The sequence below is a fragment of the Camellia sinensis genome, chromosome 11, assembly GCF_055761805.1.
Source record: "Camellia sinensis isolate YWXY chromosome 11, ASM5576180v1, whole genome shotgun sequence".
Lineage (NCBI taxonomy): Eukaryota > Viridiplantae > Streptophyta > Magnoliopsida > Ericales > Theaceae > Camellia > Camellia sinensis.
Window position 1 is genome coordinate 122,605,001 of NC_138971.1, and position 72,089 is coordinate 122,677,089.

A 72,089-nucleotide genomic window follows, 5' to 3' on the forward strand; every position below is an offset into this window, starting at 1 on the left:
ACCTCAAGAGGAAACAACAGAATGCCTACGCCGAGGTAACCTTCCCAGATAAGCCGAGGACACCATTCTCGGTGAAATTGGACAGGTTTGAGGCGCCAAAGAGATTCAGTATGTCGAGGTTTCAAATATACGATGGTAAGTCAGACCCCAACTTCCACGTTGGATTATATTTGAACTCAATGGCATTGTATAGTGGGAATGAGCCGTTGCTTTGCAAAGTGTTCCCCTCATCCTTCGGGGAGATTGCATCAGATTGGTTCCACAAACTACCTAATGGAAGCGTGAAGACTTGGGAAGGCCTGGCCGAGATGTTTGTGGCCAGGTTCGTGACAAACAAGCTGCAGCCATTAAGGGTGGACGCATTGATGGCTCTGAAAATCAGCAAGGATGAAGGCCTTAGGGCCTATGCAAAAAGATACTATGAGGTGTTCAACCGAATATCCGAATGCAATCAAGAGGTGGCGGTCGTATCTTTCAAGAACCGCCTGAAAGACAACTGTCCACTACAAAAGTCTTTGGCAAAGACATTGCCAAAAAGTATGGAAGAGCTCATGGCGAGAATCGAGAAGTATGCCAGAACCGAAGAAGACACGTCGGGGACTAAGGAGATAAAGCAAGAGAAAAGAAACGGCTCACCGAAGCGAGGCCAAGGTAACAATGGATCAAGCAAACAAGAAACAGAACTGAGGGCCACACAGGCAGTAACAACTGTGTTTTGAATCCCGATTCCAAAGTCCTGGACCGGATTCGGAACCAACCCTATTTCAGAACACCAGCGAAGGCACCAGGAGAGTTTATAGGAAGGAACATTGGCAGACATTGTGCTTACTACAATGAAGATGGGCACATGACTCAGGGTTGTAGAGCCTTGAAAACACACTTGGAAGAACTGGTGAGGCAAGGCCATCTGAGAGACCTCGTCGATGAGGCCAGAACAAGGGAAGAACAGGCAAGATTGCCTTAGGCGCCAGCAGCCCTGCCTCCCCCAGCACCACAACCTCAGGCAGGAGGACCTCGGGTAGTCAATACGATTCACTCGAAGGTCAACGAGAATGAAATTAGGGGGGAGACCTAGAAGGTGAAGCACCTGCAACATGTCTACCAAGTCGGGGAGAAAAGACATCGGGCAGAGGAGCGCCAAGGACCAATAGTGTCCTTTTCAGAAGCTGACCTTGAGATGGTACAGCGTCCGCATAATGATGCCTTGGTAGTATCCCTCCAGGTTGGGAAGTGCCAAGTAAAACGCATCCTGATTGACCAAGGCAGCTCTTGCGACATCATGTACGTTCGATGTTACAAGGAGCTTGGCCTTCACCCAGACGATATGGAGCAATCCAATAGCCCAATGGTCGGGTTCAATGGAACGCCGACATGGCCACTGGGAACAACCAGCTTGGAGGTGCAGGCAGGCACCAGGAAGGTAACAACAGAGTTCACCGTAATCGACACACCCTCCCCTTACAACATTATCTTGGGAAGGCCATGGTTGCATGCAATGGGGGCTGTTCCCTCAACACTACATCAACTATTGCGGTTCCTAACAGAGCATGGGATTAAAGAGGTCAGAGGAGATCAGTTGCAGGCAAAAAATTGCTCCATGGCAGCAATAAAATCCACCTGCAGCATTCGAGAACCAAAAAAGACAGAGATCGAAGACGAGGACGTGGAGGTCCTAGAAGATGTCGGCAAGGAGCCAGCCGAGAAGAATGAAGAAACACTAAAGAAAATCCTCATCCAGGAAGGGGATGAAGAACGCTTCTTTCTTCTCGGCTCGGGCTTAGCCGAAGAAGAGGAAAAAGAATTGGAAGCTTTTTTGAGAGAAAACATTGAGGTGTTCGCATGGACGCCTTACGAAATGCCAGGTATTGACCCCGAGGTCACTTGCCATAAGCTGAATGTTGACAGGTCGGTCTTCAACGAGCAAGAAGACCGATGTTGGTACACGTCGAAGCAGTGGAAGAAGAAATAGATAGACTTCTCGAGGTCAGGGCCATTCGAGAGGTAAATTACCCGACATGGCTATCAAACACAGTAGTGGTGAAGAAGAAGAACGGTAAATGGAGGGTCGATGTAGACTTTACCAGTTTAAACAAAGCCTATCCCAAAGATAGCTTTCCTCTACCCAAAATTGACCAGCTGGTTGACGCCACTTCACGGCATGGAAGGATGAGCTTCCTGGATGCCTACAGGGGGTACCATCAGATAGCCATGTACCTCCCAGATGAAGAGAAGACTGCGTTTATCACCCCAAAAGGACTGTACTGCTACAGAGTGATGCATTTTGGGTTAAAAAATGCAAGAGCGACTTACCAAAGGTTGGTAACCAAGATGTTCAAACATCTAATTGGCAGAACGGTGGAAGTCTACATCGACGACATGGTCGTGAAGACCAAGGAACCCGAAGGACATCTGGCCGACCTCAAAGAAGTATTTGAAATCCTTAAGACATATCGGCTCCGACTCAATGCCTCAAAGTATGCATTTAGAGTTGGATCTGGTAAGTTTTTAGGATACCTGGTGACCAGAAGGGGCATTGAGGCCAGCCCAAATCAGATCAAGGCCATCCTAGAACTGAAGAGCCCGGCATCGGCAAAACAGGTGCAGATGCTAACTGAAAGGGCCGCAACCCTAAATAGATTCATCAGCAGAAGCTTAGACAAATGCAGACCTTTCTTCAACTTAGTGAAGAAAGCCACAGACTTCCTGTGGACCGAAGAATGCGAGGCCGCCTTGGCCGACCTAAAGAAGTATCTAACCACAGCTCCAGTCCTTTCAAATCCAGAACCTGGAGAGGAGCTGTTTTTATACTTAGCCGTTTCAGAGCATGCGATAAGCGCAGTAGTAGTCCGAGAAGACAAAGGGAAACAAAGGGCTGTTTACTATATAAGCAAAACCCTGGCCAATGTAGAAACGAGGTATTTACCCTTAGAAAAATTGGCACTGGCTTTGGTAATGGCTTCAAAGAAGTTGAACCATTACTTCCAGACCCATAAAATTGTGGTGCTAACAGAACACCCCTTGAAGTCCTTACTACAACAAGGAGACCTGACAGGAAGAATAGCCAGGTGGGCAGTCACCTTAGGCCAGTATGACCTGGAGTACAAGCCAAGGACAATAATCAAAGGCCAGGTTCTAGCCGACTTTATGGCCGAGTTCACGCCAGAATCCATCAAACATCGGGCTTCGTTGAGGCAAGGTGAACGATGTCCAAACAAGCATAGAGAAGCTCAGCCAAAGGCGAAAGAACAAAGAAAAGAGAAAAAACTCAGACCCTGCAGCATTTACATCAGCGACTCCTTTCGACTGTTCGTTGATGGGAGTTCAAACCGACAGGGAGCGGGGGTAAGAATAGTACTAATATCTCCAGATGGACAGATAGTGGAACAGTCCATTCGTTTGGGTTTCAAAGCCTCAAACAGCGAAGCAGAGTATGAAGCATTGATTGCAAGACTGAAGCTGGCAGTAGCAGTAGAGGTAGACGAGGTAATAGTCTTCTGCGACTCCCAGCTCATTGTCAACCAGACAACGGGCGAGTTTGCTGCCCGAGATGAACGGATATCGGCCTACGCAAAAAAGGTCATTAGGCTGGCAGCCTTGTTTCAGAACTGCCGACTACTTCAGGTTAGCCGAGATGATAACAGCCACGCCGATGCGTTGGCCTACCTAGCTAGTGCAGTACAACTTGGAAAAGCAAGGACAATAATGATCGACTATTTGTCGGGCCCGAGCGTTGAGCCACCGTCCACAGAGCATGAAGCAATGTGCGTGGACATGAGACCAAGCTGGATGGACGCAATTGTTTCATTCCTGAAAGAAGGGAAGCTGCCAGACGATCACAAAGAGGCACATAAGATCAGATTGAAGTCGGCAAGATTCAGTCTGATAGCAGAGGGGCATCTCTACAGAAGGTCCTTCACTGGACCCCTTTTAAGGTGCATACATCTTTTACAAGTTGAAGATTTTTTATATGAAATTCATGAAGGAATTTGTGAAAGCCACGCTGGGGGCAGATCACTCGCCCATAGGGCCATTACCCAGGGGTATTGGTGGCCTTACATGCAGAAGGACGCAGAAGCATATGTGAAGAAATGTGAAAAGTACCAGAGATTCGCACCACTGATACACCAACCAGCAGCAGACCTGAACCCTGTATCCAGTCCTTGGCCATTTACCCAATGGGGCATGGATCTCGTTGGGCAACGACCCCAAGTAACTGGGCAAATAAAGTACTTGTTGGTGGCAACTGATTACTTCACTAAGTGGATAGAAGCTGAACCCTTTGCCAAAATTCGAGATGTGGATGTAAAGAAATTCATTAGGAAAAATATCATCACCAGATTTGGGATTCCAAGAGCAATAGTTGCAAACAATGGAACACAATTTGACAGTAAGCTAATTAAGAGCTCCTGTGCAAAATTCAAGATCAAGAACTACTTTTCAACACCAAGCTTTCCCCAAAGCAATGGACAAGCAGAAACACCCAACAAAGTAATTCTGGACGGGATAAAAAAGAGGCTGCAGGCAGCAAAAGGAAAGTGGGTGGACGAGCTGCCCAATGTGCTCTGGGCATATCGGACTACGCCGAGAAGATCAACAGGGGAATCCCCCTTTGCCATGGCTTATGGCACAGAAGCAATTATTCCGCTGGAGGTCGGCATTCCAGGAATCAGAACCGAAGGAGTAGAGAACGGAACTAATGATGTACTCTTAGCCCGAGATCTGGATCTTCTAGAAGAACGAAGGGAGAAAGCTGCGATTCAGCTCGCAGCGTACCAGCAGCAACTTGCCAGAGCTTATAACAAGAGGGTTAACCCAAGGGAATTCCAAGTCTGCGACCTGGTCTTGAGAAAAGTTGTCGGCAACAAAAAGGATCTCAGAGAGGGGAAGCTTGGCCCAAATTAGGAAGGACCCTACAGAATAATCTCGGTACTGGGTAATGGGGCTTATCGGCTTGAAAATAATGAGGGCAAAGAGTTGCCAAGGCCTTGGAACACTTGTAATTTGAAATTTTTCTATCATTAGAATTCCTTTATTTTTTTGTCATTTGCCGAAGTAAATAAATAAAGATACAGCTTGGTTTTCGTTTCAAGATACTTGACATTGTCTCTAGAATACATATATAATGAGAACCCAAGTAGAACTTAGGTTCACATGAGGGGGCAGAGAGAGGCAAAATCATTGTTTAACACTTGTTGAAATTTGTGGACGATTTACAAGTTAAAGTTAAACCGAAATCATTGTTTAACACTTGTTGAAATTTGTGGACAATTTATAAGTTGAAGTTAAACCGAAATTATTGTTTAAACACTTATTGAAATTTGTGGACAATTTACAAGATGAAGTTAAACCGAAATCATTTTTTAACACTTGTTGAAATTTGTGGACAATTTACAAGTTGAAGTTAAACCGAAATCATTGTTTAACACTTGTTGAAATTTGTGGACAATTTACAAGTTGAAGTTAAACCGAAATCATTGTTAAACACTTGTTGAAAATTTGTGGACAATTTACAAGTTAAAGTTAAGCCAAGGTTAAACACTTGTTGAAATTTTATGAAAAAATTTACAAGGTGAAACCAAGGTTATGCCAAGAAAAGTACTTGGGTACTTGCCGAGGTAAAACATCAGTTTGTATAACCGGGGTGTGTCACCCCGAGAAGATTGCACGAGGATTGAAGTATATATTAAAGATATGCAAAAATATTCCAAGTACGGAGGCATACAAAGCAAGCATGCAAGCATTCAAAAGAAAAAGAGTTATTGTATTAAAAACACATCGGCAATGTGAAGAAGTTTACAGTACTTCAAAAAAAAAAAAAACAAAGTACAGGAAAAGAAGGGAAAAACATAAGGCTAAGACTCCTCAGCAGTAGCAGTTGGTTGAGTTTGAAGTTCAGACGATTGTTGGGAAGACATCTCAGCAGCCTTATCCGCCGCGAGCTCGGCGTCAATTTCTGTAAGAGTTTCATCTAGGCTCTTGTCGGCAAGGGGAACGACGACCGATGTCTTCTCAGCTGCAGCATCTTTTGAGACCTCTTCACCTTCCTCATCTTGAGTCAAGTCCAGGACTTGCTCATTCAGAGAAGGGGACTTGGTCCCAGTAGTCTCCTTTGATTTCCTCACCAAAATTTCCTCCTCGGCCTCATCCTCAGAATCAAATTCGTTGTCAGATTGACTGGGAGGTGAAGTTGGAGGGAATGGCAGGGGAATGGTATCGGCATTCCTCAAGGAGGAGTCCTCAAGGACATCAAGTTTCTTCAGCAAAGTCATCCAACCAAGGAAAAAACCCTTGTTGCATGCTTGCTTGACTTGCTTTTCATAGGCCTCCGTGACATCGGCCATGCCCTGGGCATACGTCTTCTCGTCGGCGTCCTTGATCTCAGCCTCTTTAGTGGCCAAGGCGTCTTGAAGCTCTTTTTGGGCCTGGGCCGCTTTATCCTCGACCTCCTTCAGCTGGGCTTGAAGGACTTTGTTTATCACCTCAGCAGCACCAACCTTCTCCTCAGCTTCGTCTTTTGCTTTAATAGCGACTTCGGCCTGATCCTCCAGGGTCTTCATCTTGGATTGCAAGTTTTTATTGGTTTTTTGAAGGCTGGAGACCTCTCTCTTCTTTTCGGCTAGCTTCTCACGGTTCTCAAAAGATTGCATTGAGAAAGAGTGAGCATGCTGGATGGCCTAAAAGAAAATAGAAGTAATAGAAAATATTCTAAGTATGAAATGAAGAGAAAGAAAGAAAAAGTACCAAGAAAAAACACTTACCTAAACAGAGCGCTGAAGCATCAGAGCATAGTTCTCGTACTCGCTGAACTTGGCATTTCGCTCTAGATCACCTGGAAGAAGCAGAGTAGTACTAAGGGCAACGCCGACATTGATGTCATCGGCGCTATCACTAGCCATAACAGGCTCATCTTCCAGAGTGATTTCGGGGCCTAGGGGGCATTAGGATTTTTAGACCCTGAGGTCGTTGCAGAAGATGACCTCGGCCTTTTAGATTTGGTAGATTCAGATGGAAGTGTTTCAGCGGACCTCTTCGTGGGGACAGAGGCAGTTTTCTCACTCGGAGCCAGTTTGGAAATTGACAAGGTATCCTCAGAATCGATTTGAGGCACCTTTGCCTTTGGCTGAGCCTTTTTGATTCATTTTGGCTTTGGAGGAGGTTGGGTTTGTGTTGGCTGAGCGTCAACGTCAGAGGGAATACTGGCAAAGAGATCTTTAGCAACCGGTTTTGGGCGGCCCATCTCAGCAGCAAGAACAAGTCGTCGACGACGTTTTCGTTGAGATGGTGGGATCAGGTATGGAGCCGAAGTAGACGGCTGTTCTGCTGGATCAGAAGTTGATCCTTGATCTGGCCGAGACGAGGTAGCAACTGAAGGAGTTGTGGCAGAGGGAGGAGATAGGCTCTTCTTTTTTTTCCTCTTAGGAACGTCGGGAAGAGCTGATTTGTACGTCGGGATGAAATTTAGTACCAGTGGGGCCCTTCGCTTATGAACGGGAAGGTCCAGTAGTTTCTTTAAACCCGGACTTGGGTAAAAAGACTTGCAGAAGTCTTTTCCTGGTTTTGGAAGAGCTGCAAGGAAAAACAAACATCAGCATATTTGAAGTATTAAAGATTTTGAAAGCAAGTAAATGTGAAATACAGGGCTCTTACCATTGCCCTCTACGAAAACTGTCCGAGAAAGAGAGTAGAGGTGGAGGTCCTCATCTGGAGCAAATTCCCAGTTCCCCGAAGTAATAAAGTAATCATCTCCAGCTCCCTTGTTGGAGTCTGGGAGGTCGGAAATGATTTTGTACTCCGTTGACCTCGGTTTGAGGTAGTAAACATAGCCTGTGTCCTTTTTTAGGCCACACATGGTATAACAATACTGGATATCGGCTAAAGTGACCCTAACGTTCTCTTGTTTTGCTAAGGCTATGATGCCATTAATAACTCGGTAGGAGTTGATGGCGAGCTGCATTGGGTTTAACTTGTAATAATGGATAATCTCGCGAAAAAGAATGTTGAGTGGGAGTCGAAGTCCACACTCGATGAAAGCTACGACAGGAAGGGGCATGGAATCAGCTGTGGGCATAATAGAATCGTCCTCCTCAGCCAGCCTTAGATAGACATCGGCAGGGATTTCAAACTCTGTCCTAAAGTGATCTAATTTGGTTGGGGTATCTACCCTATGCTTCCACATAGCCATAATGTCGGCCTGAATTAGAAGAGTTGGATTTCAGAAAGAAAGGGGTTTTGAAGGGTTTTAGGGACCTCGGCTGAAGCTTAAAATCTATGGGGAATCGTTTCAATTTTTCCTAAGAAGACTGTCTTGAGTTCTACAAACAAGTCCCAAACCTAGATCTATGGAAGCAAAGATCAAAGGCACGAATCTGGAAAAGACATAGAAAAACAGAAAACAAAAGCGCGTTTCAGAATCAAGAACAAGGGGGAACTACCAAGAACACTGTGACAAAGTGTGTGAAAGGGCATAAAGGCAAGAACAGTGGCCAAAGTGCAAACAATATTGTGAACAGTGCGTGTATTTAGGACATGGGCAAAGGGCAAGCTCGTGAAATAGAAGCACACTCAGTTATATGATTCACAGATCGAATGTTTAAGCAAAACAGTAATAGCGACAAGTTCAAGAAGAAATCAAGAAACTGAAATAAGAAGGAATAGTGGCTTACCAGAAAAAAAAATGAAGCCGGTTTGAGGATCGCCGAAACAGTGAAAAACCCGCCAAAATGGATGAACGGAACGAGTTGTAAAGCAAGGAGAGCTTGAACAATGGAGGATTTGGAGAGAGAAGCTAGAGAGAGAGAGCAACAGAGACAATGAAAAGTAAAAGGGCAAAAAACAGAAACAAATTTTGTTAAAAATTGGAAACGGCGTCAAAAAGGCCATCAATGCGCCTAGGAGGACGGTTTTGTCAGACGACGCACGCAGGTGCGAGACGATTTTCAGGCGCGTCGCAGGTACGATCCAATATAGGAAAGACGCGTGTCGTAAACAGTTGAATTATTGTGTATGACAGCTCATACGCGTGAAAGGGTTCTTGAAACTTTGTTCTTTAACGAAGACATGTCGGCCAACATAATGATCTTGGCTGAGATACTGTAAACCGACGTACTGGAAGGAAGTACCTATATATAGGTTCCATCACCTCAAAATGCCGAGGTAATAGAACGTAGGAGGCAGTTGTGGGGATATATTTTATGAGTATTAACACGTGGCTAAGGTGACGCCGACGTGTCAGCCGAGGTGCCACGTGTCCTGGTCATGACGCCGAGGTTATCTCGGCGAGGCCGAGGTTATCTCCGAAGATATCGAAATCCGAGATAAGCAGATAAGGCACAAGAGTCCTAGCACAAAAGAAGACTTCAGTTAGGAAATGATAAGACTCTTAGAGAGTTTATCCCAATCCTACTGGGAGTCCAAGATTAGCAATAATCCTAAGTCCATTAGAGCTAGGCTCCTGTTGGGACTAGGATTGTGTTGGCTATAAAAGAAAGGCACCCCCACGGGTCTAAGGTACGAATTTATATTTTGAATAGTGAGTTTAGCATTATTGATTATCTTTGAGAGATATACTGACTTGATCGTCGGAGTGCCCCCGGGTGGTGGACGAACCACCACCGGAATATTCTCTTTCTGTTGCAGGTTAGCCAAGTGTCATCTATTCTGCCAGTGTTCTCTAGCTGAATACTGAGTTGGGCAGTGTGATCGGAAAATCACTCACACAGTCTATATTTGTATTGGATGAATTGCATGCAATTTTGTATCTAATATAATTTTTTTCTATGTCGATTAAAAAAATAAATTGTCATTTAAAGGAGAAAAAAAACTAAAGAAAGACCAGTTATTTCCATTCCACATTGTGGATCAAACACTACATTACTTAAGAACTTAAATGTTGTAGAAGGAATAAATTTGCATAGTTAACAAACAAGGTGACACCATTGTTACTTGCTAAAGAAGTTGAATACTCAAGTAGTAGAGACCACAAATTGAAACATATCAATAGAAAAATTAGCTACACTTGGCTTTTATGATTGATTTATCCATTTGGTTGTTTTGGGTTTTCTAGTAAATGAAATCTCAGTCCCTAAATTTGTAGAAATTGGAGAATAAGCACATGTTGGGCAGAAAGAGATTAAAGCAAGCTTTGTTTTTGTGTAATATAATAGTGTAGAGCAATGCCTAAAAGGCCATAACTAGTCAAGTCTGGGGAGGTTGGAGAGGAGGAGTGAAGAGAGAATGGGAAGAGAGAATGAGAAGAGAGGAAGAAGATAAAATTGACAAATTTTTGCAAATTTGAAAATTTTATTGAGGTATTTTTGTCTTAAGAAAATAATTTACTATCAAGCATGCACGTATAATAAATATATATATTTTTTGTTACCATCATACCACACCATCGCATACTATCACCATTGTCCTTTGCTAGCCACTGCCATCACACAAAGGTTTCATCATGATAGTAGCCTCTACCACTCATCATCATTGCCATTTCTATCTCTTATACTCTCTGGTCAATTCCCTAACTATCTAATCTTCCCTATCTTCTCCACTCATCGTTTGATCTCTCTAATCTCCCTTCTTTGTCCCTCCAATACATTGACATTGTTTGGTTTGCATATTGTTTCTATATGATTATGGAGTAGATTTTATGGTCTGCCAATTGGATGATTGATTGAGTAAGGTGGGTCGATCGGGTAGAGGAATGAGAAACCTAATGTCGTGATCATTGGCTTGGTCATGATGATTTCTGATAGAATTGGTAGTTGGTGAAGAGTAGCGGGAGTGAAGGTGAGTAGAAGGTAATTATGGTGAGAGGAAGGAAGAGGAAGCAATGATAGATGATGAATAACAGAGGAGAGAATTGCAATGGGTTAAGGGAAAGATGTTAAAAAAGGTGAGCTAAGGGTAATGAGGTTGTTTTATTTAGTAGGGAAGGGTCCATAATATACAAATTTTATGCTTTATGTTAACATTGTTAAAGAACAAACTCTAATAGGAAATGTCAGCATGATTTTTGAAATGTAAGGGAAGAATCTATATTAAACCTAAACCTCAGGGTTGGTGAGTAGTTTACCCTTTAGGTTAAGTCATACTTAATTTGATTAAAGGTAACTACATAGAAACTACTTATATGGTTTACCCTTAGTTTACCCTTTAGGTTAAGTTATACCCATATGGTTCATTATATATACATACATAGAAACTGTGCAAACAAATTTCACATGATGATGAAATAAAATGCATATTATCATTTATCATATAATTTTGTGTTCGGAATTAGAAATAAAAATGTGTTCCAATGATGAGATTTTCTTATCCACTATAAAGCATTAACAAGAAAATTTTTGTTGATATAGATGTTATGTCCTCCCTAATTGTGTTGTTAACGAGTTGTAGTAATGGAACTATTGCACATATCATTTCAAATCGATCTTTCTAAAATGTGTATACCACATAAACACAAATAGTAAATACATACAGATATTATTTATAGACTATATACTAAGAGACATACCTTGTCAAATAAATTAAACCCCCATCTAGATTTAGTATGCAGCTTATTGATCTCAAAGATGGTGACCCAAAGCATCCCATGGAGCAAATTCGAATCCAGAACCATGGCGTACCAAAACTACTAGCAAATTGGTTGAAACAAAAACAATAATATTTCGAAAGCATCTAGACTCAAAAATAAAATAAAATTATAAAAAGAGTTTAGCATGCATGATTCAAACAAGTATGCATATGTATTAATTACATCTATTAATGTAAATATATTAGTTAGAGCATGAATGGAACCTTAAATATGTGTGTTGTCCTTGAGATGACTTGCAATATGTAGAGAAAAATGTGCTAATTTGCAAAGGTATTTGCACTTTCTTTTGTAGGAGATAGTCATATATGGTACTTTCCTTGTATTCATATGAAGAGGAAAGAGAATCAAAAGTACATATCTTTACTTTCAAGAAACAAATATCTCTTGTTTGGGGATATATTTTCATGAGATTCTTTATAGCAATTTGTATGTATATGCATATATATATATATATATATAAATATACAAGACCCCTTAGAAGAGGGCAAGCAGGGGCGGAGCCATGCTGGGCTCAGGGGGGTCATCACGTGCCCCCTTGAGTTTTGGGAAATTTTTTTTTTAACATAAAGAAAATATATTAAATAAAAAAATTATAAAAATATTATTTAAAGTAAAATGTCAATGACATTTTTAAACTTATGAGAACAATAATTGTTATTTTGGTTGAAAATAAAGAGGCTATATTATTATCTATAAAAATTTCAATATAATGGTGATGTCTATTATTATTGACATGCAAACATAATAAATTTCATTGAAGATATAGAATTTATTGGATTGTTAGTTACATTTGACATGTACAATTTATCTTTCATATGTTTCTTTCCATTTATAACTAAAATGACCACTATATAAATTATAATCAAGCAACACATTTTCAATTATAAAAACAAAAAAATAAAAAAAATTACAATAGGTCATAACTAATATCAGAATGAGTTAACTAACTATTACTTGATATATAGTCATAACTAAAATAACAACCATAAGAAGTTATAACTAAATTATATCAAATACTATAATGTGTTACAACTAAAGATCACGAAGATCATAATTGCGATATATGATAGACATTTTTTTTGCAGTATGTTTTATAGAATTTCTCTACTAAAATATATCATTTCTGTCTCAACATATCTGCTTTTTTAATTTTCTAATCCACCTATAAAATAGTTACTCCCCAAAATTTGTATAAAATTTAATCTCAAATCCTTTAATTTAAAATTCACATTTATCCAAATGAACTCTTAACAGTTAAGTTTAGTAATATCTCATTGTTGTTTATTATGAAAAAAAAAATTAATCAGTGTGTTTGGTTTGAATTTTTTGGATTAAGTTTTTTAAAAATTGAGTTTTTTGATTTTCGTGTTTTTTTGTTTTTAGTGAATATTTTTAAAATTTTAAACATTTTTTAAACTTTTTTAGATGCATCTTACTTAGATGTATCTAAAAAGTAAAAAAATTGTGAAAAAATATTTTAAAAAATTAATAAGTACATAAAAATACAAAAAATGTACTGAATTCTCATATATATATTTTTTATATTTTTGGTGTTTAGTGAATTTTTAAAAGATTTTTTTCACAATTTTTTTACTTTTTAGGTATATTTATATAGGTATGTCTAAAAATTGCAAAAATAATTACTTAAAATATTAAAAAAAATCAGTAAAAACAAAAAAAAAATAGAAAACAAGAAAGTAGAATTTTCTGAAAAGTGTTTTTAGAAAAATGGAACCAAATTATCATTAATTTGTGCCCCCTCTGTACTGAATTCCTAACTACGCCACTGAGGGCAATTGTAAACAATTTGAGAAATATATATTCCCAAATTAGGATTTTAATTTGAGAAATATATTAAGATGGTATTGCTATACAAATAAAATTTTATGTATAGAAATTTCATACATAATGATATGGCCTTTAATGCGTTTTCATTGCAAACTAAAATACCCATTATTGTAACTTGCCATATTATTCTAATTGTGTTTTGTGTATAAGAATTCTATTTGTAAATCATTTTCTTATTAAGATTATAGACTAATAGGTTTTTTTAGTAGCTTTTTGATTTTTTGACTAAAATATGATGTAAAAAAAACTGCTATGGTTGGGATATTTTTTAAATTTTTACGAAAAGATGTGCAAAAAATAAAGATAAAAGGGAATATTTGACGTTTTGGTATAGGTTGTTGAATTTTTGAATTTTTTAGTGACTTTTTGGCTTTTAGATTAAAAAGTGATGTTGCCAAACAAGGTCTAATTTTCTTCATGAAAAATAAAAAATATTCAACCTAAACAAAATGTGAAAAAAGAAATTTAATTTCACTTTCCAATTAGATCATATATGAAAATGAAACTCGATGCTCTTTCAAATTTTGAAAATCATTTAAGATTGATTCAATTAAATTTCATTGTAATTTTCCTTTCGAAGTACAAAATCGACTAAGAGTCGAAATTAATGATTTTAGTATACAAAACTGCAAAGTCAAGACCACTAAATTTTGTTGCAACTGTCATCTCCGGGCCACACAAAATAATATTACCGTGGTAAGTAAAATATTTCATCCGTCTTCTCTTAATTTTTAAAGATAATCTTAGTTGATAAAACAAAATGGATGATATTTAAACCGTCTTGGTTTTTATGGTGAGAGAAAGATGAGATATTTGTTATGATTTCTTTGTATGACTATATCGGTCAAATAATAATGTTATGATAACCATATTATTATATATATTATGTCATGCATCACTATTACATTAATAACACATATCAGTGGTGGGACTTAATAAATTAATAAAATAATGGCATATGAGTTGTTGGTATGCAAAATATAATAAAATGATATAGTCATCGTAACATTACTAATTATTAAAGATGAGATCAAAAGCTATTTGAATCTTTGCATCTTTAGTAAATTAGAATCTCTCTATTTTTTTAATTATAAAATATACATATATAATTTATTTATTTATTTTAGTGTAAGTTTAGTCTCTCCAAAATATTGATATTTATTACATTTCTTATTAATTTATGTACATTATCATTCAACTTATTATATATTAATATTATTTTTTTAGGAGGATTGGACCGTTCATAATTAAACAATTCAAGGTGCCAGGTAACAATAAGAGATTATTTAAGGATTATAAATTCAAATGTTATTAGTTAAAACAGTTATATTCACCCTTCAAGTTAAATCTAACATATTAACTGCTATCTCTCATACTTAAATCTCGTAATTAAAGTAAAATTGTTACATAGGTTAGGAAAATCATGTATGTCCATCTAATAGAATATTGTCATTTCTCCACTAGATTTTTTTTTTTTTTTTTAAGGTTTATGCAATTATTAGACCCTGGTTATCGGTTGGGCACACTATCAACGTGAAATTCTTAAAAGAGAAGATAATTACTTAATATAAAGGGATTCTTTTACTTTGTTGCTTTTGAAACCATATTTTCTTTGGTTTTTACATGATTATTAAAAATAAAAGGGAAAATTACAATTTACGTCTCCACCGTATCACTTTGTCTTCTCGAACTAATAATAGCAACACTTAATCCCGCTCATCTATTAATTTCTTTTAATCTGAGCCTCTATGACAAAAATAATCTTTCTGCTAATTAATACAATTATATTTCACCTCCTTAAACTATCACTTAATATCACTTCTTAATTAAAAATTGTTGAAAAATAATGGTTTTGCAATAATTTTAATTCGAAATTATAGTAGGATCCAACCATCAGTTAAAGTGGGTCCGAGTGTGGTTGTATTCTCTTAAGTGAGAAGATTACAATATAAAAATAATTAGCTGAAATCATTGAATTGTGAATGAGAATTGTCTTATAAAGTAAGCATCAATAAAAGTTAAGGTTAGATTTGGACTGGGCCTAGACTTATGCTTGTACATCCATTGAGTTTGGTCTTCGATTTGGACTTAATCTTTTGAGCTGGGATAAATAATGCTAGTATGATTTAGATTCTGCAATCAACTGATCGATCAAAGAAAAGAGGTGGTTCTATTGTAGGACATAAGTACATACGTCGAGATAGATGAAAGGGTCATGAGCAATTGTTCGCCGATTATTTTGCCGCAAATCCAGTTTATTCACCTGCAACATTTCGGAGACGTCTGTGAATGCATCATCCTCTGTATCTGTAAATTTTGAATGCTATTGAAGCACACGATCCATATTTTGTTCAAAAACAAGATGCAGCTCATATTCTTGGATTGTCTCCCCTACAAAAGATGACTTCAGCAATGAGAATATTATCATATGAAGTGGTAGCAGATGCAGTTGATGATTATATACGTATTGGGGAAAGCACTGCAATTCAAAGTGTGCAACACTTTTGTAATTCAGTAATCGAAATCTTTGGACCAGAATGCGTGAGATCTCCAAATCAACTAATATTGCTAGATTACTTGCTATTGGGGAGGTTCGTGGATTTCCAAGTATGTTGAGAAGTTTAGATTGCAAGCATTGGGAGTGAAAAAATTGTCCAAAGGCATGGCAAGGTATAAACGTCCCCGAACGTCCCGGGAGGAATGAATCCCCGCCGTTCTGTTCGTTTGTGGGTTTACTACAGTTCGGACTCAAATTGTCACAGTTCTTAATCTGATCTCACGATGTGCAATGTGAGATTGATAAATCACCAAAGAGTCTAAATCCGACAAATCGTTTTGAAAAACAGATTTTTAGAAAGAAGTGTCAAACATGGACTGCTTTGCCAGATACAGAGTCGCCACCTAAATATTTTTTATGTGGGAATTTAGGAAACCCTGACTCGTTTTCCTAAGGCCACATGTCCGTCATCACCAAAGTTGCCTCGGCTCGGGAACTTGGGTACGATTAGGGAAGATCAGCTATGAGCACCCCCGCTCGCCCGATCAAAGATCGGCCACTACTAAACATGATATCTTGTTTTTGAAAACACATGCGTTCTTATTCCGGTTAATTAGCTAATTTTTACTACGTGATGCGCACAGCAAAACAAGTATAGACTAGATTGCCTAATTTGGAACAAAGCATCGCATATCCATTTGTTTGGAAATGGTTTGAAGTTTGCTACTCGCAAGTAGGCTTAAAACACAGATTTCAATGAATTATCCCAATTCAAGCAATCCAACCTTCACCCACAAGCATTCAAGCAGTTATAACACATAAGCACATAACCTCATGGTAAGCATGTTGTCATGGCAGTCACGCACACACATGCAAGGATGCTAAAGCATAAACACTCACCGAGTACTCCAAGCCAAAACAGAAACTAGTTAATAATCATATACATGAGCCTAGTTCACGTTAAGATGGCTAATGCAACACATGCAAAATGCAACTACAATAGGCTCGACTATTCTAAGATGGTATATGATGATGCCATAACTAACACGTATTCAACTTGGAATTAAAATACAATGCAGTTAGTATGATGCGCCGAGCCCGGTACATGCAAGACAAATGTATGGATGCACGCATGCATAGCATAAGGTATGCTAATTTAAATATTCCCTAATACTAACCATTGAAAGCAGGTAAGTAAAAGGGAGAAAGAAGTGGGGGTTGGAAGACATACACACACTCACACACACTTATTACACAATTGCCCTCGCTTGGAGGGTCCGAAAGAATAATACAAATTAATTAACTTACAAGCTAATTAATTATTACAGACCATTTAACTAGTTAAGCAAATTAACTAAGCTAAGAAAGCAATAAAACAGCCTCGGGAAGAGGGTCCAATGCATGCATGCTCGGGTTTGCTCGGAAATCCGTCACCATGCACAAGCTGCCTCTGTTTACACTACTTTATGCCTCTGAAAATTGCGCAAGTCCCAAGGTACACTCTCTGAACACTGTGGGATGCCACCGGCCAAGGGGAAGCACCACCGGCCATGGAATTATGGTCATCGACCATTTATTGAGCTCTCAGCCATCCATTATTGGTCGATCGGCACTTGATTCAGTCAACCGACCATCTTTGTCTGCAGAATCCTGTTTTGACAGCAGCAGAGGGCAAACATGGCATGGCAATGCATTTTCAAGCAAATGTCTGCACCACCACACTCCTTATCATGTTTATGACTCAAGGGAGTTTGGGACTCGACCCTTGGGCCACCAGTTGCGCATTTCAATGCCCGATGGCCAAAGAGGCCAAGGTGTACATTTTAATGTCAAATGTAATGCACACAAAACAAACAAGGGACCCAGCCTCTATCATGGTGATTCAAGAGGCAAGGCATGCATGCAAAATGTAACCTAGGCATATGACCTAAGTATGCAACATGAACATGTGGACAAACATGCAATAGGCACACAACCTAAGCAAACAAACATGCAAGGCATGGAACAACTATGCTAATGACAAGCATACAAGATGCAATGTGGACATGTAAGTATGCAAGACATGTGACAACATGTTAAGCAACTTAACCAAGAGAATGCATGCCAAATGCAAAGTGTTTCAAGCATGCAACAACATGCGATAGGCCAAGCATGCAACAACACACAAGGCGAGCATGCAACAACATGCAAAGGATGGTCTTAAACTAGTTTGGGCAGCTCTCAAATAAGCCCAAAACAGTGGCCAAATGCCAAGGAAATAAAGGGGAAATGCACATACCAACATGCATGCAAACATGGTCCAACACTTAGGCACGAGAGGGGACTTTTAAGCACACTTAACATGGACAAATAGCATACATGATAAGCATTGAAAACATGTAGGAGGTGATGCCAAACCAACCTACTAATGCAAGCAAGGCATGCAACCAAGCCCAAGGACTTAAACTATGGTCATGTGACACATGAAGCAAATGACTAAAGTGAATCAAAACAGTCCTAAATCATGCCAAAGTAAGCCCCTAAAACCACTTAGATGGCATCTAAATGATCTAATCCTAGAAGCATACACAATGGCATAAACATGGAGCATGAAACACCAATCTTTTAAAGCATTAAAAGAGCATCAAATGCAAGCATACAAGCATGCTATAAGGACTGAAATGACATGATAAGCGGTTCCAAACCACTGAAACAAAGCAAGTAAAGCATGCTAGAGGGGTCAACACTCAAGGCCTACAAGGGAGATTGCATGGTAGCTATACAAAGCAAGCCATGGATGGCCCAAATAACCAAAAACAGACCTCAAACACGTCAAAACATGCATAAAAGCTTCACAAAACTAAGCCAAAATAAGTAAGCATAGTGGTCTAGATGCTAGGTGCATGTTAAGGCAATTTCATGGCATTACAAGACAAGTGTGCAAAGCATGCATGGTGTGTCTAAACCAACTTAAAACAGTGCTACATCATGGCAAAATAAGCACAAATAACACTTCAGACATGGCCAACATGAACTCAAGAAAGGTGCTCACACATGAGACTAAAATGACAAGTTTTGAAGACAACAAGGAGAGGGGATGGCCCTCTCCTTCTTGGGACCTCAAAGCACCTTCCCCACCACTAAAATCCCTCTGGATTTCAGTGGTGAGGAGGCCCAAACAAGGTGGTCCCGGAGCTCACCAAAATGCACAAGAACGAGGCCAAACAAGGCCTAAGAGGGGTCAAACAACCCCAAACACCAAAGCAACCTTAAACAACTATTTTAAGCAGGTAAAAAAAAACTTTTGTATGTTATACACTAAGCTTAAAAACAGATGCAAGGATGGCAAAAAACCTATGCAAAAAGGAGGTATAAAGGGGCAAAGTTCTTACCCTTGAAGACATTCTTCAAGAACAATGCTCCAGCAGCCTCTCCAAGCTTAGATCATCTCAAAAACTCTGAAAATTACTCCTTAGTACCTCAGTAGCTAAAGCAAAGTGTAACACTAGGTGTTTGTGCACAAAAGTAAGGACAAAAACACACAAATACACAAAGAGAGGAAGATATAGAGATAGAATAGATACACAACCCTAACCCTAATCTCAGACCCTCCCTTGAACTTCTGGAACCCTTGGGGAGGGAGGAGAAGGCCTCCTCTTATAGAGATTCACTCTTGCAAAGCTTACAAAACAAGCTAAGCAAGAGTGAAATCCCTCCATACACGTGTATGGAGGGGGTGCAAAGTGGGTGCCAGCTATCACAGCTGGCACAAAATATCTGCCAAAAGCAGATGCACAGTGGTCGGCCAGCCAAAAATGCCAAATTGACCAAATAAATGGTCGACCGACCAAACAGAGTGCCGACCGACCAAACATTTGGCCGATGGCAACAAAACAATGGCCGGTGGCCTCAAGCTATGGCCGGTGAGATGTGGGGATGGCCAACAAGCCATTTCCTGCTCCTCAAAAGCAAAACACAAGTGTTTGGTGCAAAACCAAACACAAAACAGGCAAGTCGAGAGGTCTTGAGGCAAGGCGCGTAGCCGAGACCTCCGAGAACTCAAGACGAACACGAACACGAACATGGATGATCACCGAGTGTTCAAACGATGACGTCCAAGTCTTGAGGACGGTCAAAAATGGGGTGTCTATACAAGGTCAATACGTAGGCCATCGGGAAAAAACCAACCATCATTCTTGAAGCAGTAGCTTCTCATGACTTGTGGATTTGACATGCATTTTTTGGAATGCTTGGATCACACAATGACTTGAATGTGTTGGATCGATTGCCCTTGTTTTCTAATCTTGCCCAAGGTAAAGCTCCCTCTATCCATTACACTATTAATGGGCACAATTATAATATGGGTTATTATCTTGCTGATGGTATATATCCTCAATAGGCAACACTGGTTCAAACAATCTCTTCTCCTCAAGGAGCAAAGAAGCAACATTTTGCAATGATGCAAGAGTCAGCAAAGAAGGATGTAGAGCGGGCATTCGGAGTGCTCCAATATTGATTTGCAATTATAGGTGGTGCTGTATGTTTTTGGGATCCGAAATGCTTAGGAACATAATGAAGAGTTACGTTATGAGAGAAATGAGCATCTTGATTTCGATTATGATACTTCATCAACCAACTCACCAGTAGAATTTTTTTGTAGTACTAACAATGACTTCTAATCATTTCTTTCTCATCATTTAGGTATTAGAGATAAAAATGCATATCATGCCCTTCGTAATGATTTAATAGAGCATATGTGGCATCTTCATGGTGAAAACTAAATTCGCCACGTGGACAGGAACATATACTTTTGGTTATTTTTTTGGAATGAGAGGTCATTACGCAAGGAAAGTTGACAATGTTTGTTTGTTGTTAGTGCTCTTCATAATTTTGCCAATTCTTAAAGCTGATTATCCAAGTACTTGACAAGTTCTATTATGATGTTGTGTTTTGATAATCCAATCCATAAATTTGACAATTCATAAATGTTGTGTGCTGATTATCCAATTCATAATTTACTGATGTTGTGTTCTTATATATATCTACATATATTAAATTATAAAAGAATTTCAGTTTTGATTACCATGTCTTAATCAGTTGGTGGATTCGAACATGGATATGTATGTTGCGTGGTTTTTTTTGGTTGTGTTCTAAATTCATCCCACTTAAAACTTCGGCGCAAAATATCCCAACTTGTATTAAATGTGAAGTGTTTTTTTTGTATTACATGACACATCTACTTCGCTTCAGCGATCTAAAAAATAAAAATTAAAAACATATCGATAACAAGTATACATTACAAAAGAAAATTGATATTTAATAACAAAAATAAAAATTACCATGTCTGCCTCAGTTGTTCTACTTTGTTGCCTCAATTGAATTTGCTTAAGAAAATCATAGAATTTATTAATTGCCTTTTGCATGACAGACCAACGGTAAGATAAAGAAATACGGTTTTGATTTGATTCGCCGCTCACTTGTGAATTAAAATAAACGAGTATTCGTTCCCAAAATATTGCCATGGTCTGACTATTACCAGTAGTGAGATCTTGAGAGACTGCCAACCAAGATCTACATAAAGTTTCATCTTTTATAATTGTGAACACTTTACTATGAGAAACACGAGAAGTTTCCGAAATAAAATTAATATCGGTGTTGTGCTCTGAAGTTTGTAATTCCTAAAACATTTCAAAATCTTCCAAGAAAATTCAGTAGGATACAACATCCAACTTAGACAGTGAAATATATTGTAATAATATACACTGACGCTGAGAAACAGATAATATACACTAAAGCTCACAAAAAAAATAGAAGTTGTAATGATATTGTCAAACTGAAAACTCACAAAGAAAATATAAATTCTAATGATATAGTGAAGTTAAAAGATTGGTAAATTTTATAAATCACAGCAATGGTAAGTTTGTCAGATACTTTGTAACACCAACAGTAACTTATTAGAGTTACAGGTGTAGAAAGGCTATATTTGATACAAATTTAAATCTATATACCATGCAACTTTTCCATGTTGCATTTTGATAGAAATTTAAATCTATATCAACCTTGAATTTATTATTAGTGCCACAAAAACAACGTAATTGTGAAGCAGTTCGCAGGCCAACCAACTGTTGAAGCACTGCACAGCAGCTTTGCATTTTTTGTATGCAACGGACGACTGGTGGGACAACTGGCCGGTTGTTCAGTGGGACCCACCTCTAATGTAACACACAGTATTTTGATAAAATCTGATCCAGCTCCTCATTTTGGTGAAAGTTTTGGCTCGTTCTCAATTTTATATCATTTTGGTGAAACCATTAGAGAGATAAAAGTGGTCATTTTTCGTCAAATTTAAATCTGGTGATCAATCTGATTCACCGTTGGAGATGGTATTAGGTAAAGTAATTTGATGGTAAATTATATACACTGATGTCATGAGATGAACAAACGTCTTCAATATAAATTTATTTCAAATTTGTGTTTTCAAAACTTGTTTTTAAGTTAAAATCATGTTTTGAAAATATAATCTCTAAAACAACTTAGATTTGAGAATTTTGTTTTTATACAACATGAGATTGGTAATAAAAAAATTTTTTTAAAAAAATGATTCATCATCTTAATTTTGCTCCTCTAATTCTATTCCCAGTGATATAGAATTAGAGGAGGCTAAAAATAAAAGAGAAAATAGTGTGTGACCGTTTTATATAAGTCTTAATCACATCATTATGATGGAATTGAGGGGGGAAATTAGGGGATCTAGTGGCACTGTAAAAAAAAAAAAAATTACTCATTGAATAAGTCTACAAACAAATAATTCGATTTTAAAACCAACTCTAAACGTATGTAGATGGATAAATTTTTTCCAAAAGTGGACATTGGTAACCAATTTTGTAAATTTATGTATTTGAAATCAATTTCTATGTTTAAAGCAAAATTATAGAGTATTTTATCAACTATCTAGTTTTTGTATCTCTTGGACAGATCCTTCATGAATTTTAGATGGAATCCACTTTACCTATTGTGATTTTGTCTCAGGTCATTTCGCCCTTCTTCTCATAATTTTAACACTAGAACAATGAAATTTCTCGGTTTTGTGAAAACAGAGAAAAATTTCCATGTTTCAATTGAAAGTATACTTAGTTTGAAAAATTTTAACCTTTAGTTTGAAATTGGGGAATTGAAATTTAAAAGTAACCCTCAATTTAAAGATATTTGTGTTTTATCCTTGTGTAAAAAATTTGGAAATTCACACGAATTACGAGCATATGAGCAATTGCATAATGTGTAAAATTTTGCAGGGTTTCCCTTACTTCTTGGTTGTATGCTAGCCTAACTCTTACTTCTATGATTGTATGTTATCTTAAAATTGTATTTAGATTTTGAATTTATTAAAGAAAAAGAAAAATGAGAATTTTTTTTTTCTTTATTCGCATCTTAGTCATTCCTATTATTTTAGCAGTTCTCTTCTACAATAAGCACGCATTTTAATTAATTTTATTTATATTCATGTCTTAATTTACATAGATGCTTATGATTTAAGTAAGCAAAGTTCTTCAACATAATAATTTACACAAACTTAGGACAACATTGGTATTAGGTAGTGAGAAATGGAGAAAGGTATTTAGATTTGTTGCCGAGGATACGAGCCTTGGTGTCTGGGAAGAACTCAAATCCTGGCAATGTAGTTATGTTTCCATTGTCGGAGATCGCAACAGGGTACTTGAGGAGGTGACAAGGAAGGTCATCATGGAAATCATCGCTCACGTAGTTTTTCCAATTTCGATCAGCCAATGAATTTATGGCCGTGACACAATCCAAAATTTCTGGGTGATGAAAGGCCTCGTCTACCACTCCAAGGTGTTCGTACCACAACGCAATTCTAAAACCATATATTTGTCCCATGGCAGGCTTGTTTGTTGATAAATGATGTGGTTGATAGCCTCCCATTGCAATCTCGGTATCCCTTGCACCATCCATTGATCTCTGGTTGATGTTTGCAGATCCAATTATTATATATTCATCATCAACTACAAGAAAATTGTAGGATTTCATGTCAGCAATCTTCATGTCATTTGCTAGTAAATGCAAAACAATTTGGTTTGAATTTCATAAAAAAAATATCTCTAATAATAATATCATTCAAGAATATTAAAATTCATGACTTTATTTGTTCTATAAAGCAATGACTGAAATCTAGAAATAGTAATGATGAAAAAGAAAGAAGCTAAGTCAAAAGATATGAAAAAATATTTTATGGTATGAAAATTGTTTTCTATCGCTGGATCCCATTATATCCAGACAATAATGAGCGAGTGCTAAATGTACACGACGTTTGTTATGTGAAACCACATAGAAGATGAAAAAAAGTGACAACCTTCTAGTGACAACTATCATTTTCCTTCTAGGCTCTATTTGTTTTGTTTGAACGTAAAAAATAAATTTCAACAAAAGTAGAAGGATTATTTGTAAGTCAACTAAGGGTTGATGCTCTCACCCTAAAACAAAACATGTGTTTATGCTCAGCCTAAGTACAAAAAACTTCTATAAGGTCCAAGTCGAGTTGTCGAGCTTGAATTGAAGGGCCTCATTTGGTCTGGGCTTTGCAATATATATATATATATATATTTTGCTTTCACCTTGACTGGAATTTTGTAAGGTTTTCTTTCAAACAATAGAAAATAAGATCAATGAAATTATTTTACAAGTAAATGGTTTTACATAGAAAATATTTTTCACATGTAAAATATTTTAAATCGAAATGAACAAAGCTGTAGTATACTTCAGGAAAGGAAAGGGAGAAATGAATCCTAGGGGGATGAGGAGCTATGCAAGATGAAGAAATAAGCATAATTAGCATAGTGAAAGTATTGATTGCAATTCAAGATATATTCATGGTATTTGTAATATTCTTGAACAACTTCAAGCAATGTATCTTCAGCAGAAAATTTGTTTTATGCATGGATTTCGTTGTAAATATTTTTCAAATAGCTTAGACACATAGAAAAGAACCACAAAAATAGTCATAGAAGACACACAAACTAGACATTCTCCTTTTAGAGTGCCTGAATGAGGATTCAATTAAGTTTTGAATTTGGAATAAAATTTGAAGTTTCAATTAGAAGTAAACTTGTTTGTGCACATGAATAGCCAATATTGCTTACCAATCATCATGTTTGCATGGACATAGATCATGAAGCGCCGAGCAAGCTGAGCTCTATGATAATTAGTGTCGGGATCTGGTTTCTCTATAGGCACATATTTGCCATCTTTTTTAGCCTCTCGCTTGCCAAGGCAGAAAAATGTCAAATAATCTCTAAGGTTTTCATTCATTCCCTTAGCACGAAGGGCATCATAAATGTCAGTATATATCATCTCCATCGTCCTCCTTTGCCAATCTAATATTGCTTGAACAGAAGAAGTCTCAGGTATGCCTTCTGGCCACATTGGAATTACCACATAGACAGTAAACCTCTCTCCTGCTTCAATCTTGCTAACAATCTTAAGTGAGAGCTCCTTTGGTATAAGATGCAATGCACCAATGACTGCATCCTTCATATCCTTGGAATTCCAGCCATATGAGCTTCCTATGAAGTACTGACTTTCAATGTAAATAAAATTCTTTGCTCGTCGAATAGCATTGATATAGGCATCTTGAATGCTTCGGTCAATGGTGTTACCCATTTCAGTAACCAGGCCTATTTTTGTTGCTTCCTTATGTATTGCAGATGCTTCCTCATGATCTTTGGCTGTTTTTTTGTGGTTTTCATGAGGAAAACCCTCAACAGCAGCACTGTCGATTGATCTAAATATTTGAACATTCCATGTTTCAGGATCATGTGTTGATGTAATTGGAGTCGGTGGCCGGGTAATGATTCTATCAAGCTCATTGAATGTGAGAAGGAATTTATTCCCAACTTGTTTATTCCATCTCTGCTCAAAGTTGTATAGGACATCCAAAGCAACAGGCCCTTCAAGCTTGCAATGAATGTCATGCCAGGGCTCTCTTGGACCGCCTTTTCTGATTGACGAGCCTCTAAAGTTAGGCTGATGGAAATCATGGTTATGGATATTGTCCAGAGTCTTAAATAAGGAATGATCTAGAGTATCATACCGCCCATAACAAAGATCAATGCCACCAACAAAACTGACAATCCTCCTCTTTTGTGAATCGTCCTCGGGCATTTCGCTGTCTACCACTATTGTCTTCTGATGGTGAGTTAACATGCTTTTAATTTGAAACCCTTGGACAATACTTGCATCATCAGAATCACGTGGGCATAAAAAACATTGTACCCTTGAGTTTCGAAATTCATATACTATTTCTTGATTGTTGGTTGCCATCAAACCATCTGCCCTCAATGCCTTAACTGAAGTTCTGTCGTCCCAAACAAGCATAAGAACTCTCACACCTTCATCTGCCTTTTTCTTAAGCAGATCACCTAGAGTAATGTTTCCATGTGGTCTTGGCCTCTTTGGGTCTCTTATCAAAGTGATCTTAGTATATACAGACCAGCCTGTAATGTAAATCAAGTGTCTTGCATTAGTGACCGCATCAAAGATATCCTCCCAGCATCTGTGAGGCTCATAAATTTTGCCTTTGGAAAGATTGAATTGAGGGGTAATCAAATCTGGGACATGGGCATCTTGATATAGTGTAACTTTGCAACCCTCCCTCTGCATGAAGAATGTATGAGGGACTCCCCCAAATGAAGGAGTTTTGATTCCCTGAGACCAATTACTGTCTTTAGTGACATCAAAAAATTTCAAATTGACACGGATTTTAGGACTTCTATATATTGGGTAATTTTCTTCGTCCACTATGTCAAGAAATCTATCCACCTCATGCCCAAACATAATGTCCTTGATAGGCAAATAAGCTCTTCCAATTAATGTTTCCCCAATTGCATTACCATCTTTGATTGTGAATACAACATTAGAAATCTTATGAGCACAGTAGATGCGAAATGACTCATTCCAACAAGGATGGGAGTGTTCATTTGTTATCATTCTGGTCCTTGCAACCCTAGCCTTGTCTAAATCAACAGTTGCATAGAGTCTGGAACCAACATTCTGTTCAACATGTTTGATATTCATCAAAAGAATATTATTTCCCAAATCAAAATTTAATACTGAATTTAACAGAAGGCATACCTCAGGCTGATGAAGCACTAATCTCTTGACTTGTGATAAAAATTTCTTCTCTTTCTTTTCTGGAGCAACAGCCTCCAGATTTCCAGAGAGTGATTGGAGACAAAAATAAAAAGTGCATGAAAAAATTTAGAAATCGAAAAGCAAGAACAATTAAAAGACTAAATGCATGATTAATTAGGATGACAAAATACATGAAACAACAAGTGTTTTATAGAAGATAAGAGTCATGGCAATAGAAAATGAGAACTGATAAAAAAGCTATCTATCCAATATGACTTCTTGTCCAAATGATATGTATTGCCTGCTGTTATTGCTTAAAGAAGTGGCAGAGAATTAATAAAAGAGTCAGAGGGTTTTCTTTCATAGACAAAATGGAAAAGTTAAGTGCATTATACAGTAAGCAAAGATTTGGATTGAGACCATTGTCCTAGAATAAAATAACAAAACATGCTAATAAAAATGCCTATTTTGTAGAGAAATGCACGATAAATGCAAAGAGGACGTCACCTCTTTTTCTTTACGCTTTTATATCACGGGTATATGACACTATATTATTTGTTTTCATTATTTCGTTAATGATTCTTTCCAAACAAAGAATCGGTCATGAGTATCCACATAAGTAATGATACAAAAGTGTGACAACAAACAAGTGATACATAACATTTCTCTAACAAAAACTAGCATATATGTATGTTGTTCACATTGAAATTAATTTTAGGTTTATGCTTCATGTACTTGATTAGCAAACAAAAATAAAACCATAATTATTTATTTGGTTCACTAGAATAAAATGAAATGCAATAATCATTCTATCCATTCTCACATTTGATTTAATAAAAAGTTGTAAGAAAATGTATTGCAAACAGAATCATCATCCATATCATCTTTTCTTGTTTTTGTTTGTATTTGTATTGCATGAATTGCACGCAATTTTGTATCAAATATAATTTTTTTTTATGTCGATCAAAAAAATAAATTATCATTTAAAGGGGGAAAAAAAAACTAAAGAATGACCAGTTATTTCCATTCCACATCATGGATCAAACACTACATGACCTAAGAAGTTGAATGTTGTAGAAGGAATAAATTTGCATAGTTAACAAACAAGGTGACACCATTGTTACATGCTAAAGAGGTTGAATACTCAAGTAGTAAAGACCACAAATTGAAACATATCAATAGAACAATTAGCTACACTTGGCTTTTATGATTGATTTATCCATTTGGTTGTTTTGGGTTTTCTAATCAATGAAATCTCAGTCCCTAAATTTGTAGAAATTGGAACATAAACACATGTTGGGCAAAAGAGATTAAAGCAAGCTTTGTTTTTGTGTAATATAATAGTGTAGAGCAAGGTCTAAAAGGGCATAACTAGTCAAGTCTGGGGAAGTTGGAGAGGAGGAGTGAAGAGAGAATGGGAAGAGAGGAAGAAGATAAAAATGACAAATTTTTGTAAATTTGAAAATTTTATGTAGGTATTTTTGTCTTGAGAAAATAATTTACTATCAAGTATACACGTATAATAATATTTTTTTTTTTTTTTTTTTTGGTTACCATCATACCACACCATCGCATACTATCGCCATTGCCCTTTGCTAGCCACTGTCATTACACAAAGGTTTCATCATGATAGTAGCCTCTACCACTCATCATCATCGCCATTTCTATCTCCTATACTCTCTGGTCAATTCCCTAACTATCTAATCTTCCCTATCTTCTCCACTCATTGTTTGATCTCTCTAATCTCCCTTATTTGTCCCTCTAATACATTGGCATTGTTTGGTTTGCATATTGTTTCTATATGATTATGGAGTAGATTTTATGGTCTGCCAATTGGATGATTGATTAAGTAAGGTGGGTCGATTGGGTAGAGGAATGAGAAAACTAGTGTCATGATCATTGGCTTGGTCATGATGATTTCTGATAGATTTGATAGTTGGTGACGAGACAATTAGGCCAAGTGAAGAGTAGCAGGAGTGAAGGTGAGTAGAAGGTAATTATGGTGAAAGGAAGGAGGAGGAAGCAATCATAGATGATGAATAATAGAGGAGAGAATTGCAATGGGTTGAGGGAAAGATGTTAAAGAAGGTGAGCTAAGGGTAATGAGGTTGTTTCATAGGGAAGGGTCCATAATATACAAATTTTATGCTTTCTGTTAACATTGTTAAAAGACAAACTCTAATAGGAAATGTCAGCATGATTTTTGAAATGTTAGGCAAGAATCTACATTAAACCTAAACCTTAGGGGTGGTTGGTGAGTAGTTTACCCTTTAGGTTAATCATACATAATTTGATTAAAGGTAACTATCCATATGGTTCATTATATATGCATATATAGAAACTGTGCAAACAAATTTCACATGATGATGAAATAAAATGCATATTCTCATTTATCATATAATTTTGTGTTCAGAATTAGAAATAAAAATGTGTTCCAATGATGAGATTTTCTTATCCACTATAGAGCATTAACAAGAAAATTTTTGTTGATATAGATGTTATGTCCTCCCTAATTGCATTGTTAACGAGTTGTAGTAATGGTACTATTGCACACATCATTTCAAATCGATCTTTTTAAAATGTGTATACCACATAAACACAAATAGTAAACACATACAGATATTATTTATAGACTATATACTAAGAGACGTACCTTGTCAAATAAATTAAACCCGCATCCAGATTTAGTATGCAGCTTATTGATCTCAAAGATAGTGACCCAAAGCATCCCATGAAGCAAATTCGGATCCCGAACCATGGCGTACCAAAACTACTAGCAAAATGGTTGAAACAAAAACAATAATATTTCGAAAGCACCTAGACTCAAAAATAAATAAAATTATAAAAAGAGTTTAGCATGCATGATTCAAAGAAGTATGCATATGTATTAATTGCATCTATATATGTAAATATATTAGTTAGAGCATGAATGGAATCTTAAATATGTGTGGTGTCCTTGAGATGACTTGCAATATGTAGAGAAAAATGTGCTAATTTGCGAAGGTATGTGCACTTTCTTTTGTAGGAGATGGTCATATATGGTACTTTCCTTGTATTCATGTGAAGAGGAAAGAGAATCTAAAGTACATGTCTTTACTTTCAAGAAACAAATATCTCTTGTTTGGGGATATATTTTCATGAGATTCTTTATAGCAATTTGTATGTATATGCATATATATATATATATATATATATGTGTGAATATACAAGACCCCTTAGGAGAGGGCAACTGTAAACAATTGCGGAATTAGGATTTTAATTTGAGTATTAAGATGGTAATCCCATACAAACAAAATTTTATGTACAAAAATTTCACACATAATGATATGGCCTTTAATGCATTTTCATTTCAAACTAAAACACCCATTATTGTAACTTGTAATTGTAGAAATGGTATTGCCATATCATTCTAATTGTGTTTTACGTATAAGAATTCTATTTGTAAATCATTTTCTTATTAAGATTATAGACTAAGTTTCTTCATGAAAAATGAAAAATATACAACCTAAACAAAATGTGAAAAAAGAAATTTAATTTCACTTTTCAATTGGATCATATATGAAAATGGAACTCGATGCTCTTTCAAATTTTGAAAATCATTTAAGATTGATTCAGTTGAATTTCATTGTAATTTTCCTTTCAAAGTACAAAATCGGCTAAGGGTCAAAATTAATGATTTTAGTATACAAAACCACAAAGTCAAGACCACGAAATTTTGTTGCAACCGTCATTTCCGTGCCACAAAAAATGATATTGCCGTGGCAAGTAAAATATTTCATCCATCATCTCTTAATTTTTCTAAGATAATCTTAGTTGATAAAACAAAATGGATGATATTTAACTGTCTTGGTTTTTATGGTGAGAGAAAGATGAGATATTTGTTATGATTTCTTTGTATGACTATATTGGTCAAATAACAATGTTATGATAACCATATTATTGTATATATTATGTCATGTATCACTATTACATTCAGGGGTGGAGGCAGCATGTGACCAGGGGGTCACGTGCCCCCCCTGGATTTTGGAATTTTTTTTTTTTTTTTTGTAAACATAAAAAAAAATTAAATAAAAAATTATAAAAATATTATTAGAGTGAAATGTCAATGACATTTTAAAAATTATGAAAACAATAATGGTTATTTTGATTGAAAATGAAGAGACTATTATAAATAAACTATATTAGTTATGAAATTTTTTGAATGTAACGACGATATCATTATTAGTGATATGCAAGTATAAGTAATATCACTATAAAGATATGAAATTTATTAGATTGTTAGTTACATTTGACATGTAAGGTTTACTTTTTATGCATTTATTTACCATTAGTGGGTGATATTACATACCAATAATGACATGGTATTACCATTATATTGAATTTTTAATCAAATTTTGTATCAAAAAATAATTTATCATTATATAATTTATTTTAAGGCTTACATCCATATTTTTTTTTTTGGTATTGTCCATGATACACTAGTTATAAATAATATTTTTTTTTTGATGCTTCCTGAAATCAATCGTAAAAAATTTACGTGAAATATTTTTTGTAAAAATTATTATAATTAGTAAGTGCCCCCTCTAAATTAAATTTCTAACTCCGCCAGTGATTACATTAATAACACATACCAGTGGTGGGACTTAATAAATTAATAAAATAATGACATATGAGTTGTTGGTATGCAAAATATAATAAAATGATACTGCCATCAATTATTAAAGATGAGATCAAAAGCTATTTGTATCTTTGCATCTTTAGTAAATTAGAATCTCTCTAATTTTTTTAATATAAAATAGACATATATAATTTATTTTTTTATTTTAGTGTAAGTTTAGTCTCTCCAAAATATTGATATTTATTACATTTCTTATTAATTTGTGTACATTATCATTCAAATTATTATATATTAATATTATTTTTTTAGGAGGATTGGACTGCTCATAATTAAACAATTCAAGGTGCCAAGTAACAATAATTGATTATTTAAGGATTATAAATTCAAATGTTATTAGTTAAAACAGTTATATTCACCCTTCAAGTTAAATCTAGCATGTTAACTGTTATATCTCATGCTTAAATCTCGTAATTAAAGTAAAATTGTTACATAGGTTAGGAAAATCATGTATGTCCATCTAATAGAATATTGTCATTTCTCCACTAGATTTTTTTTTTTTTTTGATATTTATGTTTATGCAATTATTAGACTCTGGTTATTGGTTGGGCATATTGTCAACGTGAAATTCTTGAAAGACAAGATAATTACTTAATATAAAGGGATTCTTTTACTTCGTTTGCTTTTGAAACCATATTTTCTTTGTTTTTTACATGATTATTAAAAATAAAAGGGAAAATTACAATTTACATCTCCACCGTATCAATTTGTCTTCTTGAACTAATAATAGCAACACTTAATCCCACTCATCTATTAATTTCATTTAATCTGAACCTTTATGACAAAAATAATCTTTCTGGTAATTAATACAATTATATTTCACCTCCTTAAACTATCACTTAATATCACTTCTTAATTAAAAATTGTTGAAAAATAATGATTTTTCAATAATTTTAATTCGAAATTATAGTAGGATCCAACCATCAGTTAAGGTGGGTCCGAGTGGGGTTGTATTCTCTTAAGTGAGAAGATTACAATATAAAAATAATTAGTCAAAACCATTAAACTGTGAATGAGAATTGTCTTATAAAGTGAACATCAATAAAAGTTGAGCTTAGATTTGAACTTAGTCTTAGTTTGGACTGGGCCTAGACTTGTGCTTATGCATGCGTTGAGTTTGGTGTTCGACTTGGACTTAATCTTGAGCTTGGGTTGAGTTGTACTGTGCTGTGTTGGGTTTAGCTTGTGCATGTGTTCGAGATTGGGCTTGGATTGGTTATGACCCAACACTCGTATCTGTTTTGCGACCCATCGGGTTTGAATAGCATTAAATACATAATTGATTTTATATATATTATGTACACGGGAGTTTTGCAACTTTGTACTCTAACCCTAATGGCTAGAGTTGATAGCCATTGATGCTAAGTTTTATGGTAGCCTTCATGGCTAAGACTCCTTCCCTACAACTATAAAAATGACCTTTCCTCTCAAACTTAAATGTATAATATAGAAATGTTTTTGAGATGAAAATTTTGTATTTTTTTAGATAAAGTTGGAGATGGTTTTTACACCAAAAAAATTTTTTTGGTATTTTCTTTTTGCTAACCCCTCCTTTGGTTCTTATTAGAGAGAGAGTGTTGTTATTGTCAAAGTTCGCTGAAACTATTTAGAATGTGTTTCTTTTCTCACTGGTTTCGATCGTCATATCTTGGGAGATGGACGTCGACGTACCTCTAGCACCCATCAGGGAGGTGGTGAATTTGTTTTAATGAAACTGTGTATACCACAGGCTTCAGTTTGCTTCTTTTCTTGTCATTTGTTCCTTAATTTTTCAGAATTTAGTTTACCTCAATGAGTTCTAATCTTTAGTTATCCATGTTAATAATTTGTTCTATTAGTCATTTTGTTTATGTGAAATTCATGATGTAATCTAGTTCATTCATGTAATTTTAGTTTTATAGTTTATTTTGTATCTCATTCTTTAATATAAAATAAAATAAAAAATTGTTTTGTCATTTTTATTTAATTTAATTTTATATATTTTTCTAATATTATTATGAAAAATACCAATAAAAATTGTCACACTTTGCCATTTTAATTATCAATTTATATCAATATAAATGTTTTGTTAAGAATCTGTTATACAAATAGATGAAATATTAACATGTAACTTGTTGCGCATATCATCTCAAATATTATAAAATATTTAAAATAATATATATTGAGGAAACAGAAGAACTCCAATAAATAAATTTCATAAAGTACATTAAAATAAGCTTCTCTATAGCTAGTCAAGTAGAATTATGAGCTTGACAAATCATCCTCCTATCAAAATATTATTCTTTGTTTCGTTTCTTTTTCTTACTCAAAGACCGTAACAATGGTAAACATAGCGTAGGTAACTATGGTTGTTGACATGGTACATAATTATATTTTTAGTTGAACAGTATAAAATGATATTGAGTATAGTTGGGTAAAACATAATTTCGTATTTTCGTCATAAAGGTCTAAATTGAATAAAATCAATAAATGAGAGGGGTTAACTTTAATTTAAGAAAATAATTTGACACAAAGAATAATAGTTGACGAAGGAAAAGTGTAATTTACCCAATATAAAAATGAATGATCCTTCTTAAAATTTTTTTTTTTTTTTTTTTTTTATTAAATTACATTGGCTTCTTTTGAGTTTGAATAAACAACAGTTGCTTTGGAAATAAATCTTTAACCTACCTTCCAAAGCACCCAACTTCTAAGGTACTATAGAATATATGTATATATATTTATACATATCATGCATATGTAGAGAGAGAGAGAGAGGGAGAATGATCTCTTCCTGCCTTTTGCTTGGGAAATTTGCAAGAAATCTGAAATGAATGAGAGTCAAAGAAAGGGATGTTCATGTTCCATTGGATGGGTTATGCGCTTGGCCATCTTTGGCAAGGCATATATGCTAGCTAAAAAGAATAATAAAATAGCAAGCAAATGTTGAATTTAGCACAAAAAAATACATTAATAGATAAGATTTTTTTTCTTCAAAAATGTGTTGGAACAATCTTCTATGTAAGAGAAAATAATGTGAAACAAATCAAACAAATAAAAATAAATTATTTACATAATTTATTTACCGAAATGAATAAGTACAAAATTAATCAAGTTAAGTGTGTAACACTCTATCCTTAAAACAGATTCGCCTCGTTCTGGTACTTATGAATAAATAGCGTCTATCTCCCAAGAAACAATGATCTTACACAGATTGTAGTAGCACTCCAAACAATCTGTACGGCGAACTAGAACCTATGTTCTATACTCTCAGAATTTTCTCTAAAAAAAATTATTATGTAGAAAAATGCAAAGAGAGAGAGAGCAAAAACGAGAAGAGAATTGATTTTTCTGAATGTGAAAATTTGCTGGAAAAGGTCTAGTATTTATAGGCTAATTGGTGACCTTTAGAAAAGGCCGAACAAGTATAATTTTGAATTGAACAGTTGCAATTCAACTAAACGTACAGATACAGATTCAAATTGAATAGGTATGGTATTTAAACTGAACAGGTCTGGAAAGAAATTGAACCTGTTCGGTGCACAGTTTGAATATATTTGTTTGAACCTGCTAGAAATTGGACTGGAGAAGGCATTGTTTTGGACAGAAAATTGGATTCAAATTTGGCGCAAAATTTGAATTAGTCCTCGTTTGGCATATAAATTTTTTAGGCTTTTTGGCTAAAATAGCTACAAAAAAACAAAATAGACCAAAAAGCCAATGAGAAAGAAAATGTCATATTCAAATCATAATCATTTCATTTTTTTCTTACAAAAGTCAAAAAAGCTAAAAAATCAATCCCAAAAGAGGCTTTTTTAACCCGAAAACTTTATGTGTTGGGTGAGAAGTACATTTTTTAACACAATCGCACAGTTCTTACGAAGCTAATTTTGAATTAATTTGCTAGTTTTTTCCATCAGCAATGCTAAAGCTATGTTTGGGATACTACTTTGGGCTAAAATAATTATATATGACAAAATTGACTATTTTAGTTAAATAGGACAAAATATTACATCTAATCGATAATCATTTCATTTTTTCTCTCACAAAAGTCAAAAAAGCCAAAAAGTCTATCCTAACTGAGGCTGCCTTCATTTGGGATGTAGGTTGGTTTTTTATTTTTTTGGTTTTTTGGCTAAAAAGTCTCATTTGGTAGGAATGGCAACGAGGTGGGGCGGGGCCGGGGATGACCCTCCCCGTCCCCGAAGGTAGAAAAATCCCCGTCCCCGGCTCCGATCCCCGGTGGGGAACCCATTACTTCTCCCGCTCCCGTCCCCTAACAGGGATCGGGTTTTCCCGACCCCAAAAATTCCCCGACAGATCTGTTCAACACACAAGAACCCAAAAAAAAAATATATATATATATATATATATATGTGTCTAATGAACGATAGAACAGATCTGTTCAACACACCCACACAACAACAATCATCAACAACAACAGATATATATATACATAACAATCATAAAAAAAAAAAATTGTTTATAACGGACGGACGAAACGCTTCACGATCTGACGTAGGGCTTCACGATCTGACAAAGGGCTTCACGGATGGAGGGCTTCTTCACTTCTTTAGATCTATTCAGACGGAGGGTTCACAATCTGACGAACGGAGGGCTTTACGGATGGAGGGAGAGGGAGAGAGAGAGAGGGAGAGGAGAGGGAGGAAGAAAGAGATGAAATTGAGATTTGAGTCAGTGAGTGTGAGAGAGAGAGAGATGAAGGCCACGGTGAGAAAGAGAGACAGAGAAGTGAAACTGAAAAATAGGTTTGGTTTCTATATATATATATATAGAAGGGTAAAAGAGTAATTTCACTTCGGGGATAAAACGGGGATGGGGACGAGCCGGGCCTGAGACACTTATCCCCGTCCCCGGCCCGAAATTGATCAGGGATTAATTTTTGAATACCATCCTCTCCCTGTTGGGGACATTTTTTGGGAAAAAATCGCTCAAATCGGGGTCGAGGAGTGGGGTCCCCGTCGAGCCGGGTTCAAATTGTCATCCCTATCATTTGGGATAAACTTTTTGGCTTTTTTGACTTTTGTGAGAGAAAAATTGGAATGATTATGATTTAGATGTGACATTTTGTCCTACTAGGCTAAAATAGCTAATTTTGTCCTAAAACAACTATTAGCCCTAGGTTAAAATAACCAAAAAACTAAAAAGTTGACTCATATCCCAAACGAAAGCTAAGTAATAAGAAGAAAAAAAATTAAAAAGAAAGTGTTTAGAGTTTAAATTGTATGAATCAAATTTATTCTGAGTAGGGGTGTTCGCGATTCGATTGCGGCCGAAAAACCTCTAATCCGCATCCGTCCACCGAATTGACGGATGCGGATTGGCGGATGGATGCGAATCGGTTTGACGATTTAAACTTTTACAAATTTTGAACATAATACAACAACTTGTCAATATTTTTTTTGGATAACAATCCAACTCAACATAACCAAAAAATTATCAAGTAAATTGTTAAATACCAATAATAAATATATATAAGAAAATCATGCATTATCAAAACTATTTCATTACTTTTTTTTATATTCAAAAGCTATTTAATATGAATTTTTTTTTTAAAATGATAAAATTAAGTCTTATATTTTCCACACAAAAATATCAAATATCAACCCTTGCTATTTGATAAAAGGATCTCCAAATTGAAAATAAATTGAAAACACAACAGAATATCTAAACTTTTTTCAATTGAAAACACAAATAGAATATTTAAATAAATTGAAAATACAAAATCTTACAAATTACTAGAGGTGTTCGCGGTTTGACGGTTCGGTTGCGATCAAAAGAATATCAAATACAAAACTAGGCGGATTAGAAAAAATCAATCCGCAACCGTTTACTCGTCATTATGCATCCGTCTAAAATGCGACGGATCGGATCGATTCAGTCGACTTGAACGGATCAAAATATCCACTACTCACCCCTAATCCTGAGTATAGTCCATACCACATAAATCAATATGAAAGCTACAGTTTGGAATAAGACTAAAAAAAATAATTTCTCCTCTCTATATATGGATTTGTTAATGGAATAAGATTAGAAAAACAAAAACAAAAAAACAGTTTCTCTAGCATTCCTGTCAAACGATGATCTCTTAGTTGCTATTCCTTTGCATGTCATCCTTTAATGAACACTTTCTTCAACTTTTAGCTTTAAAAAATTTATTTTGCTCCCTCAATTTTTAATTAACTTGATTTTAATTCTTAATTTTGAATTTTGTATCAATTTGATCTAATTAATATGGCTGGTTAGGGTTTTTGACAAAAATTGTCACTAAATTGGCTGCGATTAACTCATTGAATTAAACAAATTTACAATTTTACTTTTAAAGCACGACACAAGCCAAACTATACAACATGCACATTTTCTATCAAAAATACTAGTAGGAGTAATCGATTAAACAAAATTGATATAAAATTATAAATTTAATATCAAAATTGAATCAATTAAAATTATAAAAACCAAAATGGCATAAACACTAAAGTATAGGGAACTATGGGTGTAATTTGTCCAAAAGAAAAATTACTTCTTTTGATCCATACGAAGCTCTGGAAGACTGGATTTTCCCAATACCCAAACACCTTCATGTGAGAAAATTAAATCCCACACAAACCAACCATCTACATCTCATCTCAACCGGTATTCAACCCAATCTTCGTCTCAAAATATTTGTCCTTTATTCTATTTTTTATTATTCTAAAATATTAGTTCCTTTTTCAAAACTCAAGGAATAAAATAATATAAATTTATTATTTTGCTCCTCTTTTAAATTTATTAATAATATAAAAAGCATAATTATGACAATTGATATTTTTTAAAAAATATACTTTCAAAGGATAATTGTAAAAAATTAATATTTTTAAAATACAATAATTGTACTATCAAAAAAAAGTTAAATTCCTTAAAAAAAGACTTATTTTGGGATAGGAGTATTACGATTTCAGGTTTTCTTGAATTCTATCATCATAAGCTGTATCAGATAAAAAAATAGAAAATAAAAAATAAAAAGAAATCTATCACCGGAGACGAGAAAACAATTTCTTCAGAGTTCTTCTTGCACTACTGGACCCTGTTTGGTGAGCTGTTTAATAACAAATTTCAACGATTTTTAGAAACTCATTGGCATAAAATCCCAAATTCACTACATTTAGATCATCGAAAACAGTTGAACTGAAAAAAAAAAAAAAAAACGAGAGAGAGAGAGAGAGAGAAGACAATACAGATCCAACTTATATACAAGCCAAGAACATTCAACAATGAAGATCATTTTTGTTAACAAACAAAGCACAAAGAGAGACGAAGACATTTATCAAAAGCAAGTTTAACAACAGTCATGACACTGTTTTTGTTTTTTTAGGTACATTGAAAATTAAAGCAAACAAGCAAACTAAAAACCCAAACCAAACACACCACACAAACGAAGAAACTAAAAACCCAAAGAAACCCTTCTCAAAGGTGACACTGACATATATCACCAGCGGTGATCTTGAAATCGGAACGACACAGACTTTCAACTATGGCAGAGTGGCCTTGCAGCCAAGAAACTCGAAAACAACCGTCAAACAGCTTCAATTACCAATTGCATCTCGATCAGCAAAGTACTTCGTAAGAGAGTTAATTGGCTTAGTAGTATCAAGATTACCCATTTCCCGACGCCTAATTTTGATCCGAGCAAGGTAATCAGCAGCAATCCAAGAAAAGCTCAACATCACCATCTTCCCAGAACCATCACTCTCTTGTAACTCAATTGACTTCTTCACCCAACTAGGATGGTAAGCGACTTGGTACCACGCTGAAGCCTTCCGTTCATACATTGTATTCTTAGCATCATCAGAGAGTTGATTGAAATCCAAGCCCATTTTCTCAAAAGCTTGTCTGAACTCTTTACGAAGGGAATTGTAAGCATGCTTGAGCTTCTCTTGCAAATCTCCTCGCTTCCGGCTATGGTACTTCGGCATGGACCATATGTGGCCAGTTACAATCTCCTCTTCCCTAACCACTTTATACTGTCCAAGAAGACCATTCAACTGCCCATCATAAGAGCACTTGTGCTCCCACGCATCAGCAATGAAATCCACGGATCCTGGAATCTCAAGATCGCCATCATAGGGAATGCTTTCAGGAACAAATGTTTGCTCCGGATATGCTTCCACATCTTCATCATAAGCATCTGTGATTTTACGATAGAGTCTTCCCAAAATTTTTTCTGACTTGTATGACCGAAAAGCTTCTTTGCCCATGAAGTCAGGATACATTTTTGGTTTCAGTTTAGGTGGCATGGTCACGATCTTTCCGGTTTTGGGAAAATCAACAGCTGTGGCAGCTTTCTCTGCCAGTGTCAGGCACTTCTCATCCAGTGCTCCGTATTCACTGCGGTCTGCATGAACCACATGGGCATTGCATATTGTACCCAAATTCTCGTTCACTATGTTTCTAGCAAAGAAATCAATTATGTCCTGTAAATTAAGAAAAACATAAATATAGTCAGAGAGTAGTTCTTCATGCACCATCCTCACATCTTTTTCCTGAATGACTAATCCTCATATAGCACAATGTGGATATCTGAATAACTACCGCCACACGGGCAGCCCAACTATTAGGGTAGTTAGGCAACTGCTTTAGTTGCCCCCATATCTGAGAAGACCCCTACATTTTCTAGACCCGTAGTGAATATACTTTTCTATTTGATAAAGAGCCTTAATTGTGGCCCTTAGTAAGGCCCCAAATTGGCAAAGCCCAAAACTGCAATCAGTGTGTTTGGTTTGAATTTTCTGGATTAAGTTTTTTGAAAATTGAGTTTTCTAGTTTTCGTATTCTTTTGTTTTTAGTGAATATTTTTTAAATTTTAAACATTTTTTTTTACTTTTTTAGATGCACTTTAGTTAGATGTATCTAAAAAGTAAAAAGTTTGTGAAAAAATATTTTAAAAAAATAATAAATACAAAAAAATACAACAAAATGTACTGAATTCTTGTATTTTTTTTGTATTTTTGGTATTTCGTGAATTTTTAAAAGATTTTTTTTACAATTTTTTTACATTTTAGGTGTATTTATGTTAGGTGTGTCTAAAAAGTAAAAAAATTGCTTAAAATATTAAAAAAATTCAGTAAAAATAAAAAAAATATGAAAAATAAAAAAGTAAAATTTTCTGAAAAGTGTTTTCTAAAAAATGAAAACAAGCAAGCTGAAATATTTCTCTAGGCTGCAAAATTCTCATGTGGCCAAACAAAAAGTAAAGCCTTATGTGTCGTGTTGCATGTCCATGCTACTTTGAATTTTTTTTAAAACATGACATTTGAAATGATATTGAGATGGTTTAGATCTATTTCAAAATTAAAAGTTTCAAAACACAAATTATAAAAATAGAAGGAAAAGAAAACAGTCTTGAGGAAAGAGACGCATTGACCTAGTAATATCTCGAGGGATGTATCATATCTAACACTAGATAATAATAATAGAAAAAAATATATATTGAAAAAGAGAAGTAGAAAACTACCTTTTGATTAACTGGCCGAGGCAATTTTTTAACATCTCCTGGTTCATAGTCCATTGGTGGATAGCTTCTCTTACTAGGCGGAATGAGATTTTCATCCCACGTGGCAAAATAGAGATCACCGTCAAGGTCACTTCCGGATGCTTCATTTGTATGTGGTCTATCTCCCTTTTGCGGGAAAACAACACAATCAACAAGATGATGCAACCCAGGGGCATCTACTGCTTCTAAGATTCGTATGTCTCCTGGGTGAAGACATGGGTTCTTTGCTATAACAACAAGACCCTTAATTACTTGAACATTTTTCTTTGGCTTGGAAAACCTAGAGCCATGGTTCACAAAACAATTTTCCAGGGAAGGATTCGATACTTGGATAAAGCATTGACCTTGTTCAAGTACCGCTAGCTCATCTAGGCATCCCATTAACCACCTTCCTGAATGAACAAATATCCTAGACTTTTCTCTCAGCCCCCAGAGCTGTGCAGCTCTTATACAAGTTAACATGCCTCGCAGATGAGGTTCATTTTGAGGATTGAAACCCGCACTTAACATCATTGCTCCTACATTTCCTTGCTCAGCACATGATGCGGTAAGAACATCAAACGCCACATCTGCGTCTTTAAGCATCTTATCTAGCTTAGAAATCATAGACTCCTGCATTTTCCAGAATATTTCATCCGGAACATTCAAAGCAGAAAGTAATGTAATTATCTGCCGGTTCAGGAATCCAGGCTGGAATCTAGTCCAAGAACAGATTTCAAGAATCGCGTGCTTCGACTCAAACTTATTCATACTTTTCCTCAAGGAAAGCCGAATCTTTTCATTCTTTCCCGGCCAACAGGCAATAACCCCTTTGCAACCAGCATATCTAATCTGATAAGCAGATGGTGGGTTCACACACAATTGCAATCTCTCTGCCACTTCCTTTGCAAGGTCCGGCGTCATCTTACCGATACCATCTGAGAAAACATACCCATTTCTCTCAACGTCGGGCAGCTTAAAGTTAACCTCCTTGTGTGGAACTTCAATCGTGGCGTAAGTGGATGAGAAGCACTGTCCCATCCTAGCAGCACACTTTGCAACATTCCTGTCTGTGAACTTGCCCATCCAACCTTTTATATCAAGCACACTGATATCCTCGTCTTCAGCAAAAAACCATGCAGAACGATCCCTCAATTGATTAGCTGAAAAGGCCAAAAATGAGTACGTTCGACCACATAATTTAAACCCATCACTTAGAATACTCTTTACCCTCTGGAACACTGAAGTTTTCTGAGGGGCAGAATATGAGGTGATGTCCTTGACGATGGAAGCAACATAATTGTTAAGAACGTTGGAATTAAGTGTTTGCATGCCTTCATCCATGAAGGTAACCCTTAAAAACCGATCAGCAACTTCTTTGTAATTCCTGATAACCCTGTTGGAAAGTTCAACTGTTGGTGGAAGACAGTAAGCTTTGGTTGGAGTAATAACCAGCCTTCTGACTTCAACAACATCATCCAATTTTGTAAGGCTCTTAAGAAGCTTAGGGTTTTTCAGCAACCACTCTTGGACGAGTTTCAGCCTCCTGTAGGCATCAAACACGGGCCGCTTGTAAGAACATATGTGCTTCAGTGCAGCTAAATTTACCTCCTCTGTTTGGCTTCTAAGCAAATCAAAAATCCTGTCTGACAACAGGTGCTGATTAATTATGCCTTTGTGCATGACTGCATTCACCAAAAACAATTCTTTGAAAGTTAGTTCTTTCTCGGATTTGATACAAAAGAAAGGATCTGACATGGGTTTTCCAAAATCAGGTTCATCACGTATCCTAAGCTGTTGTTTGGGGCTCTCATCTGGTACTCTTCGGTCCCTAAAGTAACCCATGGCCTTTCTCAGCTTCACACCACAACGAGGTGGAATTGAAATTCGATAAGTATTACACCTACCGATGGCCCCACTGGGTGTAAAATCTGTTGTACGAATCCAAGGATCATCATCGTCCAACAAATCAAACGGAACCGATTCTTCAATATCATCATCTGCAGTTCTATAGTAAACTGAAGGAGATGAAGCCAGTTGCATAACAACAATCAAGGAAAACATGTCGGTATATTGTTTTATATCATTGATGTCTCTCACCAAGAACTCAACCTTAAAGTTGCATTTCATTACTGAATGTTTGTTCGAGTTTTTGAAAGAGAAAACAGTATCCCTTGTGAAAAGGAATTCGCACGTCTCATTAAATGGGTCCACGACAAAATCAACCCCAGTAGGAGGTCCTCTCCAACCAACAAAGAATTCATCTCGGCTAACCAAGTTGCCAATCTCAAGACGCACATCAGATAACTTGTGAGGAACCGTATTCCTCCTCCTCTGGTTCATGCTATGTGGATTATCAGGCCCCAAACTAACCTTCAAATGTTTCTTCATCAGTGCAAGCTCACCACGCCCTGCTGCATCAAGTGCTAACTTTGCGGAATCAGGAGAAATAAAATGCAAAAATGCATGGGGTTCCACCTTATGATAATCATTCGTTCTTCGGATATCAGCACTGTCGATTAAAAAATTTGGGTATGATTCGGGAGGGGTTGATGAAGTCTTCAGTCTACACCTCCAAACACCTCCAATCTGATCTTCAAAGTAATCGAAGAGCATTTTTGCAGTGACATAAATACCGAAGCCACCAACACTAATTTGAGTTACCACCATTTCATTCTCACTTCCCTCTGAACCCATTCCGCCTGTTCACAAAATATTCAGTCAAATATCCAAAACTACAGATTATAATTCACTAATGCCCAATTCAACCTAATGCAAACCAAACATCTATAAGAGAAATATAAATAAGCTGAATCAACACCAACATTATAATCCAAAAATATAGGAAGCAAGGTTTTTCCATTATTTGACTGGGGAAACCTGCAATCATAATGGCATTCAGTTCAACAAGAAGTTAGTCAAGAACTTCTATGTTGGATTGGGTATCAAGAACTTCTTCTTGCATCCTCCTTTCCCTGAGAAATGAACAGACCAAGGCCTCAAAGAAGACAATTCTGGATGGGATCAAAAAGAGACTAGAGGATGCTAAGGGAATGTGGCTGATGAGTTGCCAAGTGTTCTATTAGCCTATGAGACAACACGGAGGAGATCAAAAAGTGAAACACCCTTTGCAATGGCATATGAAACTGAGGCAGTGATTCCATTGGAGGTCGGACTTCCAGTAATTAAGACTCGGCAAAGCTTGACCCAAGCATACAATAAAAGAGTGTAATCTCAGGAACTTGAGATTAGAGATTTGGTTCTCATGAAGGTTGTAAGAAGTAAGAAAACCCCAACAGATGGGAAGCTGAGCCCAAACTGAGAAGGGCCATATGGTAACCTTGGTGGCCAGGGTTGGAGCATACAGACTTTAAGATTTAGAGGCAGAACAGTGCCTAGGCCCTGGAATGCAAGCAACTTGATAATTTTTTATCATTAGAAATTGTAATCTGACATTATAAAGTTAAGTGTTTGGTTTTGAAAATATTTCTTCCAAGTGTTGGCACATTACAAACCAAACAGTCAAACAATGTATTTCCGAAATGTTCATATTATCTCATCTTCCATGGCCGTTCAGCACCATCATTCTCAAGAACAAACAGGTTAAAGTTTTTCTCATCGTCACGTAAAACATTAACATACTTGAAGAACTGAAAAACCCTAACCTGCTTTTCAATTAGGATTGTTGTTAGGAGCATTTGGCAAGTTTAACAGATAGTAACCTTTGATATGGATAGATCCAGATTCTCTTATCATTTCTGTTCACACAATGGTCTCAAGGATTTTAAGACACAGTTTTTTCAGTTATTGAATATTTGAAATATGAAGTATGAACAAGAGTGCTTCTATACAGTTTGGTATTGTGGGGTTGGCAACATATTATTTTCCTAGAACAATTAATCATGATCCTCCATTTCGGCTTTCCAGGTGATCCCATCCATGCAGGAGTCTGGCAGGGGCAAACTAAATACGGACCTGACTTTTGGTATAATTTACTTAAGCTGGCTACCCTTAGCCTCAGACCAGGTTTCTCACACTTGACAACCCAAACTTAGACTATTGCACAAAGCAGTGACCAACAACAGTTCAAATAACAAGAGTAAATTTGTCGTCCCTTATTTCAAATGTTGATTGCTTGAATCATAAGCTCCAAAACTTGCCTTCTAGCTTTCTTTCTTTTAACATGGTTGGAGTGAACATGATCACAGAAATGCACACACTGCCAATCCAGCCACAGATTCTGATTAAATTTGAATTTTAATTATACTACACTTCTCAACCAAGTTTGGCTGAAATTACAAATAATTTAACCAAATTTTACCTAGTTAACACAGTTTTAAATGGCAGTTTTCACCCAAACAATAGATTCTTGTGAATTTGGGCAGGTCTCTACTTTAGGGCAAAACTTTTTCAGTTCATATTATATTCTATTCGGTTTCGAGCATACAATTGGAAGTTAAATTTAGCAGGACAACATGATAGAAACTTAAAAATTAAAACAATAAAAGCAAAGAAATAGACAGTCTATGGAAAATAGAAACTGTTCAACATAAGATAAGAAAACATTTGATATTCTAAATAGGACTAATCTTGAATAAAACAAGAAAACATAAACAGCACAACCAGTCAACTACGTAATATACTATTATGTTATGAAACACTCCCAATTTCTTAAAGAAAATGCACCTAACAGACTAAAACTCAAGCTGAATTGAAAACTAAAAAATTGCAACAAACTAAGAAATAAAGAAATTAATGCATTAAAGAACTGAAGGACAGTTTACCAACTGAGTTTGTAGGTTTGGCCATGGTTTTGTGCTTCCCTAGAGGCTAAATTTTGGGTAACCAGGCGCTATTGCGTCATTTACACTAACAAACTTGTGGAGAGTTAATTGACGAGACTTTATTTCCAAACTAAGCATGAATTTTAAAGCCGACTGTCAACTGACACTGTGGCCACTGTTGAAATACGTAGGACCTTTTAGTTTGTAAAAGATCTTTCTAGAATGGATTAAGTAAAAAAAGATTAAGCTTCCTTACTATATTCCAAGCAGCATAGACAACACTAACTACACCAACGCAATTGGAAGGAAACCATACAGCCTTACAACAGAAACCCGACATAGTTTGCCAAACAATATACGAAAGAATATAGTATGGCAAATAATACAATAATATGTTAACATTGGTCATTTTGAAATGAAAGCGAAGGTTTACGACTTACCAAACCAAGTAAGAGTGCACTATTCACTGAAAAAAGCTTGCGATTTTGATCAACAAAGACTGCCAAACCTGCAGTGCAATTCTAATCAGGCCTAATGATAGATAAATGCATTTGTTAGCGATTGAAAGGAATTTTAACAACTAATATCAGACCATGTAGTTTCATTAAATGGAAAACAGTACCCAATGCATTGTATCTGTCAGTAGCTTATGACATGTAAAACAACAAAGCATCACCAATGTATATTATATTCAGTGGTGTCTTACAATACATGATTCAGATAAATATGATGCATGCGAATCATGTTATAAATGGAATGCATGTTATACATACATACTATTTGTCACAGTTCTAAAAGAAGTGATTTTGCAAAATGGTCTCATAACTGACATGGCATCCAAAAAGAGTTCATGCAATCGAGATCATACCATCAGGCCCCCCAAAAAATAAAATATTTTTACTCTAGAATATAATGACAGTAATGAGGTTTTCCAAAGAACAAAAAACAATGAAAGAGGAATTAAATTTGAACTTTCTTTTTTTGAATAATTATTATATAATTTTATGGTTCTCAAGGTACTTTCACATAAATGAAAGTATTCTGGGGTTTATCTTGGTTTTGTTTTCCTCCTCACATAAAGTACTCTTTTCCTTTTTCTTTTTCTTTTTCTTTTTCTTTTTCATTTTCTTTTTTAATATATATAGAAGTTCATCTATGTAATGCTATGAACGCCACAACTTAGAACTAAGCCCTTGGCTAACTATTAGGAGTTTGTTACATGAATCATGATTTTCCAACCAGTTCTATCTCAGGCCATAATTTTTGTCAAAGCATGCGATTCACTTGAAGCTAGGCTCTAAAGTAAAGGAATCCTTGACCGAAGTTGTAAGGATGAAAAAGGCCTAGTTAAAGGAAAGATCCCATAGCTAGGTGCACAACCTAGGCTCACCGAGAAGGTGAGGCATGCTTTAGCTAGATATGTTGTGTTAGAAAGTTCTTTTGGGAATGAGCAAGACAAAAAGCCTGGACTGAGGTCGCGGAGACCTTGAGTTTGGTGCACCGAAGGTATCTAGGATAGCCTTAAGATGTTGAGTACTTGGACGACCTGAGATGGTTAAAGAAGGGACTAGGTTCTTGTACCGAAGTAAAATCCCATGTTAGGGGGCATTTACTGTACAACGAAAGGACTAGTTCTCTAAACCAAGATAATACTCGCATCGAGGGGCATTGACCAAGATAATGCTCACATTAGAGGGGACATTGAAAGGCAAGAAGTAGTGACAAGGTCCCACAGCGGTGATAATGATCGCATTACTGGGCAGCGGTAAGAACTTCACAAAAATTCAACCATTTTCAAGCATGGGAGATATAAAGACAAGTGTTGGCAGACAAAGAAGTTCCATTGCTTGAAAAAGTAGAGTACATTGATAGGCTGCTCGGCCTTACATAATCCTCCAAAGTGATTGAGCACCAGGAAAAGAAAAAAGAAAACAAAAGAACCTAAGCCCAAGGGTGGCTTCAGGATCTGTAGTTACTGGCGTTCTCAGCATCGGCTCTCACATTGGCAATGGTGAGGCCAATTATTCCCTCTTCCAATGTGAGAGATTAAGCAACAGGGACATTTGGTTCAAACTTTCTGACCCGGATTAACTAATTATCAAGAGTCTTTTATCTTGCATGTGCGGGATTAGTTTGTTCCACGGGAAGGGAAGAGACCTAAGACACACAAACACTTCCAAGAAGGTAATGTGTCATGTCCGCCACCAACACAACATGACACTCATCAGACACTTCCCAACACTTAGACACACATGAAACGCATTACAAGTCTAAATTAAATAACTTAAAATTTAAAGATTAAAAAAAAATAATGTAAATTTATACAAGTTCTCCTCGTTTTGACTTTAAAAATTATATTTGACTAAATATTCATGCATATGACATATAATAATAAATACATAAAACCATATATTTTGCACGTGTCCCCCACGTACGGTGTCCTATATATTTTGCAAATTTATGTGTCAACGTGTTGGTATTGTGTTCATGTCATGTCATGTGTCCATGTTTGTGCCTCTTAGGAAGAGACAATTGATCTCAACATAAAACTTTTGTTGCAAAATTTCAAAAATCTCTTCATGATAAGTCATCCCGGAATTGTAATCCTAGGATAACTTATTCCGCCTAATCCTGTCCGAGAATCAAACGTAGCCCACAAGATAGGGAAATACAAATGACCAAGAGATTAGTTAGGTGATATTAGAAGACCAAACATAATGTTTGTCAAGAAATATTAAGACATAAATAATTAATAATATAAAAAGCCAACTAATGCAATAAATATGTTCTTAATAGTTAATGAGCATAACACTAGAAACAAAGATAAAGAAATAACAGGCCCAAAAAAAGTTATGGAAGTAAGCAATGACAACAATAATAAAATTTTGAGTAAATCAATCAAACATTATAAATTGGCAATCAAAAGAAAGAAGGTAAAAGAAAAAACTATGCATTATGCATAGCAATCCTTCCTGCTATATCCATTTCATGCAAATTTTCCAAATTAGAATCCCAAATACTACAAATAATCCGTTTACTTACAAAAATGTCCACACAAGATCAATGTGCTACAGGGTACACAAGATCAATGTGCTACAGGGTACAAAAAGATTGCTTAGGAAACCAATAAAGGGTAGATTAAGAATCAATGTGCTACAGGGTACACAAGATCAATGTGCTATAGGGTACAAAAAGATCGCTTTAGGAAAACAATAAAGGGTAGATTAAGAATACATTGCAATGGAAACTTCGAAACCCATATACTAATTTTTAGTAGATAATGGATATATTTCCTAGCAATGAAGTACAGGTAGCAAACTCAACCTGAAAATGCACCTAATTATACCCATTTAAATCCGTCCAAATTTATAATTGGTTTAAAATGAGTTGCATCTTGCAAACTGCATTAAAATTATATTTAAATGGGTTGGGTATGGGTAAAGTGTTGTCAATATCTTATGATTCACGATACATACTTTACGATTCCGTACTTTTTAGAGGTAAATCGATACTATCATCAATACGAATCTTAAATTAAATGTATCTCATGACACATATACGATATGTGATACATGACGGGATACATATGTTACATGAATACTTAAAATTCTTTAGCAATTTTGAAAAAAAGAATGGAACTTATTTGACATAAATTAATATTTTCAGAAATTTTTGTTAAATTATTAAAAAGGAATATTTTTTTTACGAGAAAAGTAAATTCAGTTTATATTTTGTCTAACATTTTGAAAAATTTCTACTTTTATGTTATTTAGTATCTAGTTTTTTTTATTTATGCGTACTTACATGATTAAAGTTTAAAATTTTCTACCATGGACAAGACAAGCCATTTAGAAACTTGAAAGTTGTAAATAAAATATAACCACTTAATTTGAGAGCGAACACAATATATAAGATATATTACGCAATTAATGATATTTGAAGGTAAATTTCATTTGAGAAGTTAATAATGTACGGAAATACTATTTTTTTTTATTATATATGATTTAACTTCGCTATGCAATTTATATGCATCAATTATTGATGCATGCATATCTTTAATTTAAGGAACCTTATTTCAGCAATTTTAAGAATTGTACATTGTTTAATATTTTATTCTCACAAAATATTTAGTTTTTCTATAACTACATTTATTTTTCTACCTATTTTAGAAAGTGTTGATACAATACGCAGTTCAAAAAAAAAATTTAATGCACAATTCATAACTAGATTTGACAATTCATACCACCGCCACTCCACCACTACCACCATAGCCGCCGCCGCTGCCACAACAACCAACACCATCAGCTATTAAAAAACAATCTACTAAAATAAATAGGTTGATTAGGTTCATTTGCTCCACTCATATCCAATTCAACAAACCCGCTTAAGACCGTGTATTAAATGAGTGGGTTTAGGTTGGATTGTTTTACTTGCCCAAAATCCACCCATTTGCCACCTCTAGAATGAAGCAATTGCATAATCTTGTTTCAAAAAGTGTACATTTTGGGTGAGCTGAATCAAACTTCCAAATCAAAAGAACATACCCAAGAGTAAATAACAAACACAAATACACAGACTTTCTAAAAACAAACAAGTTCAACAATTACTGGAATGGTTCATCAACTGAGATCAATCAATTGTGAAGGCAAAGACAACTCAAATTAATAGATGAGAAAAAGAGAAAAAAAGAAAAAGGCAAAGATAACTCAAACTTTATGTGAATGCTTCATCAATTGAGATCACTTACAAGCATAACACAAATTTGAATTTTCACACATTCAGTTGATGATGAAAAGTAGCAAAGAAAAGAAAAGAAAATACACTAAAATTTAAAATCTATGGAATTCAATCAATTTTGGACCCAAAAACAAAAAATCAAAACTTCACAAATCTGAGCCTGAAACAAGTACTGGGCTTGGTTGATTCACTAAAAAATAAGCCAAAACAACATTGATCAAAGAACGTAAAAGATTCAACTATTTACAGAGAAAACCACCACATATATACATATATATATACAACAGATATATCAAAATTTGATGTAAATTGATATGAAAAGATCAAATTTGAGAAGCACAACTAACCTGCCAAGTGGATCAAATTTGAGATGGAAATGATTTTAGTGAAAGAAGTTGATAGCAGTGTGAGAGAGTGGAGCAAGTGAGGAAAATGAAGACTTGCTCCGACTTATATAGGCTCTGTGTTTGATTTAAAGTTTGGGAATTGGGTTGGATTAGTAATTCTTGAGTTTCATTTATTACGTCATGTTTGTTTGTGTAAACAAAAATGTTTGATAACTCTAAAGCAAGGGTATTAAAAGGGAGTCCAGATCCCCTCCTTGAGCCCCTCCTTCATTCCCTCCTTGCAGGGGCTTTCGGGTCCACTTTGAGGCCCAGTTTTGATAATCTGAACCGTCATATTTTTAGATTTATTCAGTATAGTATACCTGTAAAAAATCAAGTTGATCGGATATCAGAAAGTATGCGTTCAGAAAATTGGGACTACAAATTATTTTTTAATAAACAGCTTTTCGAACACATACTTTATGATATTCGATCAACTTGATTTTTTACAGGTATGATATACTGAATAAATCTAAAAATATGAACGGTTCGGATTATCAAAACTGGGCCTCAAAGTAGACCCGAAGGCCCATGCAAGGAGAGAATGAAGGAGGGGGCTCAAGGGGAGGATCCCAATTCATTAAAAGGAGCTCTAAATAGGTGGTCTTACTTGTGATGTGATTTTTTTTATTTTTTCGGGTAGTGATACATACCCTTCAAATATACATTGGCAATGAAAAAAATAAATAAACAAATAAGACATAAACATCGCTATCACTATGAGGCCTACACCATTAGAGTCTACTATTAGAGTTCTCAAATATTATTCTTTTTTTTTTTTAAACATTACCTATCATTAGAGCTCATATTAAAGTTTTCCTAAAACTTTGTATCATTGCTGTTGTGTAAAAATGGTATGGGATTTCCAATTTTATTGGCACCATTTTAATTTCTTTGTTTGGTTCATGAATTTACATGCAAAGAGATTTAAAAACAGAAATATATATATATATATATATAAATTTAAAATTTAAACACAATTTAATAATATATATAGAGGGGCGAGATTGCTATTTGAATAAGATTTTTGTCCTTTATTTAAAAAAAGAAAATTGTTTGAAATTTGACTTTTTTTAATATTTTTAAATTTTTTTATAAAAAAAATATGAAAAAAAATAGAGATAATGAATTAATTTTTTTACTTAAATATTCACAAACACTCTCTTAATCTCAATTAATTAATTAATACCATCATACGATTTCATAAATAAACATATTTCATTTTATTTTATATTTTTAACCTAATAGTATAATAACTCTCCTCAAGAAATGTTAAATACTTTTAATAGGAAATTCTAATTTACCTCTTTAAAAAAGATGTTTTATATGCACTTCTAACTATATTTTTTTTTCTTTAGTTATTATCAATTTTATTCCTTAATTATGATATTATTTTAGTTATGACTCGTAAATTTTTTAGTTAGATATAATACTTCTTTTTTTTTTTTTAATTATGACTCATAAAATTAACGTTATGTCATTTTTGTTTTTAATTATAAGATACATATACGGTGTGCACCATAGTGTTTACCACTTTCAATTCACTGATTAGAACATAAAAAGTATTGGATCTCATGTAATTGAGTTTATGACAAATAAAAAATTGATACATACTGTCATTATGAGTGCAATTATAAAATTCAAGAATCAATTTGTCTTCCATCCATAGTGGACTAGACAGTGTTATTTGGGTATATGGGGTTCATCATGTGTCACGCCTCAATAATTGAAATCATTCATTTTTTAGATTACAACAGTTAGATTATCCATAAAAAAGATTAAGATACTTCAATAACCGTAACCACGTTAATTTATGAACATTTATTTGCCAAAAAAAATTTAAAACAGTATCTATTTTTTAAAAACTAAATGTAATAAATTAACGTGATTATGATTATTCAATCAACTTAATTTTTCATAAATAATCTACATATTTTAATTAAAAAATAACAATTCAAATCAAATATTTCAATTCCACTTTGCTTGGTCCGCAAGAAGTTAGGAAAGACTTTCTTGACTTACCTGTTGCCTTTTGCTTTTCTTCGTCCCTAAGAAAGGAGAGTGAGAGTGAGAGTGAGAGTGAGAGTACAAATGTGGGTCGTTCCACGCGGGAAGGAATTTGCTTTTTTCCGGGTACAACGAAAGTGGGAATATTCCTCTCTATGGGTCTGTTTGGAAGAAAGGAAAGGAAAGTTTATTTGCTTTCAGAATATGTTGGAAAAGAAAAAAAAAAGGAGCAACTCCCTCCAGTCTGCAACTCTCAAATGTTGTGTTTGGTTAGGGGATTTAGAGAGGGATTTAGAAAGAGAAATAAAAAAGGTAAGTGAAATGTGAATAAAATATATATACATTTCACATAATTTCACACTTCTTTTCCCTTTTCCCAAATCTCTCAACCAAACACACCATAAGACTACTTTGTAAGCCTTACAGGATTCAGGTAGTGATTCGAACAGTTAATGTCATGACTCTTAAAGTGAACAATACACAAATTAATCAGATATTAATAAACACTAACTACTTAAATTTTATTTTATAAAAAGAATAGTAATTATGATTTTAAACTAAAGCGTTTATTTCAGCCTCCGTTTGGCAAGCAAAAAGCCAGGCTTTTTTGGCTAAAATAGCCACAAAAAACAAAATAGGCTATTTTAGCCACAAAAAACAAAACATCAAATCCAACCCATAATCATTACAATCCTCTCTCACAAAAAAAACCAAAAAAGCCAAAAAGCCAAAAAGTCCTTCCCAAACCAGGCTAAAATAGCCCAGGCTAAAATAGCCAAAAAGCCAAAAAGCCAACCCACTTCCCAAACGGAGGCTCAGAAAGCAAAATATAATAAGAGTATCTTTAACGGTAAATCCTATTATAACACTGTTAAAGTTATAATTTAGCATATTATAATAGTAAATTATCAAATTATAACAATATTGTTTCAATGGTGCAAAGTTATTTTGGGAAATTCTAATTAGCTTTCCTTCTTATTTTTTAGGTGGTGTTTGAATGTACTTTATTGAGGGTTTTTTTTTTTTTTTTTTTGGAGTCTTTTATTACCTTTTTAAAAAAATTTCTAAAAGAAAAATTAAATATTTACATTCTACCCAACTAGACAAATATAAAAAAATTAAAAATTTAAAAATATAATTAACCTCACCATTCACATATCACTACAAAATAAAAATAAAAATATTACCTACATTAAAAATACCCAATTCTAGAACCTTCATCGACCCAATTCAATTAAAAAAATTATATATTATCCAAATCAATACCCAATTCTAGAACCTTCATCAGCCCAATTCAATTAAAAAAAATTATTTCGATTGGTTAGGGTAAGTAAAAATACCCAATTCTAGAACCTTCACGGGCCAATTCAATTAAAAAATTATTTTTGATTGGTTAGGGTGATTACCCAACTCTCTCATTTCTAGAACCTTCACCAAGCCTCCTCATCCAGTCTTTCCTCACAATCTACGTGTTTTGTTTCAATTTTTTGAATTTAATTTTTTAAAAATTGAATTTTTATTTTTTGTATTTTTTTATTTTTAGTAAATTTTTTTATTTTTTTATTTTTTTAAATACACTTTATATAGATGTATCTAAATAGTAAGATATTTGTGAAAAAATATTTTAAAAAATTAATAAATACACAAAAATACAAAAAATGTATTGAAGTTTTGTACTAGTAAATTTTTTTTAACATTTTTTTTTTTCACAAATATTATACTTTATAAGTGTATTTATATTAAGGGCTGGTTTGGCATATACTATAAAAGTCAAAAAGTTACCGAAAAAATAAAAAAGTTAACAATATTTGCCTATATTTTGACGAAAAATCTATCGGATAAAAAAAAAAAGAACTCGATGCGGGTTGTGTAGCCTATTTTATAGCAGCCATAATTTCTCATGAAAGTGCAAAACGTGGCACAATGTAAACCACATTCTCATAAAATAAAATAAAATAAATAAATTAAATTAAATTAAATTGAAAGGAGAGAGAAAGTCAGCACAGCAACACTGACTGTGTCAGGAAGGATAATTTGATAATTTTGCTATTTGTTACAATATTTTAATACAAATTTTTTCATAAAAGTCAAAAAATTATCACAAACATATCTTTTTTTCCTCTACTTTTTTTTACCAAAAATTCAAAAAGTGCACTTATTTAGAACACCCAACCAACTCCTAAGTGTGTATAAAAATTAAAAAAAGTGCTTAAAATATTAAAAAATATTAGTGAAAACAAGAAAATATGGAAAACATAAAATTTTCTAAAAAGTGAATTTTAAAAACTAAAACTAAACTGAGTAAATGTCTCTCTCTCTCTCTCTTCATCCTTCTCTCTCGTCTTTTTACCAAAACCCCACCACCACCACCACCATCACAATTCAATACCCAACTCTCTCATTTCTAGAACCTTCTCATTTTGTCTTTTCTCACAAAAATAGCATTTCTCTTTCTCTACCTTTCTCCCTAGTCTCTTTTCTAAAATCGCACCACCATCAAATAAAGGATAGAAGAAATCAAAGATCACAGATCATTCTCCGTCACAAACCCTTTCTCTCTCTTCTGTTTTAAAAAAAAGGTACACTCTTGATATTTTGGTTTAATACATATCACCCCCTGACGTTTGAGAAATTACACTAATCCCCTGTCATTATAATTATTTAGACAAAATGAAAAATTGAACTCATGCACTCTTGCTTTTCTTATTTTGTTTAACTTCCTTTATTTGTTTTTTCTTTTTCTTTGCTTTACCTTTTTTTTTTCAATGTAATTTTCTCTGTTTTTTTACTAAGAGTTGTTGCCTTTTATATAAGGAGGGAGGTTTGTGAAAATGAGACTATTAACCACTAGAGTGGAAATATAATTTCTAGAATGTTAGGGGATGGAATGTAATTAGATCAAATCTTAGGAGGTGTTAGTGTAATTTACCCTAAAAAAAATAAAATTTGTGAATTTGGTTTTGCAAAAAGGGTTTGGCTTCTCATCTTGAGCGAGCATTTGGATTTGGTAGGTCCATTTTAGAATCAATTTTGATGATTCGAATTGTTCATTTTTTAGATTTGTTGAATAGGATATTCATGTAAAAAATAAGATGGTTGGATATCGGTAGCTATATGTTTAAATTATATTTATTTTAGAAAAATAGACGACAAATATAATTTTAAGAATAACCATTTATTTTTTGTAATACGAATTTGATTCAAACATATAGTGTTGGAACAATCTTCTGTGAATAATAAATAAATTGAAACAAATCAAATAAATAAATTACGTACTGAATTTATTTTTACCGAACCAAATGAATATTTTAAAAAATCAAGTCGAGTGTGTGACATTCTGTCCTTAAGACAGATTCGCCCCACTTCGGTGCTTACGGATTTATGGCGTCTATCTCCCAAGATACAATGATCTTCATAAATTGTAGTGGCACTGCAAACAATTTGTTCGGCAAACAAAAACCTTGTGTTCTATACTCTCTTTAATTTTTTCCTAAACAATTAATATGAAGAATAATGCAAATGAGTAAAATAGGAAGGAAACAAAGAAATTGTAGATTATTTCAGGATACCAAAACTGTTGGAAAGTGCTGGAATATATAAGGCCGATGTAATACCCCTGTTCCGTAGTATGCTAATTGGTCCTTAAATTGAGTATGATTATGTGTTTAGCATGATTTTATGTGTCATTATGTGAATATATGTGATTTTGAAGTTTTATCTATTCACCGTAGGAATATCTGTTTGAATAATCTGTTTTGGAAATTAAATTGAGGGCCTTATCGGCCACGGAACCCGAAATCGATTACGCCATTGTGATTGACATAATTTTTAGAGCCTACGATGAAATTTAATTATAAATTGATTCTGGTCAGATTAAACTGATTAAATTGATGAATTGAGTGCCCAATTATTTTATATTAAAATAATATGCTAGTGGGGCTTGTTGTATGTTAGCACTACACTCTCCTTTAACTCTATTGAACTCAAAAATCTGAGTTATACAATTGAGAGAGAGAGAGATCCGGCCTTGGTGAGAGAAATGGAGAGAAATTGTGAAAATTTTAGCTTAAAGCTTGGGAGCCTTGAAGATAGTCCAAGAATTGTTATAGATTGTGAGAATCAAAGCTTCTAGGTGAGTAATTCTTGGATTATAGTTTGTAATTTTGTGTGTTCAAGCTAATTGGGTGGTCAAAAGTAAGATTGAAATGAAATTGGGTTGGTTTTGTTGGATTAAAGCTTGATATATGCATGCATGTAAGGAAATGTTTTGAAATAGCATGTATAAACTTGAAATACATGATTCATGTAGAGTTTTGGTTGAAACTATGTTTTGATCACAATTTGTGTTGTCTAAGTTGAGAATGTGGCAATTCATCACATGCATGTACAATTTATGAAGATATGAACTTGAATGTATGAATTTGTTATGTTAGAATGAGTTTGATGGAAGATTGGGGCATGCATGTGAATTATTTGTGAATTGAGCTCCATTGGGTTGTGATTTGGCGTTTACATCATGTTAGTATGATTATATTTGAGAATTGGGTCATAACATGCATGATTTGTTGGTTCAAAATCGAATTTGAGCTCAAGAACTTAATCTGGAAAACCCAGATTTTTTATGTCCGCTCGAGCGGGAAAATTGTGCTCCCAGCACTTTTTGCAGAGTTTGAGGTCCGCTCGAGCGGACTATTTCACGCTCGAGCGGGAAGCTTTTGTAGACAGGCCTTCTGCTCGAGCGCTCTACTCCACGCTCGAGCGTATTTTTCGTGCAACTAGCACTTTTGCAGGCCTTAAGGGTCCGCTCGAGCGGGTAAGTCCATGCTCGAGCGAGGACCCTGTTTTCTGTATGCTCGTTTTGTGTTTCATTTTCCGTTCTCTTTCACTTGTAAACACTCTTAGGCATGTATTAAACATTGTAAATGAGTTAATGAGATAGGAATGAAGCCTAAAGAGGAATATGTGAATTAAAGAACGGATTGAACTGTTAGTGACCCTTTTGTGTTCATGAAATGTGTAGGATCAAGCTCCAGGGCAAATCCGCAAGCCGATCACTATGAGTAATATCAATATTTGAAAGCTTGTCAATGTCCAATTGTTTATTCCCTTATAAACTTTATGAGTTGTTAATTGGGATTGTGGACAAAAGTCTGACATGAATGAATGAATGGACCGAAGGTCGATTTGATGTAAATGAATGGACCGAAAGTCGTTTTGATGCAAATGAATGGACCGAAGGTCGTTTTGATATAACTGAACGGACCGAAGGTCGTTTTGACCTATATGAATGAACCGAAGGTCGTTCTGACATGAATGAGTGGGCCGAGGCCGTTTTGACACGAATGTATGGGCCAAAGGTCATTTTGACGTAAATGAATGGGCCAAATGCCATTTTGACAAAAATGAATGGGCCGAAAGCCGTTTTGACATAAATGAATGGGCCGAAGGCCATTTTGACAGGAATGGAAACCTGAATGGGCCAAAGGCCAGTATGTTGGAACTACAGTCACTTGATCTAAATCTTGTATAAGTATATATATGTTAAGTAGAAATGTGAATTGGGCCCAAGGCCGTTTGAAACATGTTGTTCTACATTGTTATGTAATTTCTGTATTTGATATTATTCACTGGGCTATTGCTGTAGACGTCCCTGAACGCCCCGGAGAGGAACGAGTCCCGTTCTGTTCATTTGGGGTTCACTACAGTTCGGACTCTCAAATTGTCACGGTTCTAAATCTGAACCAAAGAGTCCAAATCCGGCAAATCGTTTTGAGAAAACAGATTTTGAAAGAAGTGCCAAACATGGACTGCTTTGCCAAATACAGAGCCGCCACCTAAATGTTTCATTTTGGGGAAATTTAGGAAACCCTGACTCATTTGCCTAAGGCCACGTGTCCGTCATCACCAAAGTTGCCTCGGCTCGGGAACTTGGATACGATTGGGGAAGGTCACTTCGTGAGCACCCCCGCTCGCCCGATCAAAGATCGGCCTCTACTAACCCTGATATCTATTTCTGAAAATATTATGCGTTCTTATTCCAGTTATTAGCCTAGATTTACTATGTGATGCGCACAGCATACAAGTATAGACTGGATCGTCTGAATTGGAACAAAACATTTCATGTTTATTTTTTAAAGTGGTTTGATGGTGCTACCCGCAAGTAGGCTAAGACGTGGACTTGCCACCCTCAGGTGGGCTTAGAAAAACATGATTTTGCCACTATCTAGTGGGCTTAAAACACACATTTGATGAATTGTTCCAATTCAAATAACCCAACCTTCACCCACAGGCATTCAGGCAGTTATATCACATAAGCATATAGCCTCATGGCAAGCATGCTATTCATGGCAGTCACTCACACGCATGCAAGGATGCTAAAGCATGAAAACTTACCGAGTACTCCAAGCCAAAACAGAAGCTGATTAGAAATCCATGCCTAATGTAACACATGCAAAAATGAAACTATAGCAGGCTCGGCTATTCTAAACATGGCATATGAAATGCTACAGTTAACATGTATTCAACTTGGAATTGAAAATACAATGCAGTTAGTATGATGCGCCGAGCCCAGTGCATGCAAAATAGATGAATGAATGCAAACATGCTATCATACTGTATGCTAATTGAAACATGCCCTAATCTAACCATCATAAGCTGGTAAATAAAAGGAAGAAAGACGTGGGGTTGGAAGACATACATCACACACACGCACACTTATTACAATATTGCCCTCGCGCAGAGGGTCCGAAAGAATAATACAGTCTCAAATGAATATTACAGTCCAAATAATTACAAAATCCTAATTAATTTACAAATTTAACTAAGAAAGCTATAAACTAGCATGCAAGCTAGGGACTGCCTCGACTCCGCTCCGAATGATGAATGATGCATGCTCGGGTTGCTTGGCACAGAAATCCACTGCGATGCCCCAATTAGCCTCTGTTTGCGATTGATGCCGGAATGCTGTGCAAGGCTTTTGAAAGGCTACTGATTCTTGATTTGCTGCAACAGAGAGCAGGAAAAGGGCATGATAATGTATTTTCACAAATATATGCATGCCTCGATCCTCGTGTCACCAATCACGCATCTCGATGCATGATGGCCGAGGAGTCGAATTGTGCAACTCAATATAGAATGAATGCATATGAAAACACAACAGGGCCTAGACTCCATCATGGATAATCCGGAGTGTCGGCGACCAGGAATTGAGATACGTTCCGTCACTCGGAGTACGAAACGTACCTCGTTTTTCGTGTTCGGGCTAACTCCTATCCCAAACACAATGCAATATGCATGACATGCATGAATGCAACTAATATACAACCTAGCATGCACAATGCTATGAAATGGCATACATGATGCACGAGGTAACATGGCATACACAATGCGCTAACATACAACCTAGCATACACAATGCTATAAAATGAAATGGCATACACAATGCGCAATGGACTTACACCAACATGAGTGAACCTCAGCCACACTCACATAGGAGGCCATTAGATGAAAATGAGACACTCGAGATGCGTGCACACATGCACGCAAATCGAGGACCGACCCTAGGGCACCAAATGCCACTCTAACAAGACATGGCAAGGCATGGAATATGGCATACTAGCATGCAAATTTCAGCACTGAAATGTGATGCAAAATGATCCCAAAACATGGAAACATGGCACCCGATGCATGGAATGAGACCCGAAACATGAAATTAGGTACATGGAATGACCTATGGCTATGCAAAGCATGCATTATTTGAATATGAAGTGTGAAGACAGAATCAAGACAGTCCCAAAACAAGCATATTTACAGTTTTAAGTAAGGCCAAACAATGGACACAAATAGGACTAAGCTAGCATGCAAGAATGGCCCCGTAAGAGAGGTAATGAAGCAAGTAGCAGCTGCTGGCCCTAAATGGCCAAGATCCCTTCAATAAAGTTGAAGAAGGGCTCAACATAAAGCACTTTACAGTTTACAACAAGCCACAGATCTAAACACAAACAGGCCTAAAACATTGTGCAAGAAATGGGCCAAAAAGGGGACAAAGAAGCAAGTGATGGTTTCTGGCCTCAAACAGAGGAGGGCCCTTCAACAAAGTTGAGTAGGGGCCCAAGACATGATATTTTACAGTTAGTGACCAAACCCAAAACAGTGCACATGCAAGCTTAAAATACTATGCAAAATAAGGCCTAAAAAGAGGTTTAAACACAAAGAGAAAAAAGGAAGCTCCAAAAAGAAAAATACCCTTGATCAAACATGAAGAGGGAGTCAAAATAAGGCTATTTTAAGTTCGGACTAGAGCCCAAAAATATAAGCACAAGGGGCTAACAAAACATGCAAAAATAAGGCCAAAAGAGGGATAAAGAGGCAAGTAACAAAAGGAAGCCTCAAACACTGAAGATCCCTTCAACAATGTTGAATAAGGGCTCAAAATAAGCCACTTTACAGTTTATGACCGAGCTCAAAACAGTTTATAAATAGGCCTAAAATACTATGCAAGAAAGAGGCATACAAGAGGGATAAAGAAGTAAATGAAAAAAGGAAGCCTCAAACAGGGAGAGGCCCTTAAACAAACATGAAAGAGACCTCAAAATAATGTTATTTTCAGTTAGGGTCGGAGCCCAAATATGCAAGAAAGTATGGCTAATATATTGAGCAAAATAGGGCAAGAAAGAGGGAGGAGAGGACTTACCCTTGAAGATCAAGTCTTTGAAAACTCTTGGCTTGAGTTTGGTGGCTCCTTAGCTCTGGAAAACAGCTCCAAGTGGCTGGAATGGATGATGATAGTATGGTGCTAGGTGGTGGTGTAGAAATGGTGTAGGGTTTGAGGGATTTTGAGGGTTGGAGTGTAGAGAGAGAGAGAGAGATACAATGCAAGAGCCCTCAAGCAAAAATTGTAACCCTTCAAATGGGAGCTGGAGGGCCTGATATATAAGCAAAGGTGTGGGAAAAAGAGGGAAAAAAAGGGGGGGAAATGAATTCAAGTTTTCCCCCAAAAGTGCAGCCCCCCGGATACAAAATCTGGGGGGAAACAAAATACATATCTGTAATGTACCTGGAGAGAGGATCAAGGCCGGCTGGTTTGCTAGGGTTTAGGTGGCCGGCCGGCCCTTTCCATGGCCGGCCGGCCAAGGATCAAAAGGGTCAAGAGGTATTAGTGGTCGGCCATGCCAAAAAGAGGGCCTCACATGTGTGCACAACATAACCATGTGGTCAAAAACTGGAGAAAGTGAACCAGGAGAGAGAAAGGCCCACTTTTTGGAGGGGTTCAAAAGGGGCAAACACAATTACTGGCCGGCCATGTGATATTGGTGGCCTCCCAGGTGTGTACAACACAAATATGTGGTTTAGGGCTGGAAAAAGTGGCCTTAGGGTGGTCAACATTGGCTTTCAAGTGGGAAAAACGGGCGACGGAGGACGATGGAGGAATAAAACTGGTTTTCAGAACAATTACTGGCCTCCCACCCTTCTACGACCTTCTTAACAATGAAACAGAGGTCCCTGCCAAAAATGAGCCCAAACCGATGCAAAATGAAGGTTCGGGGGCCGAAACGCGCAGCCCGAGGCCCGAAAACTGACTGTTAGGCACCAGAAGTAGTGTTCGACCACGAAGTTGGTCTCTCGAGCCACAGTGTCCCTCAAAAGGGAGCAAATAATATGCATGCCAAAAATCGGAGCAAACGGAGGTAGTTAAGCGGTCCCGAACCGAGGCATACGGCCAACGGCTCCAAAAAACCAGAAACCAGACTCCGAATGGGCGAAATGGCCTACGACCACGAAACGTAGCCTACGGCCACTGAGAGATGATCTACGAGACCTCTCCCTCCCTTCGGGAAAAGAAAACAAAGAAAACAGAGCCTGGTTCGCAAACCGAGGCAAAGCATGAAAGAGTCCGGAAGTCTAGAGGCAAGGCTCGCGGCCAAGACTCTGAAACCTCTGAACGAGCACGATATGCAACATCACCAAGCGCTCAGTCGGTGACGTCTGAGTCTTAAGGTCGGTCAAAATGGGGTGTCTACAATTGCTCACGCTCATTCATGTGTTTGTAGGTGAGTCAAGAGAAGTCCAAACTCAGCCCCAGTGAAGTCTGCCAGGAACAACATGAGTTTTGGAGAGTCAGCCTTGTGTCTCACGCACGAGACCCATCCTTGTCATTTTGTTATGTATTTATATTTTGTCTTGTTGGCAAGGACTTTATATATATCTGTATGTAGTTTTGATATGGGTTGACTCAATTTGGATGATCCTGTCTGTAAAGGATTTTATAGTACTGTATTTTGTTGTGGGTTATTAACATATATGTGTATGGTTTTGTTTGATGTGCATATAAGCACGGTTCTATGGACAAAGTTTTAAATTTTTACTTCCGTTTGGCCCCTTTACTCTGATGAGTTATGTCTGTTTTGGTCTGAGGCCGTAGGTAATCTCAGGATTACTGGCCGATTATGTCCTTAACCCATAGGGGCGGGTTCGGGTCATAACAGCCGAACAGGTGTGTTTTTAAACTGGAACAGATATGAGTTTAAACCAAACAGGTGCAATACTGTTTCAAACAAATACAGTTTGAATTTTTAAACAGATAACTGCTGCAGTTAAATAAACTGTCTAGATTTTGAACCTGTCTGGATAGTTATGAATCTGTTCGGGTTCCAACAGCTTTGAAAATTGTTTGGACTATTTAACCTGTTTGGAAAAATTAGACTGGAAAGGTAACATTAGACAGAAAAATTATATTCAAATTCGGCACAAAATTTGAAATAATTTCGTTTAAGAATTCAAATAAATTTTCTCCAAAAAATTAATATAAGAACCTGTAATAACCCTCACCACTGATTATTGACAACCCTACTGATTACTGCTAAACTGTGACTAGTCATGATAAGTAATTGAACCGACTGAAAAACTGAACTAATTGATTGAATGTACTAGTTTGAATGCATTTCTATCTGTTTGACTGTTAAACTTATCTGTCCAGGTTTTATGCTTTAAACTGCAAATTGAAGGTCTTATCAACGGCCGAATCTAGAATTGATTGTTGATTTGTGTTAGTTAGAATTAATGGGATTTTATGGCATATTTATCTGAAATGTGATTTGGTACGATTAAATTAGGATAAATAAGGATAAATTACAATAGTTGGCTTAATTACCAATTTGCCATCGTAGTGGGCCACTTGCTAGGCACTTGTGAGACTTGGTCATATGCATTGCATATCATTTCTTCAGCCCTTTGTGAGCTATAGCCGATTAGAGAGAGAGAGTGAGAGGAAAAGAGTGATTTCAACATATTTAGCTTGGTGACTTGAAGAACTTGTAAGAGATTTGCATAATTGAGCTTCTCTTCTTATAATTGAAGACTTAAGGTAGAGAATTCAACCTCTCTTTGATGTATTTGTGTGTTGTCTTGCATGATCCATGAGAAATTAGAGATTCTAGCTAAGAGTTGGTTCATAATGTTGAATTGTAGTTTATTTCATGCATGCATGCCTATATTGATGAGTTTAAAGTTGTTTTCATGGAAAATTGTCACATGCATGTTCATCTTTTGATCATAGTTCATGATTTCATCTTGTTTTTGAAAGATTTGGCTCAATTGAGCTGGCATTTGAAGCTTTGAAGTTGTTTAAAGTCTTGCATGTCCATTTGAAGTCATGTTCATGAAATGTTGTTTGAAATTGAGTTTAATTCCCTCACCTTTGGGCCTTGATTTTACAAATTGAGCTTTAAATCATGTCATACCATGTATTTACAAGTGTTTTCCAGGAAATGGGCCCAAAGGAATCGAATTTGATACATTTGAAGTCAAATTTGAGCTTGACGTTCAAATCTGGGAATTCCAAATTTTGAACTCACACTCTAGCGGGGTGACTGGCGCTCGAGCGTAAAATTCGTGTTCCCAGCACTTTGCACTGTTTTGAAGTCTGCTCGAGCGGAACAATTGACGCTCGAGCAGGACACTATGTCTCACGCTCGAGCGGGTATCAAGCGCCCAATCAAGCGTGATTTTCGCACATCCAGCACTTTTGACTGTTTTGAAGTACGCTCGAGCGGGTAAATATATGCTCGAGCGGGTAAGTATACGCTCGAGCGAAAACCTTTGTCTGCATGTCCGCTCGAGCAGAGTAACCTACGCTCGAGCGTGAACCCTGTTTTCTGAAAATTCTGAAAATGCTTTTCGAGTGCATCTTTGCATTCTCATTTCATCCTAGGCATTCCTAGGCCTAGTTTAAGGTATCTTAATGAGGATATTGATGTAGGACCACACCGAGTCGAGTTAGGGATTAAGTTATTATTTTCCCAACTGTATAGCTTAGTGTGTGTTCACTCTGTAACTGTGTAGGGTTGGCATCTGAGGACGCGCTCTAGCTTAACTGTAGCCCAGAACTCTATGAGTAACAACTGTGTAAAGATATGTTCAAATATGACTATCTTCTGAACAATTGAACTGTACTGTTTTATGAAATGATACTGTTACTGAATGAATGATGTCCTAATTGTGAACTGTATTGTGGCATCCTTAGCAACCTACTGTTACTGTATTGTACTGCTACTGTCACAGAGATCTCTATCGGTTCCCATGTTAGAACCACTACTGTTTACTGATATGATGGCCATCAACTGACTGTTCGGTCTGATAAGACCTACTGTACTGTTTTGCTACTGGATGTACCACATATGACTGTAATGACTGAATAACTGATATACTGATTGAAATGATTGTTTTCAATACTATAAGGACATTCATTCTTAACCTCCTTATGCATTATGTTATTCACTGGGCTTTAGCTCACTGCTTATATATATATATATATAGGTGTACAGGCACCGGACTGTTGCTAGAGGCGTCGGGGTAAACTCCAGTTTTGTCGAGCCAACCTATGTGCCTCACTGCGAGGTTCCGAGTCCGTTCAAGCTAAGGCTATGGGGTGTTTTAGTTTCCCCTTTTCTGTTCTGTTTTTGTATAGACCGTATACACTGTTACTGTACTGTTTTAATAGGGATTAAGTCCCTGCCCTGAACGATTGTAAATGTTGTACATACTGTTTTGCATTGATTGTATATATGTATGAAAAGTCTTTTTGCATACAGACTGTCACAACTCATTGGACATATTTTATTTATTGTATTGGCTTCCGCCAACCCCTGTACTCTGTATTACTGTATTACTGTTAAGCAGGCCTTCGGTAATCTCGGATTACTGGCCGGTTACGGTACTAAACCCATAGGGGCGGGTTTGGGTCGTGACAAAACCAACCTGACCCACAACCCACACCCGGCTCGGTCGGATGGCGCGGCGGCAGTGCGCGCACGCGTGTATATGGTTGTTTAGGCTAAGGTTCAATTTGTCCACAAACTCCTCCCTTCTACAAACTTAGGGTGCCCCTTGGAGCCCAATCCAAGTTAGTACACCAAAAGCTTATATACACACAAAAGCTCTCTTAAAGTTTCAATGTGGGACAACTCAATTCAAGGAAACCCACATTTACTTCTTTAATTGTCCACTCCACGAACCCGAAAACGACATCAACTTCCCATTCACTCGTAAATGGTTTTGACGAATCGTCTTCACCGTGTGACTTGCCATACGGCAAGGAACACGTCACCTCTTCGAACCCACCCTAAAAGACATTTGGGGCCCATTCAATTTCGAGCTCAAAGTTGGCTCAAAATAAGCCTTATCAAACCAATTTCCAACAATCCCCCGCATGAATGGAATTGGACGGAGAGAAAATGCAACAACATGATCTAATTACAGAGAGTACAGAAATTGGAAATATTCTGCAAAGGATAGGTAGCTTTTGGCTTTGAACTTTCCCTTATGAGACACTATCGAATTTACTAGCTAACCAGTGAACATGATGTCTTGAACTCTTCAGCCGTTTGTGTAAACCAAGACAATACAACTCACATAGTATATCCCCAAGCATAGTTTAGTTCTCACTATTGTGTTCATTTTGGCCCTGAACAACCTGGTTTTTCATGAGTGCTCTAAAGACTTGTAGCCCTTCACAAATCTCATAGAACCGGCCCAGTTCACACTCACATAGGTGGTTCTTATGAAAAGTATCATGCCATACTCCACTAGGTTTACCTAGATAAAAGAATCATTAAAATTTTACTTAACCTAAAACGCTACAGACATCACTATTTCATCCTAAAAATAGGTAGGAGTTTGACTCCCCAGCGATCCTTCTGAGTCATACACAACTCGGTTGTCCCTTCAAAACCTAGATCTTGGGATCTCCAGTCAATTAGGTTGGGTTGCCATTGTGGTAACTCTTATTTAATAGGTTTAAGTCCCATTACCCTCAATGAATTCTTAACTAGCTCTCTTGATAACCTTTTGCTTTGTGGATCCGTTATGTTGTCTTTAGACTTTACATAGTCAATGGAAATAATTTCATTAGAGAGTAGTTGTCTCATGGTGTTATGTCGACGACGAATGTGTCGTGATTTACCGTTATACATATGACTCTGTGCTCTACCAATTGCTGATTGACTATCATAATATATGCATATAGCATGCATCAATTTTGGTCACATTGGAATATCTTCAAGGAAGTGGAGAAGCCATTCTTCTTCTTCCCCAGTTTTATCTAAAGTTATGAATTCTGATTCTATAGTAGACCTAGCTATGCAAGTCTGTTTAGAAGATTTCCAAGATACAACAGCCCCACCAAGAGTAAAGACATACCCACTGGTGGACTTTGAGTCTCTAGTATCCGATATCCAATTTGCATCACAGTAACCTTCAAGTACTGCTGGATATCTAGTATAATTTAGCCCAATGTTACGAGTAAATCAGAGATATCTTGGAACCCTTATAATTGCTTTCCAGTGTTCTACTCCCGAATTACTTGTATATCTACTTAATTTACTTATTGCATAAGCTATATCCGGGCGAGTGCAGTTTATTAAGTACATTAAGCTTCCAATAATTTGGGCATACTATAATTGAGAAATACTTTCTTGTAAATTCTTAGAAAGAAACAAATTAACATCCACAGGTGTTCTAACAAGATGATCATCATCTTTGCTGAATTTGTCAAGTATTTTCTCAATGTAATAAGATTGTAACAAAGCATAACTTTTTGATGTTTTGGTTATTTTCATACCAAGAATTACATCAGCAATGCCCATGTCTTTCATGTCAAAATGTTTATTCAACATTTTCTTAGTAGTTTTAATCATGTCGTTATTACTATCTATGATGAGCATATCATCCACATAAAGGCATACGATGACATAACCTTTGTCTGTGTTTTTAATATAAACACATTTGTCACACTCATTAATTTTAAATCCATTTGACATCATTGCCTTGTCAAATTTCTCATGCCATTGCTTTGGCGCTTGTTTTAAACCATATAATGATTTAACTAATTTGCACACTTTCTTTTCTTTTCCTGGAACAAAAAATCCTTCTGGCTGTGCCATGTAAATTTCTTCATCTAACTCATCATTTAAGAAAGCAGTTTTCACATCCATTTGATGAATTTCTAGATTGTATAGAGATCCAATGGCAATTAGCATTCGAATGGATGTTATTCTAGTAACCGGTGAGTATGTGTCAAAGTAATCAAAACCTTCTTTTTGTCTAAAACCTTTGACCACAAGTCTTGCCTTGTATTTGTCAATTGATCCATCTACTTTCATTTTTCTTTTGAAAATCCACTTGTACCCAAGAGATTTACAACCTAGTGGTAAGTCCACTAATTCCCAAGTGTGATTTTGAAAGATGGATTCAACTTTACTATTGACAGCTTCTTTCCATAAATGAGCTTCAGGACTAAACATAGCCTCTTTAAAAGTTAAAGGCTCATTTTCTAACAAATATGTTAGAAAATCTGGACCAAAATATTTTGAGGTTGTAGCACATTTATAACGCCTAAGTTCCTCTTTCTCATTTTGATCTATCTTTTGCTCTTGATCTTGTTCTTGATCCTGACTAGTAATAGCATTATGAGATCTTTTATTATTACTAGTCTCTTGTCCAGTCTTATTTGGAAATACATGTTCAAAGAAAGATGCATTCTGAGATTCAATAATAGTATTTACATGCATTTCGGTATGTTCTGATTGATGAATCAAAAATCGATATGCACTATTATTCTTGGCATAACCAATGAAAATGCAATCAACTATTTTAGGACCTATCTTAGTCTTTTTAGGACTAGGAATAGCCATTTTAGCCAAACACCCCCACACTTTTAAGTATTTGTAAGATGGTACTCTTCCATGCCACATTTCATAAGGTGTTTGATTCACTTTCTTTCGGGTACTTTATTAAGTATATAATTAACAGAGATAATTTTTTCTTCCCAAAAAGTTCTGAGGTAGTCCAGAACTTATTAAATGGCATTCATCATTTCTTTTAAAGTCCTATTTTTCCTTTCAGCAATTCCATTTTGCTGAGGTGAGTAAGAAGCGGTGGTTTGATGAATTATTCCATGTTCTTTACAAAATTCACCAAAAGGTGATTCATATTCACCACCTCTATCACTTCTAAGTCTCTTAATTTTCTTACCAAGTTGATTTTCAACTTCATTCTTATATTGAATGAAAGTTTTAAAGCTTCATCCTTGGTTCGAATTAAATAAATATAACTATATCTAGTATAGTCATCTATAAAAGTGATAAAATACTTTTTCCCACCTCTTATTTGAATTGATTGAAAATCACAAATGTCACTATGAATTAATTCAAGTGATTCTGTACTTCTTTCAATTGAATGGAAAGGAGTTTTGGATAATTTTCCCTCAACACCTATTTCACATTTATGATTTGAATCAATATCAAATTTAAGTAAACATTCCATATTAATTAATTTACGCAAAGATCCATAATTAACATGTTCAAGTCTACCATGCTATAAATTTGAAGGCTCAAGCAAGTAAAAAGAAGATGTATTTTTATTAATAACCGAGGTTACAACAATCATTACATTCATCTTGAAAAGGCCATCAGACATGTAACCTTTTTTTACATACATCTCATTCTTAGCAAGTACAAATTTATCACTCTCAAACACTAGCCTAAACTCATTCTTACTGAACAAAGATCCGGAAACAAGATTCTTGCAAATGTTTGGTACATGCAGTACATTGTTGAGAGTGAGTTCATTTCCTGATGTCACCTTTAGAATAATCTTTCCTTGTCCTTTAACTTTGGAAGTTGAGGAGTTGCCCATAAAAAGTTGTTCACTGTTGTCCACTGTAGAATAAGATATGAACATTTTTTTGTCAGCACAAATGTGGCGAGTAGCACCAGTGTCCACCCATCATTCTTTAGGATTTCCGACAAGATTTGCCTCGGAAATAACTACAGAAAGATTGATGTCATCTACACCATTGAAAATATTGTCCACTTCGATCATATGGGCTTGAGCAGGCTTCTTGCTTGTTCTTCTTTTGCTTTTGCCTTTGCTACAGCAATCTTTGGCCCGATGTCCCTCTTTATCACAGATGTAACACTTGCTATTAAACTTGTACTTTTTAATTTCCCTCCCTTTAGAGCCTTGTGAGGAACTTTCTCCTAAAAACTTTCGTTTTTTTGCTTTTGGAGTATGTTCCATTACATTTGCCTTAGACTCCATTGAATGCTTACCAGCCCGCTTCTCTAAATTGCAGTTGTCCTCCTCAATCTTCAAACGCACAATTAATTCCTCTAAAGACATTTCTTTGCGCTTGTGTTTGAGGTAATTCTTAAATTCCTTCCAGCCTTGTGATAATTTTTCAATTAAGGCTGCAACTTGGAATGATTCACTGAGAGACATGCCTTTTGCGTGAATGTCATGCAGAATGAATTGGAGATCTTGAACTTGGCTAATCACAGTCTTAGAATCAACCATCACAAAATTCAGGAATTTGCCAACCACAAATTTCTTTAAGCCAACATCCTCTGTTTTGTACTTTTTCTCCAAAGACTCCCAAAGTTCATTTGTTGTCTTGATTGGACTGTAGACATTGTATTATGTGTTGTCAAGTCCGTTCAAGATGTAATTCCGGCAAAGGAAATCAACATGTTTCCAGGCATCGACCACAACAATCACTTGCCGGTCAGTTTCATCCTCGTTCAGAGTAAAAGCATTCTCACAGAGAAAACAAGTCAGGTTCAGAGTTATAAGATAAAACAACATTTTATACTGTTATCTTTTAAAATCAGCTCTAGAGAACTTCTCTAGCTTCTCACCGTGATTTACCGGTACTGTCACAATAGGAGAAGGGGTTGACGCAATTGCAGCCACCATACCAATACTCATTTGAGCATTTGTTTCAGTAGCCATGAATTCTAAATTATAAAAACAAAATTATAATTAGAATTTTATATTACACAAAAAATTAATTCAAATTCACATAATTAAATTCTGTAAAAATAAAATAAACAAGAAATGTAACTTTTATTTTTCAATTAATTTGAAAATAAAATAAAATTTTATTTAACCAAATTGATTCCACATAGAAAATTAAATTTCTGTAATACTGCAATAATTAAAATACAAAATTATTTTAATTAATAAACACTTAGAAATTATTTATGAAAACCAAAATTAATTTCTGACAAATTTCACAAATAAATATTCTGAATTGTTAATGACACCAGTATATTACTATTAGTTGTCAAAGAAAATAGACAGTATATTACTACTATCTGTCAAATAGTATATTACTACTATTTGTTTTCCAACCAGAATATTATTTTGTAAAATCACAAAAAATAATTTCTGTAAGAAGAAGAAAGAATAAAGGAAATAAATGAAAAATTCTGTATAAATAGAATAATTCGAATCTGTCTTAAGATTGTTGAAACAATCTTCTGTGAATAATAAATAAATTGAAACAAATCAAACAAATAAATTACGTACGGAATTTATTTTTATCGAACCAAATGAATATTTTAAAAGATCAAGTCGAGTGTGTGTCACTCTGTC

The 72,089-nt window shown here is 35.7% G+C and overlaps 2 protein-coding genes across 4 annotated transcripts; both read right to left on the minus strand.

Moving 5' to 3' along the window:
• Positions 1-23,393: 23,393 nt before the first annotated feature.
• Positions 23,394-29,975, minus strand: LOC114289085 (phospholipase D alpha 1-like). The gene is made up of 4 exons (XM_028232728.2): positions 29,716-29,975; positions 27,063-27,134; positions 25,073-26,981; positions 23,394-23,938 (listed from the first exon to the last, which is right to left on the minus strand). The coding sequence occupies exons 1-4, from the start codon at positions 29,818-29,820 to the stop codon at positions 23,505-23,507; spliced, it is 2,520 nt and encodes an 839-aa protein (XP_028088529.2). The 5' UTR covers positions 29,821-29,975; the 3' UTR covers positions 23,394-23,504.
• Positions 29,976-38,997: 9,022 nt separating this feature from the next.
• Positions 38,998-51,327, minus strand: LOC114289083 (RNA-dependent RNA polymerase 6). Of its 3 annotated transcripts, none has more exons than XM_028232724.2 (5): positions 51,114-51,327; positions 50,911-50,956; positions 46,470-46,537; positions 41,228-43,947; positions 38,998-40,187 (listed from the first exon to the last, which is right to left on the minus strand). In XM_028232724.2, the coding sequence occupies exons 4-5, from the start codon at positions 43,940-43,942 to the stop codon at positions 39,300-39,302; spliced, it is 3,603 nt and encodes a 1,200-aa protein (XP_028088525.2). In that variant the 5' UTR covers positions 43,943-43,947; positions 46,470-46,537; positions 50,911-50,956; positions 51,114-51,327; the 3' UTR covers positions 38,998-39,299. The 3 variants fall into 3 exon arrangements, with proteins under 3 accessions (XP_028088525.2, XP_028088528.2, XP_028088526.2); XM_028232727.2 differs by lacking the exon at positions 50,911-50,956 and adding an exon at positions 50,273-50,309 and having other exon boundaries at positions 51,114-51,186; XM_028232725.2 differs by lacking the exon at positions 50,911-50,956 and having other exon boundaries at positions 51,114-51,203.
• Positions 51,328-72,089: the final 20,762 nt, after the last annotated feature.

Excerpts from the sequence above, each read along its gene's own strand:
- LOC114289083 (XM_028232724.2), bottom strand. The coding sequence starts at position 43,942 with ATGGGTTCAGAGGGAAGTGAGAATGAAATGGTGGTAACTCAAATTAGT. Across the intron at positions 40,188-41,227 it reads CTCGGCCAGTTAATCAAAAG|GACATAATTGATTTCTTTGC; the intron begins GTAGTTTTCTAC and ends CTTAATTTACAG.
- LOC114289085 (XM_028232728.2), bottom strand. The coding sequence starts at position 29,820 with ATGGTTCGGGATCCGAATTTGCTTCATGGGATGCTTTGGGTCACTATC. Across the intron at positions 27,135-29,715 it reads GGTTTAATTTATTTGACAAG|GCTGTTGCTCCAGAAAAGAA; the intron begins GTACGTCTCTTA and ends GGAAATCTGGAG. Across the intron at positions 23,939-25,072 it reads CCATGCAAACATGATGATTG|TTGATGATGAATATATAATA; the intron begins GTAAGCAATATT and ends ATTTTCTTGTAG.